This window comes from Cucurbita maxima, unplaced genomic scaffold (genome assembly GCF_002738345.1).
Source record: "Cucurbita maxima cultivar Rimu unplaced genomic scaffold, Cmax_1.0 Cma_Scf00037, whole genome shotgun sequence".
In the NCBI taxonomy this organism is placed as follows: domain Eukaryota; kingdom Viridiplantae; phylum Streptophyta; class Magnoliopsida; order Cucurbitales; family Cucurbitaceae; genus Cucurbita; species Cucurbita maxima.
The window spans coordinates 1,990,565-2,062,653 of NW_019272053.1; the positions used below are offsets into that span (position 1 = coordinate 1,990,565).

At 37.1% G+C, this 72,089-nt stretch overlaps 1 long non-coding RNA gene across 1 annotated transcript; it reads right to left on the reverse strand.

Moving 5' to 3' along the window:
• Nucleotides 1-21,353: 21,353 nt before the first annotated feature.
• On the reverse strand, nt 21,354-22,719 carry LOC111468543. Its single transcript, XR_002714766.1, has 3 exons — nt 22,438-22,719; nt 22,251-22,340; nt 21,354-21,423 (listed from the first exon to the last, which is right to left on the reverse strand). It is a non-coding gene; the product is annotated as an uncharacterized LOC111468543 (long non-coding RNA).
• Nucleotides 22,720-72,089: the final 49,370 nt, after the last annotated feature.

A 72,089-nucleotide genomic window follows, 5' to 3' on the forward strand; every position in this document is an offset into this window, starting at 1 on the left:
ATAAGAAAGGACCCGGGAAAAATGAAAGCTGTCAACTCTGAGGCCTTGCCTATTGTGGGAGTTTCCAAAAGAGTCCCCTTTAAAATAGGGGATTGGACAGGAGAGCTAGATCTTGTCGTAGCTCACATGGACGACTTTGACGTGGTACTTGGGATGGAGTTTCTCCTAGAACACAAAGTTATCCCAATGCCGCTGACAAAATGCTTAGTGATCACCGACCGCAACCTCACAGTAATACCTGCAAGCATCAAGCAACCAGGTAATCTTCGAATGATCTAGGCCATACAATTGAAAAGGGGACTCGCACGAGAGGAACCTACATTTATGGCCATACCATTGATGGAAGTAACAACCACCGAAGAAACTGTCCCAAATGAAATCAATGAGGTACTAAACAACTATGCTGACATAATGCCAGAGAGCTTGCCCCAAACATTACCACCTCGTCGAGGCATTGATCACGAAATCGAACTCATCCCCGGGGTTAAACCGCCAGCGAAGAACGCATACCGGATGGCTCCGCCCGAGCTAGCCGAATTAAGGAAACAACTGGATGAGTTGCTGAAGGCGAGATTCATCCGCCCGGCAAAGGCACCCTACGGAGCCCCCGTACTGTTCCAGAAGAAGAAGGATGGGACGTTGCGTCTGTGCATAGACTATAGAGCCTTAAACAAGGTGATGGTACGCAACAAATATCCACTGCCGATAATATCCGACTTGTTCGACCAGCTTCACGGGGCCAAGTACTTCACGAAGTTGGACTTACGATCAGGGTATTACCAAGTACGTATTGCCGAAGGGGACGAGCCCAAGACGACGTGCGTAACAAGATATGGGGCCTTTGAATTCCTAGTAATGCCCTTTGGCTTGACAAACGCTGCAGCTACTTTCTGCACGTTGATGAACCAAGTTTTCTACGAATACTTGCATCAGTTTGTCATAGTATACCTCGACGACATAGTGATTTACAGCACAACCCTAGAGGAACACAAAGTGCACTTGAAGCTGGTGTTCGACAAGCTACGACAAAACCAACTGTATGTCAAGAAAGAGAAATGTGCATTCGCACAAACATGCATCAACTTCCTTGGACATGTCGTCAAATGTGGACAGATTAGTATGGATAGCGATAAGATAAAAGCTATCCAAGAATGGAAGGTTCCTACTTCCGTATCCGATTTGCAGTCCTTCTTAGGATTAGCCAACTACTATAGGCGGTTCGTCGAAGGGTTTTCACGACGAGCCGCCCCATTGACAGAGCTGTTGAAGAAAGACCACACTTGGTCGTGGTCAAATGATTGTCAAATGGCCTTTGAAGATCTGAAAACAACCATGATGAGGGGTCCTGTCCTCGGATTGGTAGATGTTACAAAGCTATTTGAAATAGAAACAGACGCTTCTGACTTTGCCCTAGGTGGGGTCCTTATTCAAGAAGGCCACCCCATCGCTTTCGAAAGTCGAAAGCTCAATGACGCCGAACGTAGATACACTGTCTCCGAAAAAGAAATGCTGGCAGTAGTCCATTGCCTTCGAGTCTGGAGACAATATCTCTTGGGATCACAGTTCATAGTGAAGACGGATAACAGCGCCATTTGCCACTTCTTTGATCAACCAAAATTGACGGCAAAACAAGCCCGGTGGCAGGAGTCGTTGGCTGAATTCGACTTCAAGTTCGAACACAAAGCAGGGAAGAGTAATCAAGCAGCCGACGCACTAAGTCGGAACGGCGAACATGCGGCCCTGTGCATGTTAGCCCATATTCACTCAAGTAAGATCGATGGATCGATGCGCGACATCATCAAGGAACATTTACATAAAGACCCATCGGCCAAAGCCGTCTTCGAACTAGCTAAAGCTGGGAAAACACGACAGTTTTGGGTTGAGAGAGACCTTCTGATGACAAAAGGAAACAGATTGTATGTCCCAAGAACGGGAGAACTGAGGAAGAAGCTCATTCAGGAATGTCATGATACCTTATGGGTCGGACACCCTGGGTGGCAAAGAACATACGCTCTAATAAAAAAAGGGTACTTCTGGCCAAACATGCGAGACGACATCATGCAATACACCAAGACGTGCCTCATCTGTCAACAGGACAAAGTCGAGAAAGCCAAAGTCTCAGGACTCTTGGAACCTCTACCTGTGCCGACAAGACCCTGGGAAAGTGTATCTCTGGACTTCATAACACACCTCCCAAAAGTCGGGGAATATGACGCTATCTTGGTTATCGTAGACCGATTCTCAAAATATGCGACGTTCATCCCCACTCCCAACTTATGCTCGGCCGAACTCACAGCTCAACTATTTTTCAAACACATTGTAAAGTTATGGGGTATTCCGTCGAGCATCATCAGTGATCGGGATGGCAGATTCATTGGGACATTCTGGACCGAGTTATTCGCCTTCTTGGGAACAACCTTAAACATCTCCTCGAGTTACCACCCTCAAACCGATGGTCAGACAGAACGGCTCAATTGCTTGCTCGAAGAATACTTACGTCACTTCGTCGACGCTCGCCAGAAGAACTAGATACAACTGTTAGATGTCGCCCAATTTTGCTTCAATTGTCAAACCAGCTCGTCTACGGGAAAGAGTCCCTTTGAAATTGTAAGTGGACGACAACCGGTCTTACCCCATATTATCGATCATCCTTATGCAGGGAAAAACCCTCAAGCTCACAACTTCACAAGAGAATGGAAGCAGACAACAGATATAGCCCGGGCATATTTAGAGAAGGCTTCCAAGCATATGAAAAAGTGGGCAGACAAGAAGCGTCGCCCCCTTCAATTCCGAGCAGGAGATCAAGTCCTCATCAAGCTAAAATCAGAACAGATCAGATTTCGCAGCCGAAAGGACCAGAGACTAGTTCGAAAATAAGAAGGCCCGGTTGAAGTCCTTAAAAAGATCGGGACTACCTTCTACCGAGTTGCACTCCCCACATGGATGAAAATCCACCCAGTAATTCATGTGAGCAACTTGAAGCCATACCACCCTGACCCAGACGACGACCAACGAAATGCAATCACAAGACCGAGCATCGATCTGAGGCAAAAAGAAACAAAAGAAGTAGAGGAGATCCTTGCGGACAGGGTTAGGAAGATAGGACGACCTGTACGGACGATTCGTGAATTCCTTGTCAAATGGAAGAATCTCCCTACAAAGGAAACCAGCTGGGAACGCGCCGAAGACCTGAACTCCGCAGCCACCCACATCGCTAGGTTTGAAAGTAGTCGGTTGACGGGGTCGTCAACCAATTAAGTGGGGGAGGATGTCACGGTCATGCTCGTCCAGGGCGTGTTGCCCATGGCCGCATGCCTATGGCAAGCCAAACCCTTGTCATGTCTTTTCATTCTAGTGTTTTTACTTTTGTAGTTCTAGGGCGTATGACGCCTCAAAAATATCATGTCTAGGCCTGCCAGACATGAAATGCCTCAGAATGTACTATAGGGGAATATGACTAGTTGTCAACTTCTCCCTACCCAAGGTTATATATGCTCAGCCGTTGTTATCTCTCTCTTGCTTGCTTATATAACGTCTCTTTCAAAAATCTCTCTTTCTAAAATCTCTCTCTACCCTCGTTTTCCAAAACCTTCTTTTAAAACCGAGGCTAGAGGCTTGATCATACGTCGCTTGGCCATAGGCGACGCAAGTACAAATTGGCTTAGCTCACTTGTCGTTGGAAAGTGAGTGTCGCACAATCGCTAGTCCGCTGCCTTTAAAAGTGCGATTGTGTCACGGGGCGCGACCCAACCCGTTCCTATGCAGCTAATGGGCTCTATGAGACGCTACCTTTGCATGGCTATCTAAGACTACATAGTATCTAGCTTAGGGGTTTGCTGAGTACCTCCTAAGCCCATATAGTCCCCCTATGGGGGGCACGACCCAACCCGTTCCCATGTACGACGTAGGGACACATTTCTCATGCGAAATGGCTAAGAGCAATAAGAACTGGTCATGGCTATCTAAGACTACATAGTATCTAGTTTAGGGGTTTGCTAAGTACCTCCTAAGCCCATATAGTCCCCCTATGGGGGGCGTGACCCAACCCGTTCCCATGTACGATGTAGGGACACATTTCTCATGCGAAATGGCTAAAAGCAATAAGAACTGGTCAGGAACCCTTAGTCCTCCCACAAAACTATAGATATTGTCCTGTTCTCTTTGGGCTTCTTTGGGCTTTCCCTTTCAGGCTTTAAAAGGCATTTGATATGGGAAGGTTTCCACATCCTTATAAATGGTGGTTTGTTCTCCTCCCCAACCAATGTGGGACATCACAATCCACCCCCCTTCGGGGCCCCAGCGTCCTCGCTGGCACTCGTTTCCACACCCTTATAAATGGTGGTTTGTTCTCCCCTCCAACCAATGTAGGACATCATAATCCACCCCCCTTTGGGGCAAAGGGCCCCAGCGTCCTCGCTGGCACTCTTTCCTTCCTCCAATTGATGTGGGACCACCCCCAAATCCACCCCCCTTTGGCCCAACATCCTTACTGGCACACTGCCTCGTGTCTACCTCCATTCGGGGAATAGTGAGAAGGCTGACACATCATCTGAAACTTGGCTCTAGCACAGGCACATCATCTGAAACTTGGTTCTAATACCATTTGTAATGGCCCAATGAGAAGGATCATCTGAAACTTGGCTCTAATACCATTTGTAATGGCCCAATCCACTGCTAATAGATATTGTCCTCTTTGGACTTTTCCTTACGGGCTTCCCCTCAAGGCTTTAAAACGCGTGTGCTAGAGGAAGGTTTCCACACTCTTATAAATGATGGTTTATTCTCCTCCCCAACCAATGTGGGACATCACATTTAGGATCTTTACCTTTTGGAACCATTTAAAAAATTTAAGGTTTAAGATGTATTTCCTTTGGAACCATTTAAAAAAATTAGGTTTAACATCTTTCAGTTTTGTAACCATTTTAGGTTTAAGATCTTTACCTTTTATAACAATTTAAACAATTAGGGTTTAATATCTTCCCATTCGGTAACTACAAATTAGGATTAATATCTTTCTTTTCGTAAACATTCCAAATTAAAAATAATTAGGTTCAAGATCTTTCCGTATCTTTCTCTCGTAACTTTTCTAAAGGTAGCTTTTGAAATAATTCCAAATATAATAAAATTATATTTTAATATCTTTTCCTTTTGAAACTTCTTTAAATGTACATTTTTTTTTTCTTTTAGAACACTTCCAAATATATTTATTTTTCTTTTGGAACCATTCCAAATATATTTATTTTTCTTTTGGAACCTTCCAAATGTGATATTTTATTTTTGGAACAATTACCAAGGTGGTAAAATCAAGGTTTCAAAAAACCCTAAAATGTACGGATGAACTCCGTCCGACACAGCGTCTCTTTTCAATTTAGAATAAACATAACCCATACGAGTATATATTTGTTAAACAAATCCATAAATCTAATGTCACATGAATATGTCAAAACAATAAATTTTGCAAGTCAATATTACACCTATCACATATAAGATGTAAAATACAATACCCATAAAAATCAATAAGCTCCAATACCAATTGAAGCGAATGAACTCTTCATGCACGTAGCAGAAGCATTCGAAACCATTTTTTATTATCCACATAGCGGAAGCATTCAAAACCATTTTTTATTATCCACGTAGCGGAAGCATTCAAAACCATTTTAATTTTAATAAGAATGAAAACAAAAGCAATAAATTTGAGAGCAAAAACTCTACTTTTGTAGAAATCCTAGCTTGCAAAACACCTTGAAGTATTCCAACCATGCAAAAGCTCTTCTAACCTACCACGAGATCTTCCTTGCTATGACTCGAACAAGGTCAAGGCTTCTGCGAGCCTCTTGAAAGAAAATCCCAAAGAGATTGAAGAACAAACGTTTTGAGAATTTTCTTGTACATGTAATTTCATTAAAAGTGTAACGATCCCATAAAAAAAAGAAAAAGAGAAAAAAAAAGAGAAAAAAAATAATAATAATAAAAGAAAGTAAATGATCTACTCTCTCCCCACCTTCCCCAAATATCTCCCCAACACCTCCTACAACCACAAAACATAAAGAAAAAATGGCATATTTTGGGAAGGGAAAAATACTAGAAAGAAACAAAGGAAAGATTGCCTTCACTTCAAAGCAGAGTTAACAGGAAAGGAAAAAATAAAAAGGGAAAATAGGAGAAAGAAACATTGAGAGAAAGAAACAAAGGGAAAATAGCAGATTTTGGCCGAGAAAAATCTGAAATGGCCTTCTCAAAGCAGATTTAACCCCAAAGGAAAGAGATAGAAAAGTTATCTTAGACTTCTCTTTCAATTATTTAGATTTTAGATATCATATCAAAAATCAAACTTGGTTGAAAATGACCAAAAGTACGTCATTTAAAAAAGAAAATCTTCGTGATATTTTAAGGAAAGAAAAGGAAAATCAAAATCTTTTATCCAATTAATTAGAATTAGGAGATAGCTATTACAAATCACATCAGATCTTTGAATGAAATGATGTATCTTTTCCTTTATACAATTATTTAGAATCAGATCACCTCCTCGTTTACTAAACTGCTAACATAATTAAACAAATAAGAAAAGAATTAAAAGAAAGAGGAAAAGGAAAAGAAATAATGGAGGGAAAAAGAATTAAATAAAGAGATGGTAAAGAATTAAAGAGAGAGGTAAACGAATATATATATATATATTTATATTTAACCAAGTAAATACAAAAAAGAAAAAGAGAGAGGCTGGGGAAGAGGAAAATGGAAGATTTGGTTAGCAGAATTAAAATAAATACAAAAACAATTTGACCTAGTAAATATATAGGGAAAAGGATAAAGAAAAATATATATATAATCAATACTCATAAAGTCTTTAATGCTCACATGAATTTTAACACATGCACTATTGTAAAATTTAGAGAATTAAAATTGAAATTGATGGCATGGTTCATATAGGTTGACTTTGATACAAAGAACAAAACCGAATTTGATATATTGGTGATACCAGTCTAACCTAATCAGGTAAGTGGCTTTACTATAGGATAGACTAAAGATTGTTTGAATTATGATGATGTATGAGTATGACGTTGTGTTGTGATGTATGTTAAATGTACGTTATTTATGTTTGATACATGACATACATGTTATATTTTATGCACTTAATGGCTTCTAGATGAGTATAATGTATGCATGACGATGTTATTAACATGATAATGTTTTTCATGCCTTATGATATTGTATGCCATATTGCATCATGTCGTTAGATCGACATAGGACACAACTCTAAGAGTATGAAAATGATATTAATGTAAATATCCACGAGCACGTGTTACATAGTGTAACCAAGAGATGAGGCTAGAGGGTTGTGTCAAAAGAGATGTATATTTGGACTTGAAGGGACCTCATGCATATTGTATGTTCATAAGCATAGGGCTACTTCCCCTAGAGATGATGAATGTGGAAGCGCACCGTATGATGAGCACGAATGCACACAGATGCAAATGCACCTAGATGAGGGTGTTCATGAGGTGCATGACATCATGGGATTCCGTTAACCTCCGGACGTTGCTACAAATTAGCTTGACCAAAGGGTCCAGGGGGTGTGCGAGCGCCCAGGGGATTCACACTCGCACGTGTGAGTCGTGTGTAGGGAAGTACTACAAATCGAATTTATTTGAGACAGGAGGCCACCCTTAAGATGATTAGAGATAGGTCCCTAATTCATGATTGCATGTGTTTGTACTAGCATGGCCCTTCACTTACTGAGTATTTCTCAGGCCGTGTGCCATATTGTTTTTCAGGTAAAGACAAGGCTGTAACGGATCAGATAAAAAAAAAATGGCTGGAGTTTTCATTCGCACATAACCCACAAAGAGCGCCCGACGTCGGGATCACCACGAAAATGAAACTCGACCTTCAGCCACCTCCAAGACACCTACAGAGAAGAAAAATAGTGAGAAAACGAGAAAGACAATGAGAAAATCCGACGAAGCTCCAGAAAAGTCAAACCCTACAAAATAAACGTCAAAACCTCCAATTTACGCAACAAAAATAATCCTAGAGACTTCTATACATCAGGAGTAGATTTAGATGATTCCTACCCGTTGTACACTATCGAGCAAGGGAGACAGAATGTCGAATTTCTGAGCCCTCTTAGATCCGAGAGTGTTAGGCCTTTACGAAACAAACAAATACCAAAAATGGAATTAGGGGAAGAAGGAGACTCGGAAATGGAGGAAAAAGGAGGGAAAAAGGACGTCGGAACGACGTTATCAAGGAGAGAGAGAGGTCGCCAGAAAATTTCGTGTAACCAGGCGAAGAAGACGAAGTCCGACCTGAGGGCTAGACTACCGCGACCCGAACAGAGTCCAACCCACTCCAGTCTAAACCTCGGTTGACGACGACCCCACGGCCCAGTTGTCTCAGCCCAGTTACGGCCTAACCCATCAGCCGCGACCCGAGATAAAAACCCAGCCGACCCGAGACCCGCAAGCCCAATCTAATACCCGACGCTCACAGCCCAGCCCACCTGCAAACCTTTCCTTTCAGTCCAGGCCCGATCTATCACTCACAGTCAACCCAGACCCGCAACTGCGACCGAAAACTCGCGCGCTCAACCCGACAACTCACGCCTCGATCCGAGACCGCTGCACACGCATCGCCTTCTGATTGTGTCACGTGACACGTCTGCAGCGCGACACCCCTCGGCTCCGGCGGCTTAATCGGCTCGGCGGCAGCTTCTCGGCTCTGGTGGCTTATTCAACTCGGGAAACCTGTTTATCACCGTTCTGACCCTTTCGGACTTAGTTTCGACCCCGTTTAAGGTAAAATAGATCATTTTAAGGTCGTATTTCATAAATTCAAGTTGGAAATTAATAATGTTTGTGAAATACTAACGAAGGTGTTAAATGATCCAATAGGAACCAACCACCAACGGAAGCGTTGGATGTATACGAGGAGCTAGGAGCTTACGTTTATATTTTAGGGAGTACTTCGGCTAAGGCCTACCAAGTAAGTGGCTCACCCGTCGTAGGTTACGCGCTGTTTGTTGTATGTTGGCACGTGCTCGTGGATTCGCACGTGTCATTAAATTGTATGCTAGATTGTTGTGCTTAAATACATAATCTTGTGAACGTGAATGTATGTTATTTAGTATGATGTGATATGTAGTGCTTATGACATTTATGATATTCCTAAATGATTATGGCATGATTGTACGAAATATTTGTACTTTTACGGCATGTTATGTAACCCTGTTAGGATTATGTATGATACGTAGGCTCAAAATTGAGAAATGACATGTTAAGCATGAAAGATGATAGTGGGGTTATATTCATTAATGATAAAAGTAGAAATATTGGGGACCTCATGCATTATGTGTGTTCATGCATTTGGGAGATACCCCTATTCCATCACGAGGGTACGAACGCGTACATCCAATGGCAGGACAATGATCATTATGTTTTGCATAGCGCTGCCGTGATGGTTACTAGTTTTAACAGGTGTTCGGCCTAAGGAGCTCCCAGAGTATGCTCACCCGACAATGAAAGTGGCCCAGCAGTGTGCGAACTGGATGGTGAGCCCACACTCACACGTATGGGCTGTGAGTAGAGTATATGGTACACGTCCAAATTTATCTGTTAGAACAGCACCGTAGGAAGACAGATTGAAAGATAGGTCCCATCATCTCATTGCATGTGATTGTTGCATAACCCCTATAGGAGATCACGTACTGAGTATTCTAGTAATACTCAAGCCTCGTATTTTTCAGATTGACGACAGCATCGCACACCGGGACTGTGGCACGTGCATAGAATAGTTGTTTTCCATTTTGTAGTATAGGTTAGTATAGGTTGAATTTTGTTTGCATTCAAAGTGTAGGTTAGTTTAGGTTGAATTCCCGTTTGCATCATTAGTAATAGGTTAGAATAGATTGAATTGTAATCGCATATAAATCATAGGGTAGTATAAGAAGGTTGTTTCAGTGTTGTTCTTTTTTCTTTTTTTTCCCTTATATTCGTTTTTCATGAGGTAATAAAAGACCAACGTAAGTCGCATTTATGATAAGAGCCCATTTAATGTAAATTTCGCATTTCAAGGTATAGTAATGACCTTAGATTAAATAGGTAAAATTTAGGGTCTTTACAAAGGCGTCCATGTACGGTTGACAACGGCATTGTGATCAGAGACTGTGGTGCGTGCATAGGATAGTTGCATATTTAAAATTCCTAGTCTTGGTTAGAATAGGGTGTTTGCATTTCATTTATTTAAATTATTTAATTTGTAATTGTTTATCTTATTCCGAACTCTGGCATGATGTTTGAAACATGTAAGTCCGACATTGTTTTCTAATGTTTTAAGGTATTCTGAAGTTTTAAATTTTTTCGCTAATAAAGATGAGCATTCTTAAATTTATATTCTGCATTAGAGATAAACATGAGACATTAGAGGCGACTTTAGATATATGAAAATTTAGAGTCGTTACAGAAAGTGGGAGAGATTCGTATGTTGGCTCAATTGGAGCATCCTATTTAGGGACATTTGCAGAATTTTTGCCAAATAATATATTTGCATATCTAATATATTAGGATATAATATCTTATAAAAATCATATTTAAATATTATAATATATCCTAACATATTTAACTAATTTGAATATCATTCCAATTTCAAATATATTTTTATTTAAGGTATTACATGCATTAATTGATTTAGTATTTAATTGTATTAAATACAATAAATATATATATTTTTAATATATCTAATATATTAAATATTAATTTGAACCCTTCAAATTAATATATTTTTCATCATTTTTATTTAACATATCTAGTATATTAAATATTAATTTGAACCCTTCAAATTATATATATTTTATCTATTTATTTAATATATCTAATATATTAAATATTAATTTGATATTTTAAATTAAATTTATTTTCTCTTTTATATTTAATATATCTATGAATGTGAACCCTTCAAATTTTCTTTAAAACAAATTGAACCTCTTAGCGGTATTATGAGCTAGCAAGAGATCTTATGGACCTACAGATTATAAGCTCCAATGATACAAAATTAATTGATTAAACTCTTTAATTAATCAATTTACCTTCATTAACTATAGGTCATTCCACTATAGATCTAGAGTTGTACTCTTATAGATTTAGAGTTGTACTCTTATGCACTATAGGACAAGTTATGTTCATTGATATAATCATTACAAGCAAGTCGATCCTTCATGAGTTGTTCATAATTACAGCTGGGTCAAAAGTCTGTTTTACCCTTGTAATTAAATCTTTCACCTACTACTAATTCTCTAATGAACAATTTGTTTATGATCCAATCATAAACCAAGTCCTTCTCGGACCAATGAGAGGGTAGGGCCCCATTGTTCAAGTCTCAAAATCAGTACTTAAGAGAGCAACTCATCTACTTTTCTTATATGGAAAGGAGTAAATTTCATCTCATGATATTATGTTCCAACTCCCTATTTGGTCAAGTCTCCAAAATGGTAGGTACATTGAATCGGCTAAAAGAGTCATTCTCATCCATGTAAATTGAAGGACAAGCCCTCACACGCAGGAGTTCATAACTCACTCAGGATTAAGATCGAGTCGCACATGATCATCATGTGAAATATTAATCTTCTCAATTAACGGATTTATAAAGAGAAATTATATATTTCTTGGTCCAGTTTTATACAAACTCATTGTATAGGATACCCCCACTTACATGTCTCCACATGAATGATTTGGATCAAATTATTTGTAACGATTACAAGGTGGGCCGTATCAATAGTGTTATCAGGATAAGACACCCAACCTTATCCATATACTATATCTACCTTATTGTTTGAACTTTGATTTGAGCCTTATGGCTCGGTGTCTCGGCGGCATGTCCTCCAGACTCCACGTCTTGTTCAACCACCTCTTCTTTGAGCTTGCACGCCGCCAGTCCAAGTGGTTCACCTCCTCCCAGTAGGTTTTCCATCCTCCGGTACCTGGCCATCAGATCATCATCGTGATCGGCATCCAGCGTCGAATCTGCAGTATGTGGTGTTCCAAACTCCACTGGTTCAGGGGGTGCAGCCGGAGTTGTGGTTGGGGTTGGCATAGGCGTGCCCAGTGCAGCTACTGGTGGCAATGATGGTTCTTAATGTTGTGCTCCTCCTTCTCCTGGCTCGGTGACGAGGTATTCCACCGTGAACTGATTTGGGTTTCGGTCTGCCTCAGTCATGTCGTTCCATTGCCAGAAGATGCTCTTGTCGAAGACAACGTCGCGCTACACCTGAGCTCGCCTCCCCACAGGATCATAGAACTTGTACACCTAGCTCCCGGGTTTGTAGCCTATGAAGACGACCTTTAGCCCTTTGGGATCGAGCTTGGCAAGGTGGGGACGCGCGTCCTTCATGTATTCGACGTAACCAAACACTCAGAGATGATGTACCGCTAGCTTCTTGTTGTACCAGGCCTCATGTGGCGTCTTCCCATCGAGGCTTCACGTTGGCAACGAATTGAGGAGATAGACGACCGTCATTACCGCCTCTCCCCAGAACCTCCCAGGCATCCCGATCATCATCAACAATGATCTTGCTGTCTCGACGATGGTCTGATTTCAACGTTCTACCACCCCATTTTGTTGGGGGAGTAGGGAACCATTAGTTGTCGCTACATGCCGAGCTCATTGTAGTACTATATATATCCCGTTCAGTCCATGCGCAGCATTCGTATCTTCCCACATTCTGCCTTCGCTCACACTTGAATGCGCTTAATCGCCCCTGTTGCCTCACTTTTCGCTTGTAGCAGGATCAGCCACATGAAGCGGCTTTTGTCATCTACCAGCAAAAGGAAGAGGGTCTTGCCACTTGGGTTCGCTGGCTTGATGGGCCCGCAGATATCGCCGTGCACGAGCTCCAACGGCTCACCAGTGCTGTTGGATGCCTGAGACGGAAAGGGAGTGTGCCTCTATTTGCCGATGAGACACCCGCCGCACATCCTGTTCATGCCTTTGATAGCCGGCAAATCATGCATCATCTCCTCCGTGTGTAGTTTTTGTAGAGCAGGAAAGTTTAGGTGCCTGTACCATGAGTGCCACCTCCAAGATACTTCTTCGGTCCTGGTCGAGAGGCAGATCGGTTGCTCTATTTCCAAATCCAGGATGTAAAGCCGATTTATTGTGCATCGAACTTGCATGAGCAGCCGTCGTCGATCATTGTGGATCTTGAGTAGGCCGCGCTCAATGGTAATGTGGCAGCCGGCCTCATCGAGTTGACCCAGGCTCACATCGTCGGTTCTCTTGCTGCTCACCTCTTTCACCAATTTGAGCGAACACTCGCTCCTTCTTTAGCTGAATTGGCTCCCCAGTCGGTGCATTTTTTATGCCCGGCTGGAGCTCTTCCTCGAGATCTATCGACCCCTCACCGACAACGCTCACTAGAGCAGTTACGTTGTCGGTTAGGATTTGAAATTGGGGATGTCGAATAAGACCGATGCGCTTACCATGAAAAGAGCTGGCTCGTCCTCCTTGGATTGGGCCACATGGACTTTTTCCTTGTTCCTGAGCTTGCTCCTGCAATTCTTGCTCAGATGCTTTTTTTCACGCGCCTGCTAGATTTCCATGACTTTTTTGCCACTGGAATTTTTTCTTGCAATTCGAGCACTGGATCGGCCCGCCATTAGCCGACTCCTTCTTATGATCCCCTTCTTTCCCGCGCATGCGCACGCTAGATTTCCATGGCTTCTTTGCCAGTGGATGACCCGTTGCATTCGCCAGTGTTGTTGCGGAGCTTTAGGCGTGCAAGCCATTCCTCCTCTGTGAGGAGAAGACGACCCTGATTTTAGGTCAAGTAATGTCTTGATCAAAATTGCGACGATCCCCTTCTTTTCCGCTCGTGTGCCTGCTAGATTTCCATGGCTTCTTTGCCATTGGAGGATCTGTTGCTCTCGTCGGTGTTGTCGCGGAGCTTTAGGCTTGCAAGCCATTCCTCCTCTGTGAGAGAAGACGACCCTGATTTCAGGTCAAGTAATGTCTTGATCGAAATCGCGACTTGCTCGAGGTGATCAGAGGTGACCTGCACAGCATCTTGGCTTTTGATAAAGTTGGCTCCACCACAATGATATACCACCGGTGGATTAAACCAGGCTCTGATACCACTTGTTGTTTTGATGGAGGAGGAAATCGATTGTTGTTTTGACGGAGGAGGAAATCTTTGACGAGGAAAAAGCCGAAGGAAAACTCTAGAAAGAAGAAAATAATAGAAAACAAAAGAGAGAGACTGTATTCGGCTGAAGACCCAATGATTTTATTGTTCATTCCGTTCGGATATTTAAATAACAAATTACCTCCTAAAAATTGGAAAGAAGTGGCCAACTCAATTAAAGTGCTTCCATGGACTTCCCACTCACTTTAGTTTAACATAAAAATAGTTACTTCAAAAATAGTAACTAAAAATTAGGAATGATTTTGAACCTAGGATTTATCTAACAATGGATTGGCTAGCCTAAAACCGTGCTATTATAGACTGCCGTAAAAATAAAGTAAAATTTTCATCACCACCAGGGCCTACCTTCAAATTTAAAGGCACAAGTACCGAGATTACTCCCAAGGTAGTCTCGATGATGAAAGCAAGGAGGTTAGTCCAACAAGACGGATGAGCTATATTAACATGTGCTGTAGACGTAAGAGGAAAAGAAAAGATCCTAGAAAACGTGCCAATAGTAAACGATTTCTCAGATGTATTTTGGACAACCTACCTAGAATATCCCCTTCCCAAAAGGTCGACTTCGTCATTGAACTCGAGCCGAGAACTGCACCTATTTCCAAAGTACCCTATCGCATGGTGCCAGCAAAGTTGAAGGAATTCAAGGTGCAGTTACAAGACTTATTGGGTAAAGGGTTCATTCGACCTAGCGTATCTCTCTAAGATGCACCAGTGTTGTTGTTAATAAGAAAAATGGATCAATACATCTGTGCATCGATTAAAGAGAGATAAATAAGAGAACCATAAAGAATAAATGCCTTTTGTCTACAATATAAGACCTATTCGATCAACTTAGAGAGGCAACTGTATTTTCCAAGATAGTTCTTCAGTCTGATTACCACCAAATTAAGATCAATGAAAAAGAGGTACCAAAAATAGTGTTTAGGACAATGTACCGTCACTACGAGTTTATAGTGATGTCATTTGGTCTCACCAATACCCCAACTGTGTGTTTATGGAGTTCGTGCAGGATTTTGCTAGAATAGCCTCACCTTTAACAAAGTTAACAAGAAAAGGGGTACCATTTATGGAATGATGCTTGTAAGGCAAGCTTCCAGAACCTAAAAGAGAGATTGGTAATCGCCCTCGTATTCACGGTACCCGAGAGCTTAAAAGGGTGCGTGATTTATAGTGACGCCTCCAAAAAAGGATTGAGATGTGTACTAATGCAAAACGGCAAGGTTGTTGCATAGGTGACCCGTCAACTAAAGGAATACAAAAAGAAATACCCTACCCACGACCTAGAGTTGGCTGTCATAGTGTTCGCTGAAAATTTGGCGACACTAGCTGTATGGAGAGAAAACTCAAATTTTTACCAACCACAAGAGTTTAAAATATTTTTTTACCTAGAAAGAGTTAAATATGAGGCCGAGAAGGTGGTTAGAATTGGTGAAGGACTACACATGGAAAAGAAAACGTGGTTGCAGATGCTTTGAGTAGGAAGATGGTTCACTAGTCGGCTCTTATTATGAGGGAAGTAAGGGTACAAAGAGAATTCGAATGAGCGAACATAGTTGTACTGATTGAGGGAGTCATAGCATAGCTGACCCAACTCATAATGCAACCTCGCTTAGAAAGAGAATTATTATCTCCCAACAAGAAGATCCAAGCCTACAGAAAGTCTTAAGTCAGTTAACTAAGAGTCCAGTAGACGGATTCTCGAAGTCCTTAGATGAAGGGCCTATTGTATCAGGGACGCCTATGTGTCCCGAAAATAGAGGAGCTAAGGAAAGAAATTTTGACGGAAGCTCACAATTCGCCATTTGCCATGCACCTAGGAGGTACTAAGATGTACCAAGATTTAAAACAACATTTCTGGTGGAAGAGCATGAAGAGGGGCGTGGTCGAGTTTGTGAGCAAGTGTTTAGTTTGTTAACAAATGAAAGCTCTTAGACGAAAGACAGCGGGGATGTTACAGCCCCTAAGCATATCAGAGTGGAAGTGGGAAAAGATAACAATGAACTTCATAGTAGGATTACCCAAAACACTTAAAGGTTATACAGTGATCTAGGTAATTGTTGTCAGGTTGACCAAGTCGGCACACTTCTTACTTGGGAAAGCCACATATGCAGTGTTAGGATCGCACAACAACGCACACACTCAATCTAGATGAACACAAAGAACAGGATAGAGAAAAGTGCAAGGAGAACTCTGGCTAAAAAGATTTTTTTTTTATTGATGACTTCACGTATGTACAGTACGAGAGAATTACAGAGAATAGAAAGTACATTTTCAAAGCTCTACCGGACGAGATATATATATAGTTCAGTTTACTATATATAACATTACCAGATTTAACCATCTACTATATATAGCTATTTACTGTATATAGCTTTATCAGATTTAACCATCTACTATATATAACTATTTACCATATATAGCTTTACCGGACATAGCTTTACCGGATATAGCTTTACCAGATATAACCGTTGACAAAGCTATAAATAAGCAACAGGCTCCATAACCTAACAATTCTCCCACTTGGAGACTGATCTAGTCAACTAAGAATTTCATTCTCAAACGACCATGAGCATCTTCATGGCACCATATCAATTGAGGCTTTGCACAACCTCAATATTCCAACATCAACACATTTTGTCAACATGTTTGCTGGATTCTTTGCACCCTTTATCTTCTCCAAACACATCACCATATTTCACTAACCTACAAGTGAAATGGTATCGTCTTTTGTGTTTTCTCTTTAAATGATATACCGGGTTCCTTCGTCAACTGTATGACACTCTGACTATCTCTATAAAGAATATCTTCGTGCTACTTCTTGCTCATTCTTCCAGATAGTCAGTCCTCCATATCGTCTTCTTTCCACCTTCAGCTATTGTCACGTACTCAGTCTCAATACAACGCATTTTTGAAGCCTAGACGTCCCATCATCCATGACTTGCTCCCACTTGGTTGTATATTGCAACTGTAGGGCCTCCTCAAAGGGTTGTGGTTCCCTTTCATCAGCAACAGATAGTGTAATGAAGGTACATACATATCTGGTACTCTGATAGTACAGGATGATCTTCTCAACACTGGTTCAGGTGTCACTTGCTTCTACTGCTGGTTCCTCTGCAACAACCTCAGGAGTTTGTTGAGTATCTGCTACAAGATCACTAGGTGATTTTTTCCGCAACTCAACCTCAACTCTCACTTGCTTTGTTGTCTTAAAACCTTGCTCCACATCTGGTTCCTCAGCAGTAGTCTCAGGAGTTTCTTGAGTATCTGCTACAACATCACTAGGTGAGTTTCCTTGCAACTCAAGCTCAACTCCCACTTGCTTCGTGGTCTTGGAACCTTGCTCCACATCTAGTTCCTCAGCAGTAGTCTCAGGAGTTTCATGAGTATCTGCTACAACCTCACTAAGTGAGTTTTCCTGCAACTCAAGCTCAACTCCCACTTGCTTCATCGAACCTTGCTCCACATATGGTTCCATTTCCAACCGCACTTTCTTCAATTCTCTGGCTGTCCTTGTGAAGCTAACTCGTTTCTGATTGCTCATAACGTAGTTCTCACAACGACCCACATCAACAAATTTCAAAACTTCTAAAACTCCTTTCGCAGCCAGCCTCTTCATTCCTTTCGCGCTCATATGTTCGAGTCTATTGTGCCGTAGACTTGAATTTGAAGCACTCTTAGCAACAGCAGCTATGTTTATACACCCTGCAGTGGTGTATAAGGTTCCGAATTTTCAGCCACGTGCTACCACCGTAGCACCCTTCATAATCTTCCACGAACTCTTCCCTAACTTTGTTGCATAACCTGTGCTGTCCAACTGACCAATAGAGATCAGGTTCCTTTTGAGACCAGGAATATACCTGACATCCTTTAATGTCCACTGATTTCCTGCCGAAGTTTTTATACAGACATCTCTTTTTCCTTTAATCTCCAAATCTTTGTTGTCTGCAAGATACACCTTCTCGAAATTTTCAGACTTGAAATTCCTGAACAACTCTTTATTTGGAGACGAATGAAAAGATGCACCTGAATCCAAAATCGCGGATTCAATCGAACTGTCCACGCTGAGGATTAGCGCATCCCCAATGTCTTTTGCTGAATTTATAGAATCATCATCATCTTCAGATTTGTGATTCTGCTTCCTCTTTGGTCTTGTACAACTTGTCCGAAAGTGACATTTTTCTCCACAATTCCAACACGTTACGTTTGGTCTATTTGGAGATTTTTCTTGGTTCTTTGATTTTGATCGCCCTTTATTTGAGCCCTTTGGTTTACTTCTTTCCCATTGGTCAACACTGAGAGACTACTAGATGAATTTCCAATTTCTCGTTTGCGAGTACTTTCGCTGAGAACTACATTTCGAATTTCATCAAATTTCAGTTTATCATATCCTCACGAGCTGCTGATTGTGGCAACAACAGTATCTGATAAGATAAGGAACCACTACAAGGGGAATAAGATTCGGATTACCTTGTTGATCGAATATCTCAAGGCAAGAACATTGTTTGAGATTCGAATCACTCCACAAGCAAGATCGATCATGTCGAGCTTGAATGATTCTACATGCAACCTAAACTACATAGAATTGCAAAGAAACTTAACCAGTGGCTAAAGAAGAGCACAAATGCTTCTTTTACTAAATTTTCCAAGTCTTCTTACAAATACAATATACATAGCTTTATATAGCTTCAAAATGAAATTACTAAGGCATTCCAAGAGTTGTTACATTCATACTTAATGGCCATAATTAACCATTATGTAATTGTAACCTAAAGTAAATAAAAACTCTTAAAATACATTAATGAAATACAATAACTCTAAATTGTAATCCACCCAAAATTTATCACATGAAACTTCATTTTTCTTCAATGTGGGATGAATTGAAATATCTTTTGATAATTTCAATAATATTTTCTTCACATCTTCATTGAAGCATATTGTATGATTGATGTCCCTTGGTTCATATCAGTATCCCACGACTCGGGTAAAGATGACATCAAAATCAATGTTTTAATTTCATCCTCGAAATTAATTTCCACCGAACTCAGTTGATTTATGATCATATTTAATTCATTTATATGATCAACAACAGAACCACCTTCAGACATCTGTAGGTTGAACAATCTCCACATCAAATACACCTTGTTCATAGCCGACAGTTTTTCGTACATATTCGACAGCGCTTTCATCAGATCTGACGTTGTCTTCTCCTTGATGATGCTTAAAGCCACGTTTCTGGATAGCGTCAACTGGATCATCCCTAAGGTTTTTCGATCCTTGAGCTTCCACTGCTCCGTGGTCATGGTATCCGGCTTCACCCTGAACAGAGGTTCGTGAAGATCTTTCTGGTACAGATAATCTTCAATCTGCATCTCTAGAAACCGAAATTGGATCCATCGAACTTCTCAATTCCAATCTTTGAACTTTCCATCTTCATAGATCGTGGTGAATTTCGCTTAGCTCTGATACCAGTTGTTAGGATCGCACAACAATGCACACGCTCGATCTAGATGAACACAAAGAACAGGATAGAGAAAAGTGCAGGGAGAACTCTGGCTAAAAGAATTTTTTTTTTTTTTATTGATGACTTCCCGTATGTACAGTAAGAGATTACAGAGAATAGAAAGTATATTTTCAAAGCTCTACCGAACGGGATATATATATAGTTCAGTTTACTATATATAGCTATACTAGATTTAACCATCTACTATATATAGCTATTTACCATATATAGCTTTACCGGATATAGTTTTACCAAATATAGCTTTACCGGATATAACCGTTGACCAAGCTATAAATAAGCAGTAGGCTCCATAACCTAACATACAGTTGACAATTGGGCACAACTGTGTGTGAACGAAATAGTAAGACTACATGGAGTTCCAGTGTCTTTAGTATTGGATCGAGATCCACGCTTTACGTCAGCATTCTAGCACAGACTTCAAAAAGTACTGGGTACCCGCCTCGATTTTAGTACCGTATTCCACCCCCAAACGAATGGACAAATGGAGCACTTAAACCAAATTTTAGAGGACACGTTACACGCTTGCATATTAGATTTTAAGGGAAGTTGGGATTCCAAACTTCACTTGATGGAATTCTCATATAATAATAGCTTCCAAGCCATTATAGGAATGACACTGTTTGAGGCCTTCTATGGGAAACTGTGCAGGTCCCCACTATGTTGGGATGAAGTAGGCGAGAGAGAGTTAGTAGGACCCGAGCTGGTTCGAGTCACCAACGAGGTTGTCCAAAAAATTCAAGCGAGGATGTGCACCACTCAAAGTAGACAGAAAAGCTACGCCGATGTAAGACCTAGAAGCTTAGAGTTCGAGATAAGGGACCTAGTATTCCTCAAGATGACACCTTTGAAAGGTGTCTTGAGGTTCGGACGTAAGGGCAAGTTAAATCCTATGACCATTCGAGATTCTAAAGCAAATTGGTCCAATAGCGTATAGTTAGCCCTACCTCCCGCCCTCTCAGGAGTGCACGATGTATTTCACATGTCGATGCCGAGAAAGTACATTTCATCATATACATATCATACCATAACATATTGCATCACAATATATCATATCATAAACATATCAATTTATCACACATCTCATTCCATGATTAATAAGCACATTTCATTCAGTAACTCACCGTTACCATATTTCACCATATTAACTAGTCATTAAAATATGGAGGTTATGAGTATTTCTCATTAACTAGCCAATTTAATTTGGGAGTTATGTGTCACATATGTTAGGATTGTAAAGGCTATATAAAGCTTTTTTTTTTCAATAGAGACATTTTAGCAGCTAAGTTTTTTTCTTTCCAAATTCTTGTGTTTAGAACTTGCATGCTAGATGTAACGACCCTAATATTTTACCTATTTAATCTGAGGTCATTACTATACCTTGGAATGCAGAATATACATTAAATGGGCCCTATTCATAAATACGACTCACTCTCGCCTTTTATTACCTTATGAAAGAGAAAACGTTTATAAGGAAAAGAACAGAACATTATTGAAAATAAAGGAAAAACAACAAATCTAAAATGAATGTTTTATTCTACCCTATGATTTATTATGCAACTATATTTCAACCTATACTAACCTATACTAATGATGCAAACTGAATTCGGCCTAGACTACGAAATGGAAAAAATAAACGACTATCCTATGCATGTGCCACGGTCCCGAGGTGTACGATGCCGCCGTCGTTGTCACATGGGTGCCTTGCCCTTATCTGCAAAAGTAAAGTAGCACGAGAATTGAGTATTTCTAGAATACTCAGTAAGTGACCCCCTATCGGGGTTATGCAACAATCACATGCAATGAAATGATGGGACCTATCGTTTCGTTTCATTTCATTTCGTTTCGTTTCATTTTTCCTACGGTGTAATCCTAACAGGTAATCGTGGACGTGTACCATATACTCTACACGCAGCCCATACGTGCAAGTATGGGCTCACCAGCTAGTTCGCACACTGCTGGGCCACTGTCCCTAGCCGGTAGGCATACTCTGGCAGCCCCTTATACCGGGACCCGTTAAAACTAAAACCGTCACGGCAACGCTATGCAAGGCATAACGATCGTTGTCCTACCATTGGATGTACGTGTCAGTACCCTCGTGATGGGATAGGGGTATCCCCCCAAATGCATGAACACACAATATGCATGAGGTCCCACTAGTCCTATAGTTATCATTAGTGAACATAACCCCGTGTCACGTTTTCATGCTTACATGTCATTCTCATTCTCATTTCGTTACATATCATACATATTCCTAGCACGGTTATGTTTCATGCAATTTACCATATTTCATGTCATACAATTCATACAATTACATTCAAATATTCATACAAACAAGCCATAATCGTACAAGGGCCACACATCGACACATGCATAACATATCACATCAACTAAGCAGCATACATAACATACATTCACATTCACATGATTTCGTACTTAAGGACATTAAGCTAGCATACAATTTAATGACACGTGCACATCCACGGGCACGTACCAACATATAACAATTAACATGTAACCTACGACGGGTGAGCCACTTACTTGGTAGGCCTTAGCCAAAGTACTCCCTAGAATATAACGTAAGCTCCTAGCTCCTCGTGAACGTTCTATGCTTTCGTTGGTGGTTGGTTCCTATTGGTTCATTCATCACTTTCGTTAGTATTTCACAAATAATAATAAATTCCCAACTGGAATTTGTGAAATACGCCCTTAAAATGTTCCATTTTACCTTAAACAGGGCCGAAACCAGGTCCAGGAGGGTCGGAACGGTGTCAAACGGGTTGAAAACAGGTTTTCCGAGCCGAATAAGCCGCCGGAGCTGAGGAGCCGCCGCCGAAGCCGAGAGGAGACGCGCTACAGACGTTCCAAGTGGCACAATCAGAGAGCGACGCGTGTGCAGGAGACTCGGGTCGAGGCGCGGGTTAATGGATCGCTCGCGGGTCTCGGGCCAAACGCGGGTGACGGGCCATTTGCGGTGATGGGCCAGTTCGCGGGTGAAGGGTCGGGGTGTTTGGTCAACAGGAATCGTCGGTCTGGACCGACCGAAGGAATGGGGTTCGATTCTGGTTGCCGGATCCGGCTTTCGGGTCGGACTTCGTCCTCTTCGCCCGACTGCCTAGGTGATTTTCCGGCGATCTCTCTCTCTCCTCGACAACGTCGTCTCGACGTCCTTTTTCCCTCTTTTTTCCTCCATTCCCGAGATTATTCTTCACCCTAACCCCGTTTTTGGTACAGATTTTATTGGTAAGGACCTCACACTCCCGGATCTGGAGAAGCTCGAAAGTCCGTCGTTTTGTCTTCCTTGCCGACGGTGTTCAACGTAAGGGACTCGTCTAAAACCTACTCCTGAGGTGTGTAAAGGGTTGTGGGATTACTTTTGTGGTGTAAAATGGGGGTTTTGACGTCGATTCGTATGGTTCGGCTTCGCCGGAGTTCCGTCGGTTTTCTGTTCCTTCTCATTTTCTTTTCACTGTTTTCGTTTCTTTGCAGGTTCTCCCAGGGTGGCTGAAGGTCGGGGACGCGATTTGTGGCATTCTAGCCCTCGGCCGCCCTTTGTGGGTCGTGTGCGTTCGCCAGAGTTTTCGGCTCTGCCGACGACCCTCACTTTTTCTTTTTCTTTTTTTGTGGTTCCGTTAAACTAGAGTCATTCAAGTGGTATTAATCAAACCTTTTGTGGAGTGATTCGAATCACGAGTTTTCTTTACTCTTGATCTTGATCATCAAGGCAATTCGTTCCCTACTTTCCTTTAGTGATTCCATATCACTTACATTTCAAGATAATCAAATTTTGATTTTTTTCACCGTACCTTTTCAAAATATTGATATCAGTTTTTTCGTTAATTTTTGGAAACCACGAGTTTAGAGTTTTCACCCTAGGGTTTCACATTGTCAAGTAATTAATTCAATTCTACCCGATCTTTTTATTCTTATTTTTTGCTCAAGTACTATTTCTTATACATATAGAAAGAGTCTAGATGTTGTTGAAATTTAGTAAGTTGTAACCTAATTAAACATATCACAAAAATTACAAGACAATGAATCTATTTTTTTTTTTTTTTTGTTCTTTTAATTTTCATACATTTCAAAATCATCAAATTTTTACTTCACCGTAACATGTCAAAAGATCAACTGAAACTTAACTTTTTTCTATTATTTGAAATGATGTTATTAGGAAACTCATCGTTTTTCGATTATTTGAAATGACGCTATTAGGATTTTTGCTCTAGGTTTCGTATTTCCATGTCATAAATTCAATGATACATGATTGTTTTCTATGGAATATTTATTTTATTTCTATTTCTTGTACATATAAAAAGAGTCTAGTACGAAAAATTTGGTTTTCAAAACTATTTAAAATGACGTCAAAATTTCGCTAATTGCGTAACCTAACGAAATATATCGCAAAAATATCCCTAAATAAAAACTATTTCTTTGTGTTTTTTTTACTTCTCATAGGTTTCAAATTATTGACCGAAATTCAATTTTTTCGTCCATTTTTGAAATCCACATGATTAAAGTTTCTTAGTACCGAATATTAATTCATTTTGCTACACGTTTTTTCCATCTGAATTTTTGCTTTATTACTATTTACTTTAGAACTTGAATTGTATTACCTATTATAAACTTTTTTATAATTCATATTATATAGTTTTCTAATGGTATATGCCTACTCAATTTTATTTACAATAGAAGCTCATCTTAATGGCCAACAAAACCCACAAAACCCACAAAATTGGATGCCAATGGAGAAGAGACAATGAGGCAATTATTGGAGTAGTTTGTCAGTTGTGTTAAAAGTAAGAGAAATAAGATAGATTTTGTATATATGCAAAGAGTTTGTGAGAGGTTTTTTTTCAAGGGGAGACCTTTTATGTACCATGATCACTCTATTTATAGAGTCATGTTTGAATGTTTAAGCAAATTTGAGATCACCAAATTTTGACACTCAAAATTACACTCAAATGTTTGGGATTATCTGGCAAGCATGCACGTTTGAGTACCAAATTTTAACACTCAAAATTCCACTAAAATTGGTGGGGTTTATTTGACAAGCATGCAAGTTTGGTTAAACCAAATTTTGACACCTCAAAATTCCACTAACTCAAACATAGATTTTTCCATTAAATGAAGTCAACATCTTGACTTTCTTCATTTTGATTCAACAATTAATTTGAATAATTAATTTCAAATTAAAGTAATATTAAATGATTAATTAAACTATTTAATTAATATTTAATATTAATTCAAATGCTAACCTCAATCAATTCCGACACATATTTGATTAAGATATTTAAATCTTATTTAAATATATCAGATTCTCTCTTCTTGTTTAATTCGTAAATATAACAAAAATGTGGTTAAATATATCGTATATATGTAGCGCATATTCCTTAATTTGAATTTGAACACTTCGAACTCACTCGTCACACTATTCTATGGTTTAGTCCGATATGAGCTAGCAGAGGAACCTAATGGACCTATAGATCATGGGCTCCAACGATCCAAGATTAATCGGTTAAACTCATTAACCTTGTTAACCAACATTCGTTAACCACTAGGACACTCCACTATAGCCTAGTAGTTGCACTCCCCTCACTATATATATATTTCTGTCCATTTGATATAACCATGATTAGTAAGTCAATCCTTCACAGGTTGTTCGTAACTAGAGTTGGGTCAATTTACCATTTTACCCCTGAAGTTACTTCTTGTTCCTTATGTCTCACTAATCCTCTAATGAACAATTGGTTAGTCCAATCAGTAAACCGAATCCCTCTCAGGCCAATGAGAGGGTGCAGCCTCTTGTTCAAGACCTGGAGTCAATGCTTAAGGGAACTACCTCTCTTCTATCCTTAAAAGTGGGTAGAAGTGAACTCCATCTTGCACCCCACGTTCCCAGCCATTCACCTAGTCTTACCCCTGAAATGGGAGGCTTATTGAGTTGGCGAACTCGAGCTACTCTCACCCATGCAAATCTAAGGATAATTCCGAATAAACAGGAGTTCATGGTTAGCTCAGGATTAAAATCGAGTTACCTAGGTCATCAAATGAAAATAAAATCAGTCTCAACAGTAAACGACATTATAAAGTGAGAGTGATTTTCTTCATGGTCCGATCTTATGCAATACTCGTTGCATAGGACACCCCCACTCACATGTCTCCACATGTACAATTTAGTGATCACATTGTTTATGTCATATACAAAAGTGGGCTACATCTATAGTGTCCCCAAGATAAGGTACTCAACCTTATCCTTATACTATAGATCATTTTGACTATATACTTGAACTTGATCCACTTTTATGTCTCTACATATAGTTCAAGTAATTATACTATAGTCAGAGTGTTCTTAGTTTATTGGATTTAGATTAATAATCGTAAAGTTCACTTTATTCAATAACAATCTTTATTGAATAAACAACAATAATAAATTTATTGATAATAGAATATGTTTTTGTTTACAAACTATGAGTTCTAGGACATAAAACCCAATATCAACATCATCAAATTTTGACTTTCGTCACCATACTTTTTCAAATATTGACCGAAAACTCATATATTTTGTAGATTTTTGGAAAGAACGAGATTAAGGTTTTCATGCTAAGGTTTCACATTGTCAGGTAATTATATCAATGTTACACAATTTTAGGGTTTTTGCGCTAGGGTTTCATATCGTCAGGTCCTAAATTCAATAATAAAAGGTTTTTTCTCTTGAATTTTTTGTTCGGTAAAATTTCTTGTGTATATAGAAAGTGTCTAACAAAAGAAATTATGTTTACGGAAATACTTAAAATCACCTAAAAAACTCGCTAATTGTAGCTGCACAAAAAATATCTCAAAGTTAGCACGACGATGAAAATATATATTTTGTTGTCTTTTTAATGCTCAATGTTTCAAAATCAATAAAACAATAGGGTTTTGCATTACCAGTTTATGAATTCAATGTTACAGTGTTTTTTTCTACTTGATTTTTGCTTTATTACTATTTTAGAAATGCCCACAGTTTTGCCAATTGTAACCTCACCAAAAAAATTTCACAAAAATATCTTGACAGTGAAACTATTTATTTATTATCGCTATACCTTTTCAAAATATTGATCGAAAATTGGTTTTTGCAGAGATTTTTGGAAACCAAGAATTTAGGGTTTTCGCGTTAGGGTTTTCGAGCTAGGTTTCACATTGTCAAGTAATTAATTCAATTCTACACCGTTTTTTTATTCTTAATGCTCAAGTACTATTTCTTGTACATATAGAAAGAGTCTAGCACGAGAAATTTGGTTCTCGGAACTGCTTAAAATGATGTCGAAATTTCGTCAGTGGTAACCTAACGAAACCTATCTAAAAAATTACCAAAAAATGAACCTATTTTTTTTATGTTCTTTTACTTCTTATACATTTCAAAATCATCAAATTCTGACTTTATTCAAAGTAACATATCAAAATATCAACTGAAACTCAGTTTTTTTTCGATTATTTGAAACGACGCTATTAGGGTTTTTGCTCTAGGGTTTCGTATTGCCCCGTCAAAAATTCAATGATACAAGGTTTTTTTCTCTCTTGAATATTCATTTTATTTCTATTTCTTGTACATATAGAAAAGTCTAGCATGATAAATTTGGTTTTCAAAAATACTTAAAAGGATGTCAAAATACGTAAGTTAAAAACATCCTATTCTAGCCTAAGTCTAAGAAAATGAATACCACTATCCTATGTATGTGCCATGATCTCGAGTTGCAATGCTGTCATCAGCTGTACAGGAACGCCTTGCCTTAACATGAAAAATGTAGTAGCACATGGCTTGGGTATTTAAAGGAATATTCAGTAAGTGACCCCACTATTAGGGGTTAATGCAAGAACATGTGAATGTAATGACGGGACCTATCTTTTCAATCTATTTTCCTACGGTACTGTCTTAATGGACAATTTGGACGTGTACTATATACTCTACACACAGCCCATACGTGCGAGTATGGGCTCACCAGTCAATTTGCACACCATTGAGCCACTTTCCTTGTCGGGCGAGCATACTCTGGGAGTTCCTGAGGCTGGACACTCGTTAGAACTAGTAACCGTCACGGAAGCGCTATGCAAAACATAACGATTGTTGTTCTGTCATTGGATGTACGCGTCCGTATTCTCGTGATGGAATAGGGGTATCCCCCCAAATGCATGAGCACACATAATACATGAGGGCCCCAATATTTCTACTTTTATCATTAATGAATATAACCTCGCTATCATCTTTCATGCTTAACATGTCATTTTTCATTTTTCAGTCTACGTATCATACATAATCTTAATAGGGTTACATTTCATTTCATTCATCGTGATATCATGTCATTCATAACATGTTGTATACATACAATTTAGAAAACATAACATAACGCTCCATGCTTTTCGCATGTCGTTTCATAACGTGCAATTCGTACAACAATTACCTTTAATGGTCACACAAAACAATCTATACATGACACATCACATCACAATATATCGTATCATAAACATTGAGTATCATAAACATTGAGTATCATAAACACTTCGTGGCCATATCGTTCCCTAACTTATCATAGCTTTAACGTTCTTATACCTATCACAGACATATTGTTACGTGAACGTACCTCAGTCATATCATCAAAGGAACGTATCCTAACGCTATCGTTCTATCAATTTATCACAAACCTATCTCTTTCTACCCATATCCTAACCATATTCTTTCATCAATCTCCCCTATCCATAGCACTCTGGTATGTGACCTAACCTTAACGTTTCATGAACGTATCTTACTCCTACGTTAGATTTCGTTTTGTGCATCATTCTCGTATCCTATCTCAAACATATCCTTGAACACATCATACCATAATTATTATCATACAATCCACATATTATAACATAACATAAACATAATTTAAGCATACTAATTCACAGATAATTCACACATATCAGTACACATGACACGTGTAGAACCATAGGCACGTGTTAACATGAAATATAACTATGCTGATAGTAAGATCACTTACCTAGCTAGCTTAAGTCGTTGTCACGAATATATCTTTAATGAAAGTTTGATTTCTATAAAATATCTGGTTTTATGTATTTTTCTTCTCTTTATTTTACTTATCCTAATTTTAATTGATTCTCCTCTCCAAATCTTTCCAGGTATTTTCTTTGTCTTTCTGGTATTTTCTATCTGTATTTCTGTTTTGTCAAACTTTTTATTTTCTATCTGTATTTGTGTTTTGCCTTTGTTCCGTTAACACAGTACTATTGCAATTTTCAATGGTTTATGATTTCCTTTTCTTTTCTAAAAATATCAACAACTAATTATATTTTTTAATTCTATACTTTGCTTCTTTTAACTATTCTTTTGATAAAATATCTAAAATCTAAATAATTGTAAAAATAAATAATAAAAAAATATAAGATAACTTTTCTATCTCTACCCAGAAATAAAAAGAATAAGAAATTTAATGAAACTTTTCTCTCTCTTTCCTAAATTTGTTTGGAGGGAGGCCATTTCCAAATTTTCTATGCAAGGATCATTTATAGGAGGTGTTGGGAGATATGGGGGGGAAGTGGAGAGAGGGATCATTTATTTATTTATTATTTTTATTATTATTATTACAATTGTCATATTTATTTATTTATTTTTTTTAATTTCGGATAGTTACATTCTCTCCAAAGTCGGTTTGATAACTCAAAACTCTCATCCCTCTCATCATCATTATGACATACTATTTGCTCGACTCTAATTTCTCCAAATATTTTTTTTTTGAGTTATTGAATCAAGTCTAATATTTGAATTTGGATAATCTTGAATATCCCAGATGATGACACATTCCTCGCAAACCGATATAATTGTTCATGATCCAGATTTGGAAAAGGCTATCATTCTTCCCTCCTTCCTTCATCAATGTCCCAAATATAATAAAATCAATTCATATAAGTATACTTTTAATTTCATGTCTCAAACAACATTCTTTTTTATATTAGGAACTGGAAATATTTAACAAAAAATATATAATCATTTTTTTAATTTGTCTCTTACCTTTTTTATTTTGTTACAATATTAAAAAAAAATGACGTTAGGATTACAGGTAATTGAATAAATGAAACTGTACCAGCAAGAATATTGCAGGTAGAAATAGAAATATTTAAGTAAAAATATATAATCATAATTAACTATCTATTTATTAAATTAATAAATAACTTCAAGATACAATAATGAATCCATTCAACTATATTTATATTTGAGCGTAAAAAATAATGATAATTACTAACCTAAAATAAACTTAAATTTTATACCTAAGTTTGAATTAATTCAAAATTTTAATTATAAAATAAAACGTTATTAGATTAAGGAGAGAGAGAGGTTGGATTGGCTTTAAATTTTATTTTAGATTTAGGTTTGGTGAAGATAGTAAGATATAATTATTACATCATGACATAGATATAAGCCCAATATTTTTTTATTTTTATTTATTTATTATTATTTTTTTTTATCATTTCATAATAAAATTTAAATTTTTTTTATTTATAAATTTTATTTGTGAATATTTGTGTTTAACTGATTAAGGTTGCAACCTTATATGTACCATAAACATTGAATGCGAAAGACTTCATTAAAATTTCATAAAATATAACATTTATCTTAAAACACAGCCATGATCTTACGTGTTTCGAAAACATCTTTAAAACGACACCACAAAAGACTAAATAAAATGAATAAGAGTTTAAGTTAGAAACAACCTAGTCTAACCTAAGTCTAAGAAAATAAATACCACTACCCTATGCATGTGTCATGGTCTCGAGTTGCGATACCGTCGTCAGCCGTACAGGAATGTCTTGCCTTAACCTGAAAGATGTAGTAGCACATGACTTGAGTATTTAAAGAAATACTCACTAAGTGACCCCACTATTGGAGTTAAATGCGACAATCACATGCAATGAAATGATGGGACTTATCTTTCGTTTCGTTTCGTTTCGTTTTCCCTACGGTGCTGTTCTAACGGGTAATCGTGGACGTGTACCATATACTCTACACACAACCCATACGTGCGAGTATAGGCTCACCAGCTAGTTCGCACACCGCTGGGCCACTGTCCTTATCCTGTGGGCATACTCTAGGAGCCTCTTATGCCGGGACCCGTTAAAACTAGAACTGTCACAGCAGCGCTATGCAATGCATAACGATCGTTATCCTGCCATTGGATGCACGCGTCCGTACCCTCGTGATGGGATGGGGGTATCCCCCCAGATGCATGAACACACATAATGCATGAGGTCCCCCTATTTCTACATTTATCTTTAATGACCATAACCCCCCTGTCACGTTCCATGCTTCATGTCATTCTCATTTTCAATTCACATTTTATATATATTCCTATCAGGGTTATGATTCTAGACAGTTTATTGTGTTTCATGTCATACAATTCATGCTATTTACATTCAAATATAAGAGACCTAACACAACGTTCTATGCTTTTAACATAACATTTCATCATATACACATCATACCATGACATATTGCATCACAATATATCATATCATAAACAAGTCATAATGTAAATCGTAGTCATATCATTTTCTAACTTATCATAGCCTTAACGTTCTTATACCTATCACAGACATATCATTACGTGAACGTACCTCAGTCATATCATTACAAGAAAGTAACCTAACGCTATCGTTCTATCAATCTATCACAAACCTATCCCTTTCTACTCGTAGCCTAATCGTATTCTTCCATCAATCTTTTTTATCCATATCACTTCAGTATGTAACCTAACCTTAACGTTTCATGAACGTATTTGACTCCTATCGTTATATTTTGTTTTGTGCATCCTTCTCGTATCCTATCTCAAACATATCATTGAACACATCGTACCATAATTATTATCAAATAATTCACATATTATAACATATACATAACAAATAAGAAGCATATTGATCTACAGACAATTCGCACATATCAATATATATGACACGTACAGAACCACGGAGCACGTGTCAACAACAAATATAACCATGCCGATAGTAAGGTCACTTTCCTGGTTGGCTTAGGTTGATGTTCCGTCTTTATCCTTAATGAAAGTCCATTGAAATCTAAGTCAACCTATGTGAGCCTATGACATCAGTTTCAAGTTTGAATTTCTACAAAATTGTTTCTCTAATTTATGTTGATCTATGTGTTATACTTCATGCGAACATTAGAGTCTTTGCTTGAGTTAGGTCTTGAAATATTTATATATGTTTGTTATAGTATTATTTTCATTCAAACCATTTAATACCCATTCAAATTTTCCAGATATTCTATTTTCTCCGTGCTTAATACCCTTTAACATTTTCTAGATAATTTCAATTATATTCACAATCTTCCTTCCCTCTCTGTTATTGTGTTTCCCTTTTTTTTTATTATCTCTCTCTGTTTCACAATCACTTTTAATATCATTAAATAAAATAAAAGGAAAACTATTAACCTCTTTAAATGCAATATCTCTTTCTAGCAAAATACAAAACTAAATCTTAACCTTGATTTTGCGGGAGAGAAGAAATTCTGATATGTTAAATCTGTTTAAACCTTTCTTTATATTTTTGTTTGTTACTTTTTCAATTAGGTTAGCAATTGCTTTTGGCCAATTTAATCGATTCTATTTTCTTTATGCTATAGATCATGACTTATGGTTCTAATAGAATTGCTAAAAAAAATTAAATAATTGGATGAAAGAAAAGGAGATTTGAGATATAACTTCCGGAGAAACCTCAAATCTCTCTCCTATATAAATCTTGATCATCTCTATAAACCCATCTCCTATAAATTTGATGTGAGCATTTTTGTTTTCTCAATCTATTTCATTTGCATGTATGTTGAGGAGAGATTATTAGAGCGAGTAACTGCAGTTAGTGGAGAGAAACGGGGGAATAATTGCTTTTCGAATCATGTTGTAAACACTTCGTGGTCATATCGTTCCTTAACTTATCATAGCCTTAACGTTCTTATACTGTAATGACCCAAAATTTCCACATACTCAGAGTCGCTACTAATGATAAGGTAAGGAACCACTACAAGGGGAGTAAGATTCAGATTATCTTGTTGATCAAATATCTCAAGGCAAGAACATTGTTTGAGATTCGAATCACTCCACAAGCAAGATCGATCATGTCTAGCTTGAATGATTCTTGTTGATCAAATATCTCAAATACTTGTTTGAGATTCGAATCACTCCACAAGAAAGATTGATCATGTCGAGCTTGAATAATTCTGCATGCAATCTAAACTACATAGAATTGCAAATAAACTTAGCCAAATGCTTCTTTTACTATATATTTTTCAAGTCTCTTACAAATACAACATACATGGTTTTATATAGCCTCAAAATGAAACTACTAAAGGCATTCCAAGATTGTAACATTCATACTTAATGACCTTAATTAACCATCATGTAATAGTAACCTAAAGTAAATTAAAAGTCTTAAAATACATTAATGAAATACAATAACTCTAAATTGTAGTCCACCCAAAATTCAAAACATGAAACTTCATTCTTCTTCAATGTGGCATGAATTGAAATATCTTTTGATAATTTCAAGAATATTTTCTTCACATCTTCATTGAAGCATATTGTATGATTGATGTCTCTTGGTTCATATCAACTAACGTCTCATGCTCATCTATAATGCGAAAATATAACTCTTACATGAACATAATTTATAACGTAAACTTCAAAAAACGTTTATAACAACTTCTTCTCTGGAAAACACGGTCATGGTCTTACGAGTTTAAATATGAAATACTGAAATTTAGAGAGAGAGAAAAAAAAAAAACAAATACAAAATAATTTAAAACAATAAAAGGCAAAACAACCTATTCTAACTTAAGACTAGAAATTTAAACATGAATCTACCCTATGCACGTGCCACAGTCTTTGCTCGCGATGCCGCCGTCCTCCGTACAAGTGCGCCTTGCCTTGACCGGAAAAATGATGTGGTGCACGACCTGAGTATTTCAAAGAATACTCAGTAAGTGGCCCCACTATAGGGGGCCATGAAATGCAAACACATGCAATCATGATTTAGGGACCTATCTCGAATCATCTTAAGGGTGGCCTCCAGTCTAGTACAAATTGGATGTGTAGTACTTCCCTAACACGACTCACACGTGCGAGTGTGAATCTCCAGGGCGCTCGCACACCCCCTGGACCCTCTGGTCAAGCTAATCTGTAGCGACATTCGGAGGTCAGCAGAACCCCATAGTATCATGCGCCTCATGAACACCCTCATCTGTGTGCATTTGCACTTGTGCGCATTCGCGCGCATCATACGTTGTGTGTCCGCACTCATCATCTCTATGGGAAGTAGCCCTATGCTTATAAACCTACAATATGCATGAGGTCCCTCTAAGTCCAATTATACATCCCTTCTGACACAACCCTCTAGTCTCATCCCTTTGTTACACTATGTAACACGTGCTCATGGATATTTACATTAATATCACCTTTATATTCTATAACACTATGTAACACGTGCTCATTGATATGTAACACGTGCTCCTTTTACTATATTTTCCAAGTCTCCTCCCAAATACAACATACATGGCTTTATATAGCCTCAAAATGAAACTATCAAAAGCATTCCAAGAGTTGTAACATTCATAATTAATGGCCATAATTAGCCATTATGTAATTGTAACCGAAAGTAAATAAAAAGTCTTAAAATACAATGACTCTAAATTACTCTAAATTGTAACCCACCCAAAATTTATAACAATCAAACTTCATTCTTCTTCAATGTAGCATGAATTGAAACATCTTTTGATAATTTTGACAACATTTTCTTCACATCTTCATTGAAGCATACTGTATGATTGATGTCTTTTAGTTCATATCATTCTCCACTTCTTCAAGAGGATTCGTCCTCGAATCTATTTGTGAAACTTTGCTGCAAAAAATAAGTTATGGAAATACAAATAACCTCACAACACTCTCTCACGTGTATACACTCAATGAATTTTAGGCCACTCTATTTGCACTCATGTACACAAATGAAGCTCTTATTCTCCCCTCTCAAATTTTTTTAGTAGAGCCCAGATTGAATTTTTTATTTTGGGTCGATTAAAAACTATAAAGATAAAAAAAAAAATGAAAAGAAACACAAAGGAAACATATATCTGATCTTGAGCCTGAAGCTCTGATACCAAATGATAAGATAAGGAACCACTACAAGGGGAGTGAGATTCGGATTACCTTGTTGATCGAATATCTCAAAGCAAGAACATTGTTTGAGATTCGAATCACTCCACAAGCAAGATCGATCATATCTAGCTTGAATGATTCTTGTCGATCAACTATCTCAAGACAAGAACACTTGTTTGAGATTCGAATCACTCCACAAGCAAGACTGATCATGTCGAGCTTGAATGATTCTACATACAATCTAAACTACATAGAATTGCAAAGAAACTTAGTCATTGGCTAAAGAAGAGCACAAATGCGCCTTTTACTATATTTTCCAAGTCTCCTCACAAATACAACATACATGACTTTATATAGCCTTAAAATGAAACTATGAAAGACATTCCAAGAGTTGTAACATTTATACTTCATGGCCATAATTAGCCATTCTGTAATTGTAACCGAAAGTAAATGATAAGGCAACCCTAATCCTCAGCTCAACGATCCAAACTTTTGTTTTAGCAAGAACCCTTGAATCAAAGTAATTAACACCTCCTTATACGAAATTTGGACAACCAAGAGATAAGACTAGAATTAGATTACCTCTTACGATCGAAGATCTAGAAGCAAGATTTGGAACCTTGTTCTAAATTGAGTCACTCCACAATCTAACTTGATCAATGCTTGATTGAATGGCTCGGGTGCAATTCAACCACAAGAATTGCTTGAAACTTAGAAATGAAAAATATGATGCTCGGATTTCTAAGGGAAACGTCTCAATTTGAGATTTGAATTACATTCATCCACAAATCTGTTTTTTACATAACATATTGTGGGTATTTATAGTCTCCCGACAAAAGACGTTTGTGGCCGGAATTTAATCCCGATATGTTTGTGGACGGAATTTATTCCCGATCCCTTTAATCTCCACAAAGAATAAGTCAAATTGACCATTTGACTTTTACATAATTTAGGAAATTAAACATAGTTTTTCCTAACAAATGTTACATATTTTTTTGAATCTTCATGACATTTTTTGAATCTTCTTGGCAATTGGTCCATTTGGAACACCGTGATTCTTATCAGTAAATAACATTTTTTGAATCTTCTTGGCAATTGGTCCATTTAGAACACCTTGATTCTTATCGGTAAATAAAAAGTCTTAAAATACAATTACTCTAAATTGTAACCCACCCAAAATTTATAACAATCAACTTCATTCTTCTTCAATGTGGCATGAATTGAAACATCTTTTGATAATTTTGACAATCTTTTCTTCACATCTTCATTGATGTTTTTTAGTTCATATCAGATCATGTCTTGCTTGAATGATTCTTGTTGATCAACTATCTCAAGACAAGAACACTTATTTGAGATTCAAATCACTCCACAAGCAAGATTGATCATGTCGAGCTTGAATGATTCTACATGCAACCTAAACTACATAGAATTGTAAAGAAACTTAGTCATTGGCTAAAGAAGAGAACAAATGCTCATTTTACTATATTTTCCAAGTCTCCCTACAAATACAACATACATGGCTTTATATAGCCTCAAAATGAAACTATCAAAGACATTCCAAGAGTTGTACCATTCATACTTAATGGCCATAATTAGATTATCAAAGACATTCCAAGAGTTGTAACATTCATACTTAATGGCCATAATTAGCCATGATGTAATTGTAACTAAAAGTAAATAAAAAGTCTTAAAATACTATACTCTAAATTACTCTAAATTGTAACCCACCCAAAATTTATAACAATCAAACTTCATTGTGTGGAGAACTCAATTGATTTTGAGCCGTCGCATTAGCCACTCAAGCATATCAACATTTGTTACAAAGTATTATTTTTAATTTCATAAAATATGTAAGAGTTAAACGGTCAATTTGATTTCGTCTTTTATGGAGGTTAAAGGAGATCGGGAATAAATTCCGGCTACACACGTCTTTTGTCAGGAGACTATAAATACCCACAATATATTATGTAAAAATCAGATTGGTGAATGAATGAAATTGATTTCTCAAGTTGAGATGTTTCTCTTAGAAATCCGAGCATTAATTTTGCCATTTCTAAGTTTCAAGCAATTCATGGGGTAGAATTGCATCTGAGCCATTCAAACAAGCCTTGATCAAGTTTGATTGTGGAGTGACTCAATTTAGAACAAGGTTTCAAATCTTGCTCCTAGATCTTTGATCGTAAGAGGTAATCTAATTCTAGCCTTATCTCTTGGTTGATCCAAATTTCGTATAAGAAGGTGTTAATTACTTTCATTCAAGGGTTCTTGGTTCAACAAAAACTTGATCGTTGAGCTGAGGATTAGGGTTGCCTTATCAACAATGGCAAGAAATAATTTTTTCGCTACCGAGCAAAAAAATCGCTCTATTTCAAAACGCAAGTTCGCCCTAAAACGCAAGCGAAAACGCGCCAGATCCACAAAATTCGGCTCCCAACCATCGAGTTGGGGTATTCCCCACCCCAAGGTCAAGAAATAATTTTTTAGCTACCAAGCGAAAAAATTGCTTCGTTTCAAAACGCAAACGAAAACGCGGCGGTTCCGCAAAATTCGACTTCCACCCATCAAATTGGGGCATTCCCGACCCCAAAGGCAAGAAATAACTTTTTCTCTACCGAGCGAAAAAACCACTCCATTTCAAATCGTAAGATCGCCCTAGAACGCATGCAAAAATGCGCTGGTTCCGAAAAAATTTGGCTCCCAACCATCGATTTGGGGCATTCCCCACCCCAAGGAAAATCAATAATTTTTTCGCTACTGAGGGAAAAAATCGCTCCATTTCAAAATGCAAGACCGCTCTAGAACGGAAGCGAAAACATGCCGGTTCCATAAAATTCGGCTCCCAACCATCGATTTGGGGCATTCCCCACCTCAAGTGCAATTAATAATTTTTTCGATACCGAGCGAAAAAACTACTCCATTTCAAAACGCAAGCGAAAACGAGCCGGTTCTGCAAAATCGTCTCCCAACCATCAAGTTGGGACATTCTCGACCCCAACGGCAAGAATTAATTTTTTCGCTACAGAGCGAAAAAACCGCTCCATTTCAAAACGCAAGTGAAAATGCGCCAATTTCGCAAAATTCAGCTCCCAACCATCGAGTTGGGGCATTGCCCACCCCAAAGGCAATTAATAATTTTTTAGGTATCAAGCGAAAAAATCGCTACATTTCAAATTGCAAACGAAGACGCGCCGGTTCCGCAAAATTCGACTTCCAACCATCGAGTTGGGGCATTCATGACCCCAACGGCAAGAAATAATTTTTTCGCTACAGAGCGAAAAAACCGCTCCATTTCAAAATGTAAGACTGCCTTAGAACGCATGCAAAAACGCGCCGGTTCGGCAAAATTCGGCTCCCAACAATCAATTTGGGGCATTCCCCACCCCAAGGAAAATTAATAATTTTTTCGCTACTGAGTAAAAAAACCGCTCCATTTCAAAACGCAAGACCTCCCTAGAACGCAAGCTAAAATGTGCCGGTTCCGCAAAATTCGGCTCCCATCCATCGAGTTGGGGGACTCCCCACCCCAAGGGCAAGAAATAATTTGTTCGCTACCGAGCGAGCAAACCGCTCCATTTCATAATGCAAGACAGCCCTAGAACGCATGCGAAAACACACCAGTTCTGCAAAATTCGGCTCTCAACCATCGAGTTGGGACATTCCCCACCCGAAGGGTAAGAAATAATTTTTTCGCTACCGAGCGAAAAAACTGCTCCATTTCAAAGAGAAAGTGAAAATGCGCCGGTTTCTCAAAATTTGGTTCCCATCCATCGAGTGGGGCATTCCCCACCCTAAGGGCAAGAAATAATTTGTTTGCTATCGAGTGAGGAAACCGCTCCATTTCAAAACGCAAGACAACCCTAAAACGCATGCGAAAACATGGCGGTTTCGCAAAATTCGGCTCCTAACCATCGAGTTCAGGCATTACCCATCCAAGGGCAAGAAATAATTTTTTTGCTATCGAGTGAAAAAACCGCTCCATTTCAAAACGGAAGACCATCCTAGAACGCAAGTGAAGAATTGGGGAATTTTCCCGCACAACGTACCGGTGTCGTAAATTTTGTTCCCAACCATCGAATCGGGGAATTTTTCCAGACAACGGCAACAATTATTTTTTTCGCATGCATGCGAACAATCCAAGCTCCCGGGCAGCCGTCTTTTCGGAACCTCCTAGAACGCGACCGAAAACGCGCCAGTGTCACAAATTTGGTTCCCAACCATTGAATTGGGGCATTCCGACCCACAATGCCAAGAAATATTTTTTTAGCATACGCGCGAAAAATCTTGGCTCCCGGACAGCGGGCATTTCGGAACTGCCCCAAAACGTGATCGAAAATGCGCAGGTGTCGGAAATTTTGTTCCCAACCATCGAATTGGGGTATTCCCCACCACAACACCAAGAAATATTTTTTTCGCATGCGCACACAAAATCTCGACTTTCAGGGAGCCGACATTTTAGAACCGCCCTAGAACACGATCGAAAATGCACGGGTTTCACAAATTCGATGCTCAACCATCAAATTGGGGCATTCCCCACCACAATGCCAAGGAATAGTTTTTTTTCGCATGCGCGCGAAAAATCCCAGCTCCTAGGTAGCCATCATTTCGGAACCGCTCTAGAACGCGACCAAAAACGCGCCGGTGTTGTTAATTTGGTTCTAAACCATTGAATTGAGTCATTTCCCACCACAATGCCAAGAAATATTTTTTTCGCATGCGCACGAAAAATCACAGCTCCTAGGTAGTCGGTATTTTGAAACCGCCCCAGAACGAGACCGAAAACACGCCGGTGTTGCAAATTCGGTTCCCAACTATCAAATTATGGCATTCCCCTCCACAATGGAAAGAAATATTTTTTTCGCATGCACACGAAAAAACATAGCTCCCGTGCAACCGAAATTTTGAAACTGCCCCAGAACGGGACCGTAAACGCGCTAGTGTTGCAAATTCAATTCCCAACAATCGCATTGAGGCATTCCCTACCACAATACCAAGAAATATTTTTTTGGCATCTACGCGAAAAATCCCGTCTTCCGATGAGCTAGCAATTTTCCATCCCAGAGCGCGACCGAAAACGTGCAGGTGTCGAAAATTCGGTTCTTAACCATGAAATTGGGGCATTCCCCACCACAACGCCAAGAAATTTTTTTTTCGCATGCGCGCGAAAATTTATGACTCCCAAGCAGCCGGCATTTCAGAACCGCACAGAATACGACTAAAAATGCGCTGGTGTCTCAAATTCAGTTCACAACCATCAAACGGGGCATTCCCCACTATAACGCCAACATTTATTTTTTTCGCATGCGCAGAAAAAATCTCGTCTCCTGGGCCACCTGCATGTCGGAACCGCCCAAGAACTCGACATTAAACACTTCGGTGTTGCAGATTCGGTTCCCAACCATCGAATTGGGACATTTCCCACCACATTACCAATAAATTTTTTACGCATGCACGCGAAAAATCCCGTCTCCCTAGGAGCCGACATTTTAAAACAGGCCCAGAACGTGACCGAAAACGCGCCGGTGTTGCAATTTTGAATCCCAACCATCTAATTGGATATTCCCCACCGCAATGCCAATAAATATTTTTTTCGCATGCACGCAAAACATCCTAGCTCTCGGGCTGCTAGCATTTTAGAACCACTCCAGAATGCGACCGAAAGCGTGCCGGTGTCGCAAATTTAGTCCCAACCATCGAATTGGGGCATTCCCCACCACAACGCCAAGAAATATTTTTTTTGCACGCACGAGGAAAATCCCAGCTCCCGGGCAGACGACATTTCTACGCCGCCCTAGAACGCGACAGGAAATGCGTTGGTGTCGGAAATTCGGTTCCCAACCATCGAATTGGGGCATTTCCCACGACATTACCAATAAATTTTTACGCATGCACGCGAAAAATCCCGTCTCCCTAGGAGCCGACATTTTAAAATAGGCCCAAAACGTGACCGAAAACGCACCAGTGTTGCAATTTCGAATCCCAACCATATAATTGGGATATTCCCCACCGCAATGCCAATAAATATTTTTTTCGCATGCGCGCAAAACATCCTAGCTCTCGGGCTGCTACCATTTTAGAAACACTCCAGAATGCGACCGAAAGCGTGCCGGTGTCGCAAATTTAGTCCCAACCATCGAATTGGGGCATTCCCCACCACAACGCCAAGAAATATTTTTTTTGCACGCACGAGGAAAATCCCAGCTCCCGGGCAGACGACATTTCTACGCCGCCCTAGAACGCGACAGGAAATGCGTTGGTGTCGGAAATTCGGTTCCCAACCATCGAATTGGGGCATTTCCCACGACATTACCAATAAATTTTTACGCATGCACGCGAAAAATCCCGTCTCCCTAGGAGCCGACATTTTAAAATAGGCCCAAAACGTGACCGAAAACGCACCAGTGTTGCAATTTCGAATCCCAACCATATAATTGGGATATTCCCCACCGCAATGCCAATAAATATTTTTTTCGCATGCGCGCAAAACATCCTAGCTCTCGGGCTGCTAGCATTTTAGAACCACTCCAGAATGCGACCGAAAGCGTGCCGGTGTCGCAAATTTAGTCCCAACCATCGAATTGGGGCATTCCCCACCACAACGCCAAGAAATATTTTTTTTGCACGCACGAGGAAAATCCCAGCTCCCGGGCAGACGACATTTCTACGCCGCCCTAGAACGCGACAGGAAATGCGTTGGTGTCGGAAATTCGGTTCCCAACCATCGAATTGGGGCATTTCCCACGACATTACCAATAAATTTTTACGCATGCACGCGAAAAATCCCGTCTCCCTAGGAGCCGACATTTTAAAATAGGCCCAAAACGTGACCGAAAACGCACCAGTGTTGCAATTTCGAATCCCAACCATATAATTGGGATATTCCCCACCGCAATGCCAATAAATATTTTTTTCGCATGCGCGCAAAACATCCTAGCTCTCGGGCTGCTACCATTTTAGAAACACTCCAGAATGCGACCGAAAGCGTGCCGGTGTCGCAAATTTAGTCCCAACCATCGAATTGGGGCATTCCCCACCACAACGCCAAGAAATATTTTTTTTGCACGCACGAGGAAAATCCCAGCTCCCGGGCAGACGACATTTCTGCACCGCCCTAGAACGCTACAGGAAATGCGTTGGTGTCGGAAATTCGGTTCCCAACCATCGAATTGGGGCATTCCCCACCACAATGCCAAGAAATATTTTTTTCCCATGGGCGCAAAAAATTCCGACACCCAAGCAACAAGCATCTCGAAACCTTCCCAGAACACGACCGAAAACGCACCAGTGTCATCAATTCAGTTTCCAAGCATCGAATTGGGGCATACCCCACCACAACGCCAAGAAATATATTTTTTTATAGACGTGCGAAAAATCCCACGCCCGGGCAACGACCATTTCGAATTGCCCCAAAACGCGACTGAAAACATGTTGGTGTCGCAAATTTGGTTCCCAACCATCAAATTGGGACATTCCCCACCACGACACCAAGAAAAAAAAATTTGCGTGCGCACAAAAAGTCCCGTCACCTTGGCAGCCTGCATTTCGGAACCGACATACTACGCGATTGAAAATGCGCCGGTGTCACAAATTCGGTTCTCAACCATGGAATTGGGGCATTCCTGATAAGATAAGAAATCACTTCAAGAAGAGTAAGATTCGGATTACCTTGTTGATTGAATATTTCAAGGCAAGAACAATGTTTGAGATTCGAATCACTTCACAAACAAGATCAATCATGTCTAGCTTGAATGATTCTTGTTGATCAAATATCTCAAACACTTGTTTGAGATTCGAATTACTCCACAAGCAAGATTGATCATGTCGAGCTTGAATGATTCTACATGCAACCTAAACTACATAGAATTGCAAATAAACTTAGTCATTCGCTAAAGAAAGCATTACAAATACAACATACATGTCTTTATATAGCCTTAAAATGAAACTATTAAAGACATTCCAAGATTGGTCACATTTCTGCTTAATGCCCATAATTAGCCATGATGTAATTTTACACCTAAAGTAAATAAAAAGTCTTAAAATACAATAACTCTAAATTACTATAAATTGTAACTCACCCAAAATTTATAACAATCAAACTTCATTCTTTTCAATGTGGCATGAATTGCAACATCTTTTGATAATTTTGACAACCTTTCCTTCACATCTTCATTGAAGTATATTGTATGATTGATGTCTTTTGGTTCATATCAATTCCCCACCACAATGCCAAGAAATATTTTTTACATATGCGTGCGAAAAATCCCGGCACCCAGGAAATCAACATTTCGAAACTGCTCCAGAACGCGATCGAAAACGCGCCAATGTCGCAAATTCGGCACCCAACCATCGAATTGGGGCGTCCCTCACCACAGTGTCAAGAAATATTTTTTTTGCAGCGAGCGAAAAATCCCAGCTCCCGGGGTGCCGGCATTTTGTTACCGCCCCAAAACGCGACAAAAAATGAGCTGGTGTCGCAAATTCAGTTCCTAACCAGCCAATTGGGGTATTCCCCACCACAACGCGACCAAAATATTTTTTTTGCATACGCCCGAAAAATCCCGTCACTCGGGCAGCGGGCATTTTGAATTGCCCCAATATGACTGACAACGCGCCGGTGTTGCAAATTCGGTTTCCAACCTTCGAATTGGGGTATTCCCTACCACAACATCAAGAAACAATTTTTTGCATGCGCGCAAAATGTCTCGTCTCTCGGGCAGCCTGCAATTCAGAATCGCCCTACAATACGACTGAAAATGCGCCGGTGTTGCAAATTCGGTTCCCCAAAACGCGACCGAAAACACGCTGGTGTCGCAAATTCGATTCCTAACCATTAAATTTGGACATTCCCCACTACAATGCCAAGAAATATTGTTTTTGCATGCACGCAAAAAATCCCAGCTCCTAGGCAGCCGGTATTTCGGAACCACCCCAGAACACGACCAAAAACTCGTCGGTGTCGTCAATTCGATTTCCGACCATTGAATTGGGGCATGCTATTGGGTTTTATGTTCTAAAACTCATAGTTTATAAATAAGAACATAATCTATTTTCAATAAAGTTATTATTGATGTTTATTCAATAAAAATTGTTATTGAATAAATAAAGTAAATTTTACGATCATTAATCTAAATCCAATAAAATAAGAATACTCTGGCTATTGTATGATTACTTGAACTATATGTAGAGACATAAGAGTGAAAGTTTAAGTATATAGTCAAAATGATCTATAATACAGGGATAAGGCTGAGTACCCTATTCTAGGGACACTATGGATGCGGCCCACTTTTGTAATGATATAAACAATGTGATCACTAAATTGTAAATGTGGAAACATGTGAGTGGGGGCGTCCTATGCAATGAGTATTGCATAAGATCAGACCATGAAGAAAACCACTCTCACTTTATAATGTCATTTACTGTTGAGACTGTTTTTTTCACTTGATGACCTAGGTAACTCGACCTTAATTCTGAGTTAACTATGAACTCCTGTCTATTCATAATTATCCTTAGATTTGCATGGGTGAGAGTGGCGCGAGTTCGCCGACTCAATAAGCCTCCCATTTCAGGTGTAAGATTGGGTGAATAGCTGGGGACATAGGGTGTAAGATGAAATTAACTCCTACCCGCTTTTAGGGATAGCAAAGAGGTTGTTCCCTTAAGTCCATTAGGTCCCCCTGCAAGAGCATATCAGACTAAACCTTAGAACAATGTAACGAGTGATTTTGAAGTGTTCGAATTCAAATTAGGGAATATACGCTAAATATATACGATATATTTAACCGCATTTTGTTTTAATTATGAATTAAACAAAAAGAGAGAATTGAAGATATTTAAATAAAATTTAAATATTTTAATTATGAACCGGGGATTCATAATCAATATGTGCCGGAATCAATTGAGATTGGCCTTTGATTTAATGTTAAATATTAATTAAATTTTTTAATTAATTATTTAATATTATTTTGATTTGAAATTACTTATTAAAATTAATTGTTGAATTAAAAGAAAGAAAGTCAAAATGTTGAATTCACTCGATGGAAAAATTCATGTTTGAGTTAATGGAATATTGAGTTTTAATGCGTTTGAATATGCTAGCTAATTTCAATTGGACCTATTATAGGATCCAAGGCAAAGAAGATTCAACAAACATTCATTCTTCATCTACAGAAGAATTAGATCGGCTCGGTTCAACCATCATTTCTAGAATTAGAAGCTGATAGCCAACAACAAGGTTTGAACCTACACGAGCGAAGCCCAATAGATTTCAAGTCTGTCTCCTTAGCCACTCACGCATATCAACGTTTGTTAGAAGACTTTATTGTTTTTTTCATTTTCATTTTGTAATGGTCAAATGGTCAAAATTGACTTCGTCTTTTGTGGAGATTGAAGGGGATCGGAAATAAATCCCGGCCACAAACGTCTTTTGTCAGAAAACTATAAATACCCACAATATTTTATGTAAAAATCAGATTTGTGAATGAATGAATTTGAGATCTCGAGTTGAGACGGTTTCCTTAGAAATTCGAGCATCAATTTTGCCATTTCTAAGTTTCAAACAATTCTTATCCGAGCCATTCAATCAAGTCTTGATCAAGTTTGATTTTGCCATTTCTAAGTTTCAAGCAATTCTTATCCGAGCCATTCATTCAAGTCTTGATCAAGTTTGATTGCCATTAAATCAAGTCTTGATCAAGTTCAATTGTCATTCAATCAAGTCTGAATCAAGTTCAATTGTGGAGTGACTCAATTTAGAACCTTGTGAATGAATGAAATTGAGATCTCGAGTTGAGACGATTTCCTTAGAAATTCGAGCATCAATTTTGTCATTTCTAAGTTACTCAATTTAGAACAAAGTTCCAAATCATGTTATAAGAATCACGGTGTTCCAAATGAACTTATTGCCATGAAAAAATATGCCAACAACAGAATTCAAACCTACGCGCCCTACGCGTGGAAAGCTCAATTAATTTTAAACCTGTCGAATTAACCCCTCAAACACATCAACATTTGTTACAAAGAACTACTTTTAATTTCATAAATTATGTAAAAGTCAAATGGTCAATTTGACTTATTCTTTTGTGGAGATTAAAGGGGATCGGGAATAAATCCCGTCCACAAACGTCTTTTGTCAAGAGACTATAAATACCCACAATATGTTATGTAAAATTCAAATTCGTGGATGAATGTAATTCAAATCTCAAATTGAGATGTTTCCCTTGTAAATTCGAGCATCATATTTGTCATTTCTAAATTTCAAGCAATTCTTATGGTAGAATTACACCTGAGCCATTCAATCAAGCCTTGATCAAGTTCGATTGTGGAGTGACTCAATTTATAACAAGGTTCCCAAATCTTGCTTCTAGATCTTCGATCGTAAGAGGTAATCTAATTCTAGCCTTATCCTCTTGGTTGATCCAAATTTTGTACAATGAAGTGTTAATTACTTTGATTCAAGGGTTCTTGCTTCAACAAAAGCTTGAATCGTTGGGCTGAGGATTAGGGTTGCCTTATCATCTTGCTTCTAGATCTTTGATCGTAAGAGGTAATCTAATTCTAGCCTTATCTCTTGGTTGATCCAAATTTCGTATATGGAGGTGTTAATTACTTTGATTCAAGGGTTTTCGCTAAAACAAAGGCTTGGATTGTTAGGCTGAGAATTAGAGTTGCCTTATCAATTTGGTATGCGTAGGTTTATATCTTTGTGGCCGACTCTAGAATTTATATTTTCTTGCTGTCATTTCCGCCATTATTCATCAACTTTTCATTTTGTTCTCATTTTCTTCCTAAAGATCACGTTTAGATCTTGAAAAAAAAATCTTATCATATTTGTTCTTACGATTGTGATTATAAACGATCTTTATCATTTTTTTTAGATCATTTGCATGTTTATTTGAAGATCAAATAAACTTCGATTCACATTTTTTCTTTCTTTCTCATAATCTACGCTTGAAGATAACTTATAAATTTTCTGAATTCTGTAAAAAGGAGAGTGAGATCGTTCTTAAAATCTTCATGTCCTTTCTTTTTGGAATTTTTTTTCAGTGTGCAATTCTATTCAAAAATATATTTGTGTCCCTTATTTGTTTATTCACTTCTTGTTTGATGTTGTTGTTATTTCATAATTAACTTATCTTGATTGCCTTGAATAGCTTGCTACTATCAAATTTGCTTTACCCATATATTAGCCTACCTTGATCATAGTTTATCACTTTCCCAAACAGCCTGCTTTGTGTGTATAAACACGAGTGTCCCTGAGTGTAAAATTAGTGAGTTGAGTGTGTGAGGTCCTAAACATATTTCACTACTGTTTGTACAATCATGAACCAAGACAGAGGAAATGAAGAGGAGATCAATGAAGCTAGATGGAGAGAAGCACTGGTCGAAACAATTACTCGTTTGAATCAAGTTATTAATACATTGATAGACTGGATGAAGCAAATTGAAATAGCCTTAGGTAATCTTCAAGAAGGGAGGGAAGTACTCTTGAACGAAGGAGTTGAAAATGAAGAAGATGACAATGTCACCCTTTTAGCGGGACATAGTCCTAGGGGAGGGAGAGATGTCGGTCTAGGGAGATGAAGAGTCAGAAGGGGTAGAGAAATTTTAGCACAAAAAAGAATTGAGAGGGAATAACAGTATGAGAGAGGAGAAGAAAGAGGACTCCGGGAGTAAAGCTAATGTAATAGCCCAAAAATAAATAAAGAAATAAAGAAATAAAAATAATTATAAAAAAGTGGTTAAAATAATAATAATAATAATAATAAATAAATAAATAAATAAATAAAAACAACATTTCCCCACTTCTCTCCACTAACCTCTCATCCCTTCCCACAATTATCTTTCCTTAACCCATCCTTGGAAAGTAACAGTTACTACAAAAAGAGACAGAAAAACAATAATTGTTAGATTTAGTAGAAAAATAATGAGAATGACCTTTACCCAGGAAATTTAGGTGAAGATAGATCTGATCAATAAGGTACATATTAAATCTTCATTTTCTTTTATCCTATTTTTTAGAAATCACAACAAATTATAGTTAGATCTTCATTCAATTATTACAATGGTCTAGCTTTTAGTTAGAAACTAAATGTCAATCATTTATATGATTCTAGTAAATCACCTCATATTAGTAATATTAGATTAAATTTTTATTGATAGCCAAAGGAATAGATTAAGGATAGAATGACCAAGAAAACTTCTAAAGAGGAAACACTGAAATAAGGAAAGATTTGGAAACAGAGATTCACCATAAATTTGGAATACAGGAGAATAGAATTAAAAGACAACAGATAAAAAAAAAGAATTAAAAACTACAAACTAAATATGGAGGGAAAGGTAAATACAGAGAGTAGTAAAGCCTAGAATAACTTAATAGCTGTATCTACTTTCTTATACAATAGTAACCATTAAAAATATAATTATAGATATATAATATTTCAAGACTTCTAAAAATTGACCAATGTAAATTAGAGAAATAATGTTGTAGAGTTCAAACCCAAAACTAATGTCATGGGTTCATATAGGTTGACCCGGATTTCAAAGGACGGAATCGAACTTTCATTAAAGATATATTCGTGACAACGACTTAAGCTTGCCAAGTAAGTGACCTTACTATTGGCATGGTTATATTTGTTGTTGACATGTGCCCCGTGGTTCTACACCTATCATATATATTGATATGTGTGAATTGTCTGTGGATCGATATGCTTCTTATTTGTTATGTATAGGTTATAATATGTGAATTGTTTGATAATAATTATAATACGATGTGTTCAATGATATGTTTGAGATAGGATACGAGAAGGATGCACAAAATGAAATGTAACGATAGGAGTAAAATACGTTCATGAAACGTTAAGGTTAGGTTACATACCGGAGTGATATGGATAAGAGAGATTGATGACAGAATACGGTTATGCTACGGGTAGAAAGGGATAGGTTTGTAATAGATTGATAGAACGATAGTGATATGAACCAAGAGACATCAATCATACAATATGCTTCAATGAAGATATGAAGAAAATATTGTTAAAATTATCAAAATATATTTCAATTCATGCCACATTGAAGAAGAATGAAGTTTCATGTTATAAATTTTAGATGGATTACATTTTAGAGTAATTTAGAGTTATTGTATTTCATTAATGTATTTGAATACTTTTTATTTATTTTAAGTTACAATTACATAATGGTTAATGATAGTCATTAAGTATGAATGTTACAACTCTTGGAATGCGTTAATAGTTTCATTTTTGATTCTATATAAAATCATGTACGTTGTATTTGTAGGTAGACTTGAAAATATAGTAAAATGAGCATTTGTGCTTTCTTTAGCCAATGGTTAAGTTTCTTTGCAATTCTATGTAGTTTAGGTTGCATGTAGAATCATTCAAGCTCGACATGATCAATGTTGCTTGTGGAGTGATTCGAATCTCAAACAAGTATTCTTGCATTGAGATATTTGATCAACAAGAATCATTCAAGCTAGACATGATCGATCTTGCTTGTGGAGTGATTCGAATCTCAAACAATGTTCTTGCCTTGAGATATTTGATCAACAAGGTAATCCGAATCTCACTCCTCTTGTAGTGATTTTTCCATATCAGATAGTGTTAGAATTGATAGAACGATAGCGTTAGGTTACTTTCTTGTGATGATATGACTGAGGTATGTTCACGTAATGATATGTCTGTGATAGGTATAAGAACGTTAAGGCTATGATTAGTTAGAAAACGATATGACTACGATTTACGTTGTTTATGATATGATACATTGTGATGCAATATGTCATGGTATGATGTGTAGATGATGAAATGTTATGTTAAAACCATAAAACGTTATGTTAAGTCTCTTAAATTGTGTGTATACAGCATGATATGAATGACATAAAATTACGATAAATGGCACGAAATATAACCCCGTTAGAATTATGTATGATTTGAGAACTAAAAAATGAGAAACGATATGATAGGAATGATGAACGATATGAAAAATGATATGATATGTACATAATGCTAGCAGGGTTGTATGAAAGAATAATGAAAATGGAAAAGTTTTGGGACCTCATGCATTTAGGGGATACCCTATCTCATCACTAGGTACGGACGCGTACATCCAATGGCAGAACAACGATAAGAATGAAGCTTTCATTTACCCATCTCAAAATTTTAAATAGAGCAAAGATTGAATTTTGAACTTTGGGTAGATTAAAAACTAAAAAGATAAAAATAAATAAAAATAAAATTGACATGAAATGCAAATGAAACATATATTCGATCTTGAGCCTGAAGCTCTAATACCAAATGATAAGATGATGAATCACTACAAGGGGAGTAAGATTCAGATTACCTTGTTGATCGAATATCTCAAGACAATGTATCTCAAGACAAGAACATTGTTTGAGATTCGAATCACTCCACAAGCAAGATCGATCATGTCTAGCTTAAATGTTTCTTGTTGATCAAATATCTCAAGACAAGAACACTTGATTGAGATTCGAATCACTCCACAAGCAAGATTGATCATGTCGAGCTTGAATGATTCTACATGCAACCTAAACTACATAGAATTGCAAAGAAACTTAGCCATTGGCTAAAGAAGAACAAAAATGCTTCTTTTACTGCATTTTCCAAGTCTCCCTACAAATACTTAATGACTATATAAAGAAGAGCACAAATGCTTCTTTATATAGCCTTAAAATGAAACTATTAAAGGGCATTCCAAGAATTGTAACATTCATACTTAATGACTATAATTAACCATTATGTAATTGTAACCTAAAGTAAATAAAAAGTCTTAAATACATTAATGAAATATAATAACTCTAAATTACTCTAAATGTAATCCACCCAAAATTTATAACATGAAACTTCATTCTTCTTCAATGTGCCATGTATTGAAATATCTTTTGATAATTTCAACAATATTTTTTTCATATCTTCATTGAAGCATATTGTATAATTGATGTCTCTTGGTTCATATCATGTGTGCTCATGCATTTGGGGGGATACCCCTATCCCATCACGAGGGTACGGACGCGTACATCCAATGGCAGGACAATGATCGTTATACTTTGCATAGCGCTATTGTGACGGTTACTAGTTCTAACGGGTTCCGGCATAAGGAGCTCCTAGAGTATGCCCACCGAATAAGAAAAGTGGCCCAGCGGTGTGCGAATTAGCTGGTGAGCCCATACTCGCACGTACGGGCTGTGTGTAGAGTATATGGTACACGTCCAAAATTTCCCGTTAGGACAACACCGTAGGGAAAACAAAACGAAAGATAGGTCCCATCATTTCATTGCATGTGATTGTTGCATAACCCCAATAGGGGGTCACTTATTGAGTATTTATTTAAATACTCAAGCCATGTGCTACTGCATTTTTCAGGTTAAGGCAAGACATTCCTGTACGGCTGACGACGACATCGCTACTCGAGTCCATGACACATGCATAGGGTAGTTGTATTTGTTTTCTTAGACTTAGGCTAGACTAGGATGTTTTTAACATAAACTCTTATTCATTTTATTTAGTCTTTTGTTGTGTCATTTTAAAGATGTTTTCTAAACACGCAAGTCCATGGCTGTATCTTAAGATAAAGATTATGTTTTATGAAATTTTAATGAAGTCTTCCGCATTTAATGTTATTGCTACGTATACAGTAGCGACCTTAAATTAAGTAGAAAATTTCGAGTCGTTACATTAGGCGTGTCGTAGTTAGCGTATCGCGAGTGACTTCGGGCAAGGCCAGGGAGGTAAGTAACCTTATTGTTGGTCTTAGTATTTATGTATGATGGTGCGTGCCCTGTGGCCCTTGCATGCACAATATGTGCTATTGATGTATGCTATGTCATGTGTTTTCTTGCTGTGAAATGTCGATGTATGCCACGCGTATGTGATGCTTTTTGCCATGAACTGTTACCCTGTATGCATGAAATTTATTGATATGCCATGATTGTAATGAGAACTTTGCATGCCATGAATGTGATGGCTGGCGTACTACGATATGCTTACGTGATGTTTAACCAAGTCATGCTATGTAATGCGGCAAGGGGAGGTAAGTTTTAGGGACCTCATGCATGTTGTGTGTCATGTGCATAGGGTTACTCCCCCATTATGTTAATGATGGTATGAACACGTACGTTCGATATTATGCTCGCTATGATTTCATGCAGACCCCTCCTTTTTCCGTGGCATCTGGTAACTTATGTCATGCATACCCGACCAAGTCAAGCCCAGGGAGTTTGTATGCGAACCCGCCTAGTGGGCCCAACATATATGGGCCATGCGTGGAGAAATACCATGCATCTACCCTGCCTGGATAAAGCAAGGGCCTAAGGCCATGTAAAGGAATGGAAGACAGGTCCCCCTCATGTTTTCTTTCTTTTGTGCTTGTGCTTATGCATGTGTGTTGTATGTGACCTGCATGTGTTCTGAATGTGTATGGTCCGTCTAACCCCAACAATGGGGCAACTTATTGAGTATTATAAAAAATATAAACAAATATAAATAAATAAAAAAATTATAAAAAAAAATATACCTCAAAACAATAGTTATAATAATAATTCATAAATAAATAACTAAAAAAAGGATTACTTAAAAAATATATAAAATAAAATAAAACTTACCTACCCCTCCCTTAACCTCTCATCCCAATCTCATTCTCTCTCCTCAACTCCTTAGTTAAATAGAAAAATGTCAGATAAAAAAAATAAAAATAAAATGACTTTCAACTATTGCAGATTTGGAGTATGACTTTCGACTATTGCAGATTTAGAGATTTTGGTCTTTTATTAACGTAAAATTCTATCTCAGATTCCCTTTTCATTTATAGTTATCGTTATAATAAATTAATTTAGGATCAAATCTTTTTTCCTTTATCCAATATTTTATCGTAATAATCAAATCTCATTTTCATGTATCCAATTAATTAGATTTTTTTGGCAATTCTATAAATCAACTATTAGACAAATATTTAAAATTGGTCAATAATATCTATTTAGAAAATAAATACTGAAGAGGAGGAATGTCTTTTTAAAGAATGAAAATCTATTTATACAATCACAAGTGTGGAGGGAAGATAGGAAAGATTTGGTGAACCAAATTTAAAAATAAAATCGGAAATAGGAGAGGACAAGAAAATCCATTAAATTTTGTCCTTCACCAAATTTAAAAATAAAATCAGAAATATCGGAGGACAAGAAACTCCATTAAATTTTGTCCACTAACAATATAATCACTACAACAGTAATAATAGAAAATAAGATATTTAGTGAAGATAACATCATAAATATATATAACATTTCAAGACTTTTAACAATGGACCAATGTAGATTAGAGATAATGTTATAGAGTTCAAACTTGCAACTGATGTCATGGGTTCACATAGGTTGACTCGAATTTTAAAGGACGGAATCAAACTTTCATTAAAGATGTATTCGTGACAACGACTTAAGCTAGCTAGGTAAGTGGTCTTACTATAGGCATGATTATATTTGATGTTGACACGTGGCTGTGGTTCTACACGTGTCATATATACGTTATGTGTGAATTATCTGTGAATCTGTATGCTTATATTATGTTTATGTTATGTTATAATATGTGGATTGTATGATAATAATTATGGTACGATGTGTTGAAGGATATGTTTAAAATAGAATACGAGAATGATGCACAAAACGAAATCTGACGATAGGAGTAAGGATACGTTCATGAAACGTTAAGGTTAGGTTATATACCGAAGGGCTATGGATAAAGGAGATTGATGAAAGAATATAGTTAGGATATGAGTAGAAAGGGATAGGTTTGTGATAGATTGATAGAACGATAGCGTTAGGATATGTTATTGTGATGATATGACTAAGGTACGTTCACGTAACGATATGACTGTGATAGGTATAAGAACGTTAAGGCTATGATAAGTTAGAGAACGATATAACCACGAAGTGTTTACGACATGACATGTTTGTGATACGATATATTGTGATGTGATATGTTATTTTTAGATTATTTTGTGTGATCATTGAGGTAATTGTTGTATGAATTGCATGTTAAGAAACGACATGTTAAAAGCATGGAGCGTTATGTTATGTTTTCTAAATTGTATGCATACAACATGTTATGAATGACATGATATCACGATAAATGAAATGAAATGTAACCCCGTTAGGATTATGTATGATACGTAGACTGAAAAATGAGAAATGACATGTTAAGCATGAGAGATGATAGCGAGGTTATATTCATTAATGATAAAAGTATAAATGTTGGGGACCTCATGCATTGTGTGCTCATGCATTTAGGGGGCTTCCCCTATTCCATCACGAGGGTACGAACATGTACATCTAATGGCAGGACAATGATCGTTATGTTTTGCATAGCACTGCTATGATGGTTACTAGTTTTAACGGGTGTCCGGCCTAGGGAGTGTCCTAGTGTATGCCCGCCCGACGAGTAAGGTGGCCCAACGGTGCGAACTGACTGGTGAGCCCATACCCGCACGTATGGGCTGTGTGTAAAGTATATGGTACACGTTCAAATTACGCGTTAAGATAGTACCGTAGGAAAATAGATTGAAATGATAGGTCCCATCATTGCATTCGCATGTTCTTGCATTTAACCCCAATAGTGGGGTCACTTATTGAGTATTTCTTTAAATACTCAAGCCATGTGCTACTACATTTTTCAGGTTAAGGCAATGTATTCCTGTATGGCTGACTACGGCATCGCAACTCGAGACCATGACACATGCATAGGGTAGTGGTATTTGTTTTCTTAGACTTAGGCTAGGCTAGGATGTTTTTAACTTAAACTCTTATTCATTTTAAAGATGTTTTAAAGATGTTTTCGAAACACGTAGATCCATGACTATGTTTTAAGATAAAGGTTATGTTTTATGAAATTTTAATGAAGTCTTCCGCATTCAATGTTTATGGTACGTATACAGTAGCGACCTTAAATCCAAGAATTTTTGCACTAAGAGAATAAAGAGATTGTACCTTCTAGATAATGCATCAGCTACCACATTATCCTTACCTTGTTTATATTTGATGATATACGGAAATGTTTCAATAAACTCCACCCACTTTGCATGCCTACGGTTTAGTTTGCTTTAACTCTTAAGATACTTCAATCTTTTCTGGTCGAGTGGACCACAAATTCTCTAGGCCGTAAGTAGTATTGACACAGCTGCAATATATGAACTAAAGCAAATAATTCTTTATCATAGGTAGGATAGTTCAATGTTGCCTCATTCAGTTTTTTCATAAAAATACATTAAGGGTTTTCCATCTTGAATTATAAGAGCACGTATGCCCAAACCATATGCATCACATTCAATTTCAAAAGTTTTATCAAATCTAGGCAAAACAAATAATGGTGCATTGCTTGAAAACTGAATGCATTCTCATGAATTTCCCCATTTAAAAACAACATTATTTTTCACTAAGTCATTGAATGGGGCAGTTATGGTACTAAAATCCTTTATAGATCTCTTATAGAAGCTAGCTAACCCATAAAAACATCCAATTTTACTTGCATTCTTTGGTGTTGGCAAATCCTTAGTGACTTTTTAACTTTCTCTCTATCTACTCTTACTTCTACTTCTACTACTTTTACTTCTACTTTTACTTCTACTTCTACTCCTACTATGATTTTACCAATTATAAAGCTAAGGAAGTGAACTTTTTCCATGCAAAACTATCGTTATTAAAATTCAAATTTTGTTTTATATGTGTAATCAAAACTAACTTAACATGCTCCACATGCTCAAGCAAAATTATCAAATTAATTATAATATTATCAACCTAAACAACATGTTTTCTCATATATATTTTCAAAACATTATATATTAAGCGCATAGGTGTACTACAAAGGAGCATTAGTTAACCCAAAAGGCATAACAAGTCATTCATACAATCCAAACTTAATTTTGAAAGTTGTTTGCCACTCATATCCTACATGCATTCGAATTTGATGATATCCAGATTTCAAAATAATCTTTATAAATAGACATGAATCATGGAATAAATCAAGCATATTGATATGAACCAAAAGACATCAATCATACAATATACTTCAATGAAGATGTAAAGAAAAGGTTGTCAAAATTATCAAAAAATGTTTCAATTCATGTCACGTTGAAGAAGAATAAAGTTTGATTGTTATAAATTTTGGGTGGATTACAATTTACAGTAATTTAGAGTTATTATATTTTAAGACTTTTTATTTACTTTACGTTACAATTACATAATGGTTAATTATGGTCATTAAGTATGAATGTTACAACTCTTGAAATACCTTTAATAATTTCATTTTGAGGCTATATAAAGCCATGTATATTGTATTTGTAAGTAGACTTGGAAAATATAATAAAAGAAGCATTTGTGCTCTTCTTTAGCCAATGGCTAAGTTTATTTGCAATTCTACGTAGTTTAAGTTGCATGTAGAATCATTCAAGCTCGACATGATCAACCTTACTTGTGGAGTGATTCGAATCTCAAACAAGTGTTTGAGATATTTGATCAACAAGAATCATTCAAGCTAGACATGATCGATCTTGCTTTTGGAGTGATTCGAATCTCAAACAATGTTTTTGTCTTGAGATATTCGATCAACAAGGTAATCCGAATCTTACTCCCCTTGTATTGATTTCCACATATCATTTGGTATCAGAGCTTCAGGCTCAAGATCGGATATATGTTTCCTTTGCGTTTCTTTTCAATTTGTTTTTATCTTTTTAGTTTTTAATCGACCCAAAATAACAAATCCAATCTGGGCTCTACTAAAAAAATTGAGAGGTGAGAATGAGAGCTTCATTTGTGTAAATGAGTGCAAACAGAGTGGCCTAAAATTCTTTGAGTGTATACACGTGATAGAGTGTTGTGAGGTTCTTTGTATTTCCATAACTTATTTTTTGCAGCAAAGTTTCACCAATAAATTTAAGGACAAATCCTCTTGAAGAAGTGGAGAATGATATGAACCAAAAGACATCAATCATACAATATACTTCAATGAAGATGTGAAGAAAAGGTTGTCAAAATTATCAAAAGATATTTCAATTCATACCACATTGAAAAAGAATGAAATTTGATTGTTATAAATTTTGGGTGGGTTACAATTTAGAGTAATTTATATTTATTATATTTTAAGACTTTTTATTTACTTTAAATTACAATTACATAATAGCTAATTATAGGCAATTAAGTATGAAAGTACAACTCTTGTAATACCTTTAATAGTTTCATTTTAAGGCTATATACTTGGAAAATATAGTAAAAGAAGCATTTGTGCTCTTCTTTAGCCAAGAGCTAAGTTTCTTTGCAATTCTATTTAGTTTAGGTTGCATGTAGAATCATTCAAGCTCGACATGATCAATCTTGCTTGTGGAATGATTCGAATCTCAATCAAGTGTTCTTGCGTTGAGATACTTAATCAACAAGAATCATTCAAGCTACCCATCTTGCTTGTGGAGTGATTCGAATCTCAAACAATGTTCTTGCCTTGAGATATTCGATCAACAAGGTAATCCGAATCTTACCCCCCTTGTAGTGATTTCCACATATCACATATCGCCTAGCCTAGGAATAAGATGTCGAAACTTTACAGTGATTTTGTTGATGACTCTATTAGCCATGCACATGCGCCGAGTTTCATCTTTGTTTGACACCAATAAGTCTCGTATAGAACATAGACTCAAACTTTTCTCATATATAGCCCTTCTCCATGAGCTTATCCACTTGCCTTTGAATTTCTTTTGTCTTAGTTGAATTGATTTGATAAGCTAGCTTATTAGGTATGATCGTCCTTAGAATGAAGTCTATTTTATGTTCAATACCTCTAATGTAAGGTATTTCTTTATCTTGAAAAATGTCTTCAAATTTGTAAAAGAGATTGAAAAACACAGGCAAACCCAACCTGTGGCCTTTGCATGCACCATGTGTGTTGTTGATGTATGCTAGGTTATATGTTTCTTGCAGTGAAATGCTATGTATGTCATGTTTATGTATGTGATGTTTGTGACATGGTTTGCTACCCTGTATGTATGAGCTTGATTGACATGTCATGATTGTAATGAGAACCCCGCATGCCATGAATAAGTTAACCCAGTTATGCTATGAAATGCGGTGAGGGGATGGAACGTTGTATGTATAATGCCATGGAGGTAAACCTTAAGAACCTTATGCACGCTATGGTTATGTACATGGGACACTCCCCCGTTATGCTACTGATGGTATGGACGCGTACATTCGATATTGTGTTCGCCACGATATCATCCAAGCCCTCCTTTTGTGTGGTGTTCGGTATTGTATGTCATGCATACTCGATCAAGCCAGGCCCAGGGAGTTCACATGCAAACTCACCTAGTGGGCCCACAGCCACGCACGTGAGCCATGTGTGGGAAAGTACCATACATCCACCCCCGCCCCGACAAAGCAAGGGCCTAAGGCCATGGGAAGGAATGGAAGACAGACCCCTCTCTCAGTTTCTTTCTTTTGACACTTGTGCTCATGTATGTGTATTGTGTGCGACTGCACTGCATGTATCCTGATGTATGATTATATGCTTGACCCCAACCGTGGGGCGATTTACTGGGTATTTTATATAATACTCAAGCCACGTGCTACCCATATTTTCAGGTAAGGGCAAGGCTCCCATGTACGGCTAACAGTGGATGCTGCGAAGACCATGAAAATCTTAAGGAGGGTTTGTAGTGTCGTAGGCATCTTGTTGGATTCTTTTGGGTTCATAGTTATTGCAATTGTTCCTCTAGTTCTCTGTTGATTATTTCTAGGCTAGGCTGTTGTTATTGTTTTCCCCAAGTATGAACTGCTTATAATAATGAACGCATTGTCATTATTGAGACTGTCTTACGTGAACTCTCGTTCAGTCGTTATGCAAGTACAAGGTAACGTCGCTAATTAGGTTAGAGAATATTAAGGGCGTTACAAAACAGTAGCCGTCACGGCAGCATTACGTAAAACACGATGGAAGTTATCCTTCCTTGTGGTGTACGCGCCCATACCATCGTGAAGGAATATGGGTATCCAAGAATGCATGAGCACACATTAATGCATGAGGTCCCAATATTTTTTCATTTTCAACATTATTAAATATAACCCCCGCTATCATTTCATTGATATCATACCATTTCTCATATCAGTTACCATATCGTTCATGATTATATCGGGATTATACTTCATGTTATTTATCATTCTTCATGTCATTCATATCATTCTATACATGCAATTCACAAGACATGATGTCACATTTTCATGCTAACATAACGTTTCATAACGCACAAGCTAGCTAAATCTAATTATGCATAAAAATTTACTCCTAATGATTTAAACTATCTATGCCTAATTACGCATAAATAATTTAAATTGGAATCCAATTAGACTTAAGTCTAGTTATGCATAAAAACTTACTCCCAATAATTAAAACTAAGCCCAATACTACATAGAAACTTAGTCCCAGTAATTTCAACTAAGCCCAATACTGCATAGAAACTGACTCCTAATCATTTAAACTAGACCTAATCATGCATAAATAATTTACTCCATTCAAAAAATTTAACTATCTTGAAGGTAGTCATACATACTAACTTTGAATGCCTTCTAAAAATTGAAACTAGGAGAAAAGAGTCTGAGCAAATCAACCAAAATTTTGGCCTTGAGCCATCAGAAAGTGTACTCTCTGACTGACTCAAACCGTTCATTTAGGATGATAAAATAAAGTGGGGACCTCATTTTTTTTTATAGTGGAGGCCAATCCGCCATTTCTCAGCTTTAGCAACATGGCACAAAGTTTTGCTTCTTTTATTTATTTTTTTTATTTTTCGTTCATACATCATACACGTCAAGAGGAAACTGTCATCCTCGAAAGTGTCTTAATATTGGAATTACTCGGGTACGTCTCCTAAATTCTTCCCTCTGTTTCCATATAGTTTCTTTCGTTTCATAGTCTTGTAAAGATCATTTTCCTTGTACATGTTTTTTTTTTTTCTTTGTGAGCATAACAAATAATCTTTAAAGATATTTTTTTACTAAAAAAATATTGTGACAGTTGATTGGTTTCATGTTACAAAGTTGCAATTGACCATCATTTTTTTTTTTTTTTTTTGAAGGAAAATTGACCTAAGTTATTTGCATATATCAGTTTTATGATATTAACCTTGGCATTTCCAATTATTATACATATTTTCTTTTCATCCTAATTTGTTACCCTTAAAACGTTAAAACCTAAAATATTACATAATTCTAAAAGGGTTTTGAGTAGAGTGATACCCGAGTAAAAGAGAGTACATGAATGAACCAAAATTATATCCGATAAAGTGACCCAGGGTACAGTTGACTAAGAAATGCTTAAAAAAAATTGAAACTTACTATCAATATCAACAAGATGCACTTTCCTTTTTGTTGGCTTAATCATAAGAACTTGGATATTAAATGTGCTTTTCTGGGAGAAATTTTATATTGGAAGACTTCTTGAGAATTTTTGTAGCAAACATGTGAGTGAGGAAAAGACATGCCGGAAGGACTCATGTTTGTCAGTGGAGATAGTTTTCACTCTTAGAAGCGAGAAGTAAATAAACTTACAATATTGTTAGGAGAATATTAGGGCCATTAATATCCAAATTAAGAGTTTGAAAGCTTGCACATGGGTCCATACAAGTAGAAACTTGAAACCCAACTAAATTATCAACATCCAAAGAACTACAAATTCCCAAAAGATTTCTCCCCTTTTATTAGACTTAAATATGCCACATATGAAAGCAAGCAAAATGAGTGAGGGAGATTTTACTTCATTTTTTGTAAAATGAAACCCCACAACTCTTTGTAGAATTATTACATGTGAAAGCAAGCAAGAATAAAAGAAAAAAAAGAAAAAAAAAAAAGGTTTTCTGGGACAAAAATGAGTGAGGGAGATTTTACTTCATTTTTTCCAAGGGTGTATCAATTCAAACTTCCCCGAATGAAGATTTTTTAAGTACAATCCATCATCAAATGCTGCCCAAATGCAGTTTTTAACGTTGCATCGTTCAGAAAGCCAATGCGAGTTCTCTGGCCAAAATAGCCGAAACGAAGCATGTCCATTCGAACTGTTAAAATTGGACCTCATATATTTATGATATGTAAATGTACGACATAGACACTAGTAAAAAGTTAACCAATCCATCTTAAAATCATGTACCATGCTCTAATTGATAAATACGATTTGAGGAGCCATGTGATGAAATTTTATGTCACACACTAGAAAAATAAAGAAAATTAGCTCGAATAAGAACTAGCTGCCCATGTAAGACCCAAAGGATTCAAGGGAAGAAATTAAGAGGATTAAGCAAGGACAAGAGACTTAATGAAGTCATTTCTATATGGTTAGAAGTAATTTTACAAATTTAAGGACTTTGGACCAAGTTGTAGTGAAAAGGGCAAAAATGTCATTTTTTTCAATTATCAAGAATCTTTCTGGATTTTTAATTCCTTGTTTAGAAGGAATTTCAAGATACTCGAGAAGCGAAGAATAACCAGCAACATCCATGGATGAAATATTTTAAGAAAAATTATGGATTTTTCTAGAAAAACAATCATAAAATATTTCGAATGTGACAAATTATCAAAATACCCTTGAAGTTCCCCTTAATTAAAAAACTGCAATTAAATAAAATCTGCAACCAGATTTAGTTCCAGAACCGTCGAGCCGAAGAAAATCAATCGTATATTCACATCCAACTGTTGGATTGAGCTGCAATTTGGATATGTTTAACAAGACTCTTATTTACTATGGTTTGGTTGAATAACTTGTCATGGTGCAACACCCTTATTTACCCAAGTCGTCATTTTCTTATTTGCAATAAGTGATATGGAAAATCAACCCAAGGGAAAGTATGGAACGGATTACCTTGATGATCAAGATCAAGAGTAAAGAAAACTCGTTTCTAAACTCGTGATTCGAATCACTCCCCAAGAGATTTGATCAATACCACTTGAATGACTCTACATGCAAGTTCTAAACACAAGAATTTGCAAAGAAAGTTTAGCTCTCAACAAAGCTAAAATAGAAATTCTATTCTTAATTCCAAAATCTGATGTCTAATTAGAGAAAAGAAGGCTTTATATAGCCCTTACAACCTTAACCTATGTGATATATAACTCTCAAATTAAAAGGGCTAGTAATGAAAAATACCCATAACCTCCATATTAAAATGGTAGTGAATGGTGGAATATAGTAACCTATGTGGGTTACAATATAACTTTAACTCCTATATTTAAAACTAGCTTAAATATGACAAACAAATATTTAAATTATAATTAAATAATGCAATTAATAAAATGTGCTTATTGACTCATCCTTGGACTAGTTTTATAAATTCAGCAGAGTTCATTAAATGCAACTTAAAGTGCATTTAATTCATCTCTTTCTTGAAGCTCAACTTTGCACAACATATAAGGGAGGTCTCCAGCGTCTTCTAGAATTTCCTTTGATGAGCTCACCATAGCTTGAATATAACTGTATAAGGTTTGTTGTAGCTTCTTAGCTCTCGTCCTTGTAATTGGACCTTGAGGTATGGAAATTCCTTGGTCGTGGTTCATATCAATAAGTCAGTAAAGGTAGGTTTTGATAATTAAGAATCGTACGTTCCAATGCGATTCTGGATATTCGCTTACAAAATAAGTGAAAACATTAGAAGTTGATGCAAAAATAAATACCAAAATCATATAGAGATTATTGATAGCCTATATTTTTGATCTACTTAGAATTTGTTTGTTTCATTTGGATCCTTTTTAACCATATATATATATATAATCATTGCACTCCAACAAACATACATTGACAACTTTTAAAGACTTGTAAAAGACTATTAAAAGAAAAACTAAAAAAACAAGGATATCAAGCGTGCTTGTTTCTTAAGTTAGGTTTTATTTAGTAAAAGCATCACACCCAACTACCCAAAATTTAAATTATACTTTTTTTTCTCTCCCAAGGCCAATCATATACTTCTCCTAGCTACATTTGAATCCTCTCCTTCTCAAGTTTCTTCTATTTTGGTGTTCGAAATTTTTGAATAAAATCGAAACATGTATATTTATTTTGAAGTCAATAATTTACTTTCCCATAAAAACTTGGACATTCGGTTGCCATACCTGCACTATTTTGTTAAAAGTCTCCATATGTTTGAGAACTCAAATATGAAATAGACTTGCTTTTATTAGATTAGTATTAGTACTGCAGTAAGCACACAACATCAGAGAAAGGAAAAGATTTCATGTGGTTTGGTCTAAGTTCTCATCAACATCCCAAATGCAATGCCATAGTTGCATCATTCTTGAAGCCAAACTTCATTCTCTAACATAAATACCTCGAACGAATCATGTCCAAGATTGCTTCTAAAGTTGTATCAAAAAATTTTGTTTGCAAAAAATTCTCCTTGAAATTTCAATTGTATTTGTAATGGTTCCAAAAAAAAAAAAAAAAAAAAAAAAAAANAGCTCTAGTACGTCGAAAAAGATTTGCCGAAAATCTCGCACCCTCTACCCACACACCCTCCCGATGCCAAGGATACGCCAAACAAAGCCACGCTCAAGTCTGCCCTAAAAACACGTGCCTAGAATTGAGAAAATGCGAGTAATAGAAAGAAGATAAGCGATCGTTGTAGTTTTCCGATGAACACAAATCAACGACGGAAAAATTAACCCCCACCACTCATTTTAAAATCGCCCTCAATCTCCACTTGTTATACAAAATATATCTCCATTAGTTGAAGCAGGAAGCACAGAGGAAAAAAAACCGACGTAAGGAAATTGTATTCATGGGGGAAATTTTCGGCGAGCATTGGTTGTTTTATAAATCCAAAACGAAATACGGGTCTACAATGGTAGTCACATCCATGGCTTTGTGAAGTCGTGGGAGAGGGAGGAATGACAAGAAGAAGGAATAAGGGATCAAAATTTTGGTAAACTATGATTACAATCCGTGGCTCGTATTAAGACAAACCTAAGCCTTGGCCCACGACCAGAGCTAAGCTCAGCAGCAACGAACAAAGCCCCGAAGCTAACTTGCAACGCTTGGCCCACATACAACATCGAGCGCTCTGCCAACTACAACTATTCAGCCTAACCGAGCCCAGTACCATCGATATAGATATTTTGATACTAATTTCTACAAATTTATTACCCTTCCATAGCTAAATTTGACTTAATAAATGCAAATAAGGTCAGTACAACATCTTATTTCCAAGTTCAAGTTTATTTAGGCTAGAAATGTGAGTTATTAATGAAAAACTAGAAATGTGAGTTATTAATGAAAAACGATGTACGACCTAAAATTTCTACTTAGAGTTGCTACTAACCTCTTATGCTCAACTCATATGCGAAATATAACCCTTAAAATAACATCATTTATAGAAGAATTTTGAGAATTTAAAACAATTACATCTTGGAAAACACTATCATAGTCTTACGTGTTCAACATATAATACTGAAAAATGAAAATAAAACAAATACGAAATAATTTAAAACATATGAAATGCAAGGCAACCTATTGTAACCTAAAACTAGAAAATTAAACATTCTCATATCTTATGCACGTGTCATGGTCTTTGCTCGCAATGCCCATGTCATCCGTACATGAGTTCCTTGCCTTTACTTGAAAAATGATGTGGCACGGCTTGAGTATTTTGAAGAATACTCAGTATGTGATCCAACTATAGGGATCATGCTAAATACAAACTCATGAAAATATGATCTAGGGACCTATCTCTATCTCATACTAGGGGTGGTGATAACTCTTCAAAAGTAGATTTATTATATCAAATACTTTTATAGTTAATTTTGTACTCGTACTCATTATTTTCTCATTAATTGCTTCTTTTATTCTAATTAGTACACATGAAATAGTCAATTGTAGTTTAATATGAATAGATGTTCAATTCCAAAATATTTATGCTGAACCATGATGTTTAATTGAGTTATTTGGTAAAATTCCAAAATATTTATGCTGAACCATGATGTTGTAGCAAATCTGGAAACAACACTGCTTGCATCTGAAAATAAATTTCTGAATCTGATGCTAAAGCAATTCGGAATGCAAACTTTTCAGGGATGACATGAAAATTTTAATCCACATCAGCAGTCCATGTCGGTCATTGACTACCAAATTAGAAACATCCTAAGTAGACTATTTTATCCTTTCTCGGCCCTAAATGAGAAGAAACAAACACTATAAAACAAAAAGGATACCTAAAATAAGAGGGAGCCGCACTTTTGGAGAAAAAATGGATTAGATAGCAGCAGCCTCCGCTGCTGTGAACTGTTGTGAAACCAGAGAAGAAAAGAAAATCCTAATCCTGCTGCTGTTGGCAGCAGAAGGAAAAGGAGACCAGTAAGGATTTATTAGGCAAAGAAGTGGACGTGAGAGCTCAAGGGAAGGAATCTTCCATTAACGAACGACAACAAACCGGGATAACTCTCTATTTCTTATTCTCTTTTCTCATTCCATCAATTTTACATAATTGAGATGCGGATTCCTCTGTTTAATTCAGTTTGTATGGAGAGCTAAACTTTATAGGTGAGGCAAGAGAGTTTTATATCGTTTAAGTATGTTGACAATATGATCTTAGTTTATTAAAGAGTTGTGGTTAATGATTTACATGTGTGTTTAATTAGCTACTTTACATACATAGTTGTTCTCTTATTCGGGAGAAGAGAGGGATAATGAAATCCTTTTTAATACTTTAGTTCCATAGCAAGAGACTTGAAGGGTAATAGAAGGGTTAGGAATAATTCTTCTCACAGAGCATTGTTAATAGAAATTAAAAACAATTATGGAAATAATCATCATGCATGACCCTCCGAAGTGGGCTTGAGAATCTATTAAAAGGAACTAAAATCTACCACTAAACTCACAACTTATCTATTTAATCTCTCTATGTCGAATCTTCCTCATTATTGTTGATTTTCTCAATCATTTTCTATTATTTGACCGTAGTGACACGCTGCTTTAGTTTTGTTAAAAGTAGTCAAAGTCACCTACATCCATTTGCATGTTACCCAAAAACCCACTTTAGTTCATATTATAACGATATATTAGGTTTATGCAATGATATGACAAGAATATTTTTATGAAATGAAACGACTATGATACATTTATAAAATGAGATGACCATGATATGTTTGTGAAAGAATATGACTAGGTTATGTTTATGAAACGATATGACTCTGACATTTTACAAAACAATATGACTATGATATGTTTACAAGATGATAAGTCCATGATATGTGTGTGATACAACGTGACTATGAGATGATACGTGAATGTTATAAATATTATGACACGTGTTTTGATGATGTACTAATGATATGATAAATTTTATGGTATAACACGTTTAACGATATAGTACATGATATATATTACATGATGTGCTGATAATATGATATATGCATGATATGATACGATACATGATATGAATGATATACGAAAAAATGTGTCGACATAATGCACAACCGCAATTTATGCAAGGAAAGCTATGATGAATATGATATGATATCAACCGCAATGGAGGGGGTGTTCGACATCAACAGCTCCTTAGAATGCTCGTCCAACCATAAAAGGGGGCCAAAAGGTGTGCGAACCGGATTAATGGGTTGGCACGACAACTCGACATTTGTCTTCGCAACGGTGATGGAGATGCTAGCACTCAAGAGGAGTGAGTGAGCCTCCCCAGGATGGACCCTACGATGTGTGTATTTTTGCACTTTGTATTTTCTTCTACTAAACTTAAGACCTGTGTATTGTTAGGTCGATGTTCTAACCAGTTAAGCTAATCACTTGACTTTTGATAAAGTTGGCTCCTCTGCAATGATATATCACCAGTGGATTAAACCAGACTCTGATACCATTTGTTGACTTCTGACAATCGAGGAAAAATTGTCGACGGAGTAAAAAACGGCCGAAAGTTTGTTGGAAGAAAAAAAAAATAACGGAAAGAATAACAGAGAGAGAGAGAAAGTATGCACTAAAGAACCGATGGATTGTTATTTTCATTCCATTGACATATTTAAATAACCATCCTATCCTAAAATTAGTCGTAGTAGCACAAATCTTGCGTCCAAATTGGCCGAAATGGCGAGCAAAAAATACGCTCTTCCATTATACGTGGAGCGTTAATTCAGATATCCGAAGACCAAAAAAACAACTAAGTTTAAGGAAACATGTGAATATACTAAATAAGGAAAAATAATAGCTTTTATCTAACACACTCCTACTTCTCATTCGATCATCATCTTGAATTCTTGAAACTTTGAGAACGTGTCAGACTTTTCTTTCATAAAGAAAGTCCACACATATCTTGAGTAGTCATCAATAAACGTCACCATATAACGCATTCCGTTGATTGATGCTTGTTTGACAGGATCGAACAAATTAGAGTGGAATAACTCTAATGGTTTCTTTGCTTTAAAGCTTGACTCTTTGTATGGTAATTGATGAGCTTTACCATAATCAGCTTCAACTTATGTAGCTAACATGTCCCAATCTTGCATGCCATAGATCTGTTGTCTTATTCTTTTGGGTCTTGTTAACAAAGGCAGACTCTGTAGATAGGATGTAAACAAATTCCACTCTTTGTCCTTCTATTGTCGGCTTTCCTATTATCTTAACATCTTGATTGACTTTTACATCTTCTAGCCCAAACAAGATGCAGTTTCCTAATGTTGTTAGTGGTGGCACTGACAACAAGTTCTTCTTTATACCCGGTACATGATAAACATTATGTAGTGACACTATATCAGATTTATTGCCAGGCATGATTGTCCTATTGCCGATCTAAGCAATTGAAAACTGTGCGTTATTTGCTGTGCATAGCATATGGCTTCCTTTGTACCCTTTCTTGTCTTGCAATTTACTCTGATCGCCAGTCATATGGTTTGAGCATCCTGTATCAACGATCCAGTCATTCTCATAATTAATATGGTCTCTCATCGTCACCATGAGTGCTAGCTCGCCTTCTTCTATGGCATATAGTACCTCTGTATTCCATTCCTCCTCCATCTTCATGTTGGAGGATGCCACATTATTTTCGACAGATTTTTTCTTGGACCAACAGTCGTTAGACATGTGACCTTTCTTCCCGCGATTATAGCAATTACCTTCAAATCTCTTTCCTTGAGAACTCTTGTTGTCATTCTTCTGAGCTATCTTAGGTTGTGCAATTCCTTGATGACTTCTTCTTTTGTCACCATTTTTGTATCGACGTTTGGTAGATGACTTATTATTTCCTTGACTTTCACTCGTGTAGAGTGTTCTTCTTCACCCTTTAATGTGATGCCTCCCATTTGTTTAGCTATGGCTTCATGGCTGGCTAACAAATTTTCAAACTCTGCTAGTGATACTTGAGTGGGTCATCCTTGCACAGCAATAATGAAGCTTCTATATTCTTATCGCAACCTGTGGATAATGATCCTCTACATTCGATCTTCTCCAATTGCAGACTTCGGTTCTAGTTTATTAATCTCTCGGCAAATCATCTTGACTTTGTGGAAGTACTAAGCAATCGTCATATCAAGTTGTGAAAATGACAATATCTAGTTCTCAAGAAGTTGTAGCCTCGTATCGTTCTTCTTGGAGAACAACATCACTAGCATGTCACACGCTTCTTTCGGTGTCTTCTCATCCCAAATATGTTCTAACATCTCTTCTTCGATTGGTCTTCAAGACAAACATTTCTTTGCCTGCTTTGATTCTCTATTTGCGCAAGGCGTCGTTAGAATCCTCTACTGGCGGCATATTTCACTCCCGCCAATGATCTCCCAAAGATTCTGTCCTTGTAAATGGGCCATCATGCATGCTTCCCATGTATTATAGTAGTTTTTGTTGAGTTTCTTGATTCCTCCTACGATTTGGAAGTCACCCATCGTGTTGACAATACCTCAATAATACCAAACAAGCCTTTTCGACACAAGATTTGAGTCACTGACTACTCATGACACAAAGAAACTCACTCATTAATAATTTCAAAAAATCATTTCAGAAGTAGAAAATCAGACAGAGCTGTAGCCACAGAGCATACTAAGAATTCTAAGAGATCAGACAACCTATACTAACCTCGCTCTGATACCAGATTGTTGAACACAACTCTTTATGGGAAACACTCGCACTCTATATTAAAACCTATCGAGAAGAGAATACAAGACAGTTGAACACAACTCTTTGTGGGAAACACTCGCACTCTTTATTAAGACCAATCGAGAAGAGAATACAAGACACTTTGTAGAATACTACTACTTTATATTGCTTGTGATTTCTTGGGATGAAAAACTAGGTAGGGTCGAGGGGTATTTATACTATACTCTACGCAATCTAAACCTAACAAATGTAAATCTTTTTCCTAAAATATCGAGATCTCTTTCCTAAAATCTCATCTAAAATAAATATACAATGGGCTCCTACAATTATTGGGCTTGACGCTATTGGGCTAGTGATGATATTTTAACACCGCACACCATTTACCTGTAACCAACGTCAAATACGTGTTGATCAACATGAAGAAGAGAAGTTGATGCAACTACTCATGGGGCTCAATGAGTCTTATAAAACAATGAGATCTAACATATTGATTTTGACTCCATTACCTAATGTGAGGCAAAGCCTATTCATTACTTGTACAAGAAGAAATGCAGCGTCTGTTAACTTTTGAACCTATTGAGAATTTCTCGATTGCATCAGCAATGCAGAAGAAAACAACATATTTAAAATTTGCCAAAGACAAATCATGTTAACACTGCAATAAAAGTGGTCATACAATTGTTGAGTGTCGAATCCTTAAGCTTCATGGTAAATGTTGTGATAGAAGGGGACATAAAAAAGTTCTATGTAGACAAAATAATTCTGGAAGGGCAGTACAAGTCAATCAACGCAACAATCGTGGATATCGATCATCTGCAAAGATGGCCGATGTTTCTCTATTGAATACAGAAGAACATTCACCTAATTCTATCCTAAATTTTTCTTCTAAGCAATTACAACAAATAACACAAGCCTTATCTGCACTCAATCATCGTCCTTCTCGTAATTCTGACAATAACATCAATGTTGCTGGTTTGTTTCCAGTATTTGCATTATCTATTAACTCTAAAAGTTCTAATCCATGGATTCTCGATAGTGGAGCTACGGATCATATAGTATCCCTTCTATTATGACTGAACCAAAGGCTTCCACCATATCTATAATAAATTTGCCTAATGGAGGGACAGCACATGTGTCACATACTGACAATGTTTCCTTTAATTCTGACCTTAAATTAAACATCGTTTTATGTGTGACTTCATTCAATTTAACCTAATGTTCATCAGCAAACTTACCAATGACTTGAAATGTTATGTCGCCTCTATCCTGATTTTTGTGTTATGCAGGACTTGGCTACGGGGAGGATGATTGGCTCGTGTAAACAATTCGAAGTCTCTATCATATTTCACAATCTCCAATCAAATCTTCAGCTCACCAAGTATCTCAATCATCTGATTTGTGGCATTTATGCCTAGGTCATTCTTCTTTTTCTCGTTTTAAATTTCTAGCAGAGCAATTGCATCTTAATAATGCTATTTTTTCTCATAACTGTAGTATTTTCCCATTAGCAAAACAAACTAGGTTGTCTTTTCCAAGAAGCTCAATAACAGCCCATTTTGCCTTTGATATGTTACATTGTGATGTTTGGAGACCACTTAAATTTCAACATTGCGTTTTTTTTCTCACTATTGTTGATGATTTTACACGATGTACTTGGGTTTTTCTTATGCAACATAAATCAGAAGTACATCATTTGTTAATGAACATTTTTAAATTCGTTCAAACTCAATTTCATACTACTTTCGAGATAGTTAGATCACATAATGGGACTAAGTTCCTATCTGCAACCATTTTTTAATTCACGTGGCATTGAATTTCAGCGACTTGTGTCTATACTTTACAACAAAATGTTGTCGTAGAACGCAAGAATCGGCATATCCTAAATGTAACTAGGTCTCTTCTCTTTCAGTCACAGGTTCCGCTTAATTTTTGGGGAGAGTGCATTTTAACTACGTTTATCTTATAAATAAAACACCATCAACATTGTTATCTAACAAGACACCCTTTGATGCACTCTACAAAGGACCACCTACATTTCACCATCTTAAAGTTTTTGGTTGTAAGTGTTATGAAACTGTAGTACACCCTAAGCAAAAATTTGAAACTCGGACAATTCCTTGTGTTTTCGTAGGATATCCTTGTGGTAACAAAGGTTACAAATTGTTTGACATGCAATCTAAAAAATTCTTTATCAGTCGTGATGTTAAATTTTGTGAAGATGATTTTCCTTCTTCATCAGCTTCACAAACTTTAACATTAGCTCTTTTAACTCCCATTTTACCACTTCATGATTCATCCTACTCAAACATCCATATTAGTCCTCCCCCACATTTTATTCCTTCACTTACTACTTTGTCGTCTCCTCCGCCTTCGATTCCTTTTCAAGATTCACCCACTAATTTTGATCTTATCATATCTGATACATTAGTTCCACTCCGATGTTCTACTCATATAAAACAATCTTCAGCTTGTCATAATGATTATGAGATGTCTTCTGGAGCCAATCATTTAACCTCTAGCTCAAGTCCCAACACTAGCACCAGGTATCCCCTTCATGATTACTATAAGACCCGAGCCTCAATGGAAAGTTTAAAATCTAATTTTTCCTTTTATGTTGAACTTCTAATATTTTTTTGAGGGTCTTAGAGACCAAATTTGGAGATGAGGTAGCAGACAAATATACTTGGAAATAATAGAAGAACTTAGGAAAAATATTAAAAAAATGATAGAAAATTAGAAATATGGTCAAAGTCAACTAGAGGGTAATTTGACCATTATACCCTCCCTTCTAGTAACATAGGATTAAAAGAAGAAAAAGAAAAATAAAGAGGAAAAGGAAGAGAAGGAAAAATGGCAGAAAAGAAAATAATAGAAATAGGGAGAGAGAAAATTCTAGAACGGGAAGGAAAGTTCTAGATAGAGAAGGAAAGCTCTAGAGAGAGAGAGTGAGGTAACCGCCGGCCACGAGGATTCCGATTCCGGCCGAGCCTTCTTCATAAAATCTTCACAGAATCAGGAAAGAACAATTCTCTCAAATCGTCCAAAACCGTCAAGGATCGAAGAAAAGATTGTTG